The sequence below is a fragment of the Pieris brassicae genome, chromosome 13, assembly GCF_905147105.1.
Source record: "Pieris brassicae chromosome 13, ilPieBrab1.1, whole genome shotgun sequence".
NCBI classification, from domain to species: Eukaryota; Metazoa; Arthropoda; class Insecta; order Lepidoptera; family Pieridae; genus Pieris; species Pieris brassicae.
Genome location: NC_059677.1, coordinates 304,294 through 376,382, shown reverse-complemented (window position 1 = coordinate 376,382; position 72,089 = coordinate 304,294). Strand labels below are relative to the sequence as shown.

At 33.1% G+C, this 72,089-nt stretch overlaps 2 protein-coding genes across 3 annotated transcripts; one reads left to right on the top strand and one right to left on the bottom strand.

The window, feature by feature from the left end:
• Positions 1-12,976: 12,976 nt before the first annotated feature.
• Positions 12,977-49,241, top strand: LOC123717882 (leucine-rich repeat-containing protein 24-like). Of its 2 annotated transcripts, none has more exons than XM_045674130.1 (2): positions 12,977-13,073; positions 47,005-49,241. In XM_045674130.1, the coding sequence occupies exon 2, from the start codon at positions 47,040-47,042 to the stop codon at positions 48,789-48,791; it is 1,752 nt and encodes a 583-aa protein (XP_045530086.1). In that variant the 5' UTR covers positions 12,977-13,073; positions 47,005-47,039; the 3' UTR covers positions 48,792-49,241. The 2 variants fall into 2 exon arrangements, with proteins under 2 accessions (XP_045530086.1, XP_045530087.1); XM_045674131.1 differs by lacking the exon at positions 12,977-13,073 and adding an exon at positions 42,913-42,992.
• A 16,085-nt stretch (positions 49,242-65,326) lies between these two features.
• LOC123717832 lies at positions 65,327-68,557 on the bottom strand. Its single transcript, XM_045674060.1, has 4 exons — positions 68,489-68,557; positions 67,213-67,370; positions 66,456-66,581; positions 65,327-65,462 (listed from the first exon to the last, which is right to left on the bottom strand). The coding sequence occupies exons 1-4, from the start codon at positions 68,553-68,555 to the stop codon at positions 65,370-65,372; spliced, it is 444 nt and encodes a 147-aa protein (XP_045530016.1). The 5' UTR covers positions 68,556-68,557; the 3' UTR covers positions 65,327-65,369.
• Between the last annotated feature and the right edge of the window lie 3,532 nt (positions 68,558-72,089).

Below are 72,089 nucleotides of genomic sequence, written 5' to 3'. Positions count from 1 at the left end.
TAGTACTAAGTAGTAAGCAATACGACAAAATGTATAAAAATCACGCTTTTATTCACGTTTAACAATAGATACAAAAGTCCAAACGACGCTTTATTGACTTTTCCAAACGTGGTACCGTGCACAGATTATCTTAATAATAATAAAAATTAACCACATCTACTTTAATTTCATTTTGTGTCAAATAAAATATATCATAAGTTTAAAACAAATAAAGTAAATCAAATATTTATCTAGCTGATCAACGGCAGCCATTTTGCAACTGACTAAACCCTAATATATATAATACGATCGTGTATTTTATTTGTGCTTACCAAAAATCATATTGTTTCTACGATTATAATCGTCGCTTGATTGCATTTGATAACTATTTGGCAGCACAATTGTTGAACGAAATAAATAAACACATAATTAACTCGACACGGACTTCTAAAAATCAAAATAAATAATTAAGTGGCACAACAACCTTTTTAGTTCATCATTTATCTAATAGGTGATCAGTCTCCTGTGCCACACGGCGTCGACTTTTCGAGTCTTTGGTAAGCTGGTTTTCTCACTATGTTTTCCTTCACCGTTCGAGCGAATGTTAAATGAGAGTCGCACGCTGAAGCCGCTAGGCCAACACTGCTCACGCCAATATGATCGCCTCATCAAAATTTAAATTGTGGCGTTCTGTAACTTTCTTTATCGTCCTCCCATCTTAAATGCCTGGCTTAAGCTTTCAATTTGGTAACGGAGTGGCTGTTACAATTCTGTTACATTTTTGCATCTTTTTTCTCATCACACACCCCCACCCCTTCAACATTTTATGTAGTGTATGCGTCCTTAATTTTTTTTATTATTAATATTGCTTAATTTTTTTTTAATGAATACTGATTAGTGATTTTATATTTTTGGTTGTATTCTGAAGGCGTTTTTTAACGTATGGCAAATCTTTATCATTCCGCTTTAAAATTTGGTTTTAAATAGATTGTCGTGCTAAATCTTAAAGTCATGGTCACAAGTAAGTAGTTTATTTAACCGAAGGCAGAGCCGTTACGGGATACGGGCGCGAATCTTTATTCATAAACTACAAAGCCTTGTCTATGAGACGAAAGTTTTTCAATATAACAAACTTGCATTTACTTTATAGAGCCTTTTCGTATCCGATATAGGCTTTGGTGACAACATCTTGATACTTGACGTGTCGTATGAAACATAAATTTAAAAATAGATTTGCTTAAGCACAGATTACCAATTGTTGTAGAATCATATTTTGTATGGTCTGTCAATAATTAATTTTAGTGTCAGTTTAGTGCGAGCCTTCTGGCAATGTGAGTGTCCAAGTATCACCTAACATCAGCTGAGCCTCCTGCCCGATGCCCCCCTATTACATTAATAAAATCTTGTAAGGCGTGTGTCTTTTGAATTAAAATTTAGAGAAAATTACTGATTAAAATAGTATTTTATATCTACTTATTAGATGTAGTGTACTTGCTGAAGAAGTTAGTGAGCGCGTTAACGCGTGTTTTTGTTCATAAATAATGACACAATTAGCCATTCTAATGGCGTAAGTCCATTTGACCCGAAACTTTCTGTATATTTCCCAAATTAAATGGAAATTGAACACTTATTTAACTAGAAACTTTTAGTGTTATGTTATTCATTTATTTCTTTCCACAATTATTCTATTAGAGCAGTGTTGGCGTAGTGGCTTTAGCGTTCGACTCTCATCACTGATTGAGCAGCATTCTTTCTATGTGCGCATCTAAAAATTCGTTCTATAGATTCGCTGGAACGATGAAGAAACACATAGTGATGAAATGAAACGCACGTAAATGCAAATGCCGCACAGAACCAGTAAACACTATGGGAAATCAGCTACCCACTGAAGTATTTCCGGACCAATTTGACTTTTAAATAAAGAAAAGGCCGATAACGCACTTGCGAGTCTTTGAGCATTGACCGTCCATGTATCACTTAACATCAGATGAGCCTCGTTTGTCTTTAAGAAAAATCGCAACAGTGTTGTGAGTGTTTGATCACTATTGAACAATTCTACGCGGTAATTATAAAACACTTCTAAATGAAACTTTAAACCAGAATCAATTTGGTTTGAGGCGGTCGTAAAGCAGTACGGAACCCGATAAAGACAATTAATCCTTTATCCTCAAAGTTACAAATCAGAGATCCCTGGTAATGTCGTTTTGGGTCCAGAACTTTGCCTATTCTCTCAATGTTTATTGAATAGAATAAGATTTCTTAATTGAATTAAGTTATATCATCCTTTAGTTTTTGTTCTAGCGACATCTCTGGATAAAAGTGGTGTATCTCGAGTAACTTGGTAAGTCGAATAGTTCGGTAACTCTTTGTTTGAAGCTAAGTGTCAACTGTCATTGATCGTTTAATACTAGGGCTTATAACATAACTTTAGGTATAACGCTGGACTTAAAAAACCAATTCATGGGTTCTTAAATCTAATTCTATAAAGAATATAAACGTAGTAACGATCTATTGGACATTATTGAAAACGAGAAATACTACAATTTATGATTGTATGAACAATTAAAGGGCACATTTTTTACTAACAAAGCCGACGTTTTACAATTTATTCTCTTCAAGTGTATTATTATATAATATTTGAGCATCTAATAATTGACTAATATATATGCAACTTAACTAATGTTATGTTACATAACTCTTGGATCGCATTTTTTTTATTTCAAGATCGGCTAGATAATTCCAAAGCGACGGAGTGCTTAATATATGCATCTCAAAGAGATAATTCCAAATATAAGTCAAAATCATTTATTCATTTGAACGTCAAAAATGAAATACATTATAAATGCTTCAAATTTTTTCATTAACTGCCAGTTCTCAAATCAAGGGCGTAGAACAGATGAGAAGAACTGGCAAAAAACTCTCCGCCACTCTTTTTAGTTTACACAATGTTTGTAAAGAACTTTTAATGTGTGTTTGTATACCAGCCTGGTATTAAGACAGTCCGTATATACCTATCAATGTGTGGCTATTTGCAAAGTATGAGACATAAATTTAGGGAGTCAAAGTACTGGTATTCGTGGCTACTTGGAACTATGGGTGCTCGGTTTGGTATTGCAACTGAGAGTGTTAAATAGAGTGAAAGTCCTGAGATGAGAGCCAACAGTAATTGTATTTTTGTTTTTCGTGTGTTGCCTTATTAACACATAAATATTTTCTTTCTTACTCGAAAAATTATTGTAATTTCCAGGCCTAGTTTCCCTTTGATTAGGCGATTCTAAGTAGAATCATTAGCGTAACCTCGCACAGTAAGTAGAACAAACATCTCGAGGGACTCAAACATCCCTCTCATTAGTTACAAGGCTAGGCTTTTACAATCATTGCATTGATTTAAATTAACAGAAGTATAAAATAATATGTTCATTTTTAAGTTACAGATACCTGGGTTCCAGGACAAACTAAACAAACAAATAAACAAATAATTGTGAGCCGCAGATTACTATATCTGTTTCATGATAATTTCTAATAGGCAAGTAGATTGTGCAAGGCTCGTCCCGTTTCCTCACAGTTCCTTTACCGTTCGATCTGTTGAATAAGCATATATACTGTCGATTGGTTCACAGACGGAGCTGGAACTTACGACCTCAGGGATGAGAGTCGCACGCTGAAGCCTTTAAGCCTTTAAATTTTCAATTGTTTTTTTTACTGGTTAAAAATGTAACATTATTATCATTGTTCGTTTAAAAACAAATCGTATTATAATTAGAAATGCGCATTTAACTGAATTAAACTACTAAGTTTAATTCACGTACTAACGTGTGCCTATATAAATTTGGTTCAATTTGACATATGGTTTAATGTTTTTTGAAGACGCTAATCACAACAACTACGTTCAAAGCGAAAAAAATATTTTTCTGTCGGATAATCTATGATTTGAGTAAGGTATTATTAAAGTCATAGATGTATCGCATTCAACAAATTAAAACAGATGAGAAACATTTTGTATTCTAACCTTATTCGTTAACTGCTAGGTTAAGTTAAAACATGTTAAAAAATATTTATTTAACAATTTCGTTAAAGACCAATTACTTTCCGAGCTGCTTGATCCCTTGGCGTTGCGAAGAGATGTGGATCTCTCTGCATCTACCGACGCTTCTTTTCTACCACAGAGAGTGTTCGGAGGAGTTGTTCGGACTAATACCTCTACCTCTACCAGCACAGACGTCCGTCGTTCCGCTACTGAGCGTAATCAGGCAGTTTTTGCCGCCCACCCTATGTGAAACCAGCTGCCCTCTGAAGTATTTCTGAATTCGATTTAGGGTTCTTCAAGAAAAGAGCGTACCAATTGCGTCTTAAAAGGCCGGTAACGCATTCACTCTCTGACATTGAGTTTCCATGGGCGGCAGTATCACTTTACATCAGGTGAGCCTCCTGTCCCCTGTTCTATAAAAAATAAATATTATTATACCACGCGAATCCTAATATAATATATAAACTAATTATCTTCTAGAATATCAGCTGTAGAACTTATGAAATACGGAGAAACCTTATAGATTTGTTTTTGATAAAGTTTTGTTTTAAAGTGTGAATTATATATTTAGTTTAGAACGAATAATTTATAATTAATGAGATTTTGTTTTTTAGGGATTTGTAAATATATAAGAGCAGTGTTGGCCTAGTGGCTTGAACGTGCAATTCCCAACTTTAAGATCGTGTTTTAGAATCCTGGCTGAGCGATAAACTTTGCATTCTGCGCAAAAAACACTCATGTTAAGGACAATATCGTGAGGCTTGTCATAGATTTAAAGATGGCGTGAACCATGCTTACAAGTCTGATCTACTTGCCTATTAAGCTTGACGAAGAATAAAGCTACAGAAATCTGAGGCCAACAAGGAGTAACATGTATTTTAAATATTATTTTAAAAATACGTTCATTTTTTGAAGCTACAGTTCATGTTCTAAAATTATCTTTATTTGGTTTCTAATAAATCAATTTATATGCGGTTATAGAAGCATACAGTCTTGCATATGTTATAAAATCAGTATTTACCAAAAAACAAAGGTAGCTCAGCGTATTACTTAGTATTACTACGTAATATTTAATGATGATAATAAAGTCTGAAGCCTGTTCACAATATTGTGTTTAATGGGTTTACCATCGAGGACACAAAATATACAAAAACATGAGTACATACTATGACAAAATTAAAGTAATAATTAGTGGTTGTGGGTGTGTGAATATGTTTAAGAGTGTGTGAGTTAAACGTGTGTAAAATAATTTAATTTGATATTTCCTCAAATGGATAAAAAAATCTGTTGCGTAATCATCATCACAAATTTAGAAACTGTTATTAAAAGAAATAATTCTTTCAAGTAATATGTCTTGTATATAAAAATATATTATTTTAAAGTCATAATAATAATAAACAGTCAGATTGATTAATTATAAACATATAAAAATAGGCATACAAACGTCATATTAGTTATCATGTTAAAATAATAACAACAGTTAAGTTATATATCTATTGATATTAAAGATTATAATTTTAGTTTATAATTATTGTTAAAACGTATGGTCTAAATACTATTCCTTTGAAAAGTGTGTACGGCAGTGATCTATAACTTCTTACAAGGTGATTAATTACGTAACATTTTTATTAATACATCGTGCTGCAACATGCCATGTTGGACCACAGCAACGTGAGATTATCACATGTTATTAACATTACTTAGGTATTTCTTTTTGGAATAATAAAAGCTAAACCAAATGAATAAAACACAATTGATAAAATTCGTGCGGATATAAAGATTAGAGAGAAATTCAACAATCGGACAAAATATATTTCCTGCTACAATAAAATTGGCAGTTTTCCAACTATAAACATAACTCCTGACCGGACTGTACCTTCTTTTAATAGCCGTACATAAACGTCCACATCTCTTCAGTCCCATAGAATAATATCACAGAACGGATAATTATTGTCAAGAGGTTTTGTAATGATTACATTATAAACGACCGACGCAATGGATCAACATTCAGAAGCCAAATTAATTTATTCATTCATTTATTTCATCAATTACCGTCAATTTTTTTCAGATTTATATTATTATTCGTAATATAAGCGCGTTTGACCAATTCAAAAGGTCATATTTAATGCATAACAGAATTAGTCTAGTAGACTAAAATTAGGACGGCTGATGGCGAAATGTATCTCGTTCGTACCTATATATTAAGTTTCACATGTAAAAATACATTTTTTGTAATGATAAATAAAGTACTTTTAACATAAATTCATTTGAAAGTATTAATATTATAGAATCTATACTTAAAAGTGTATAATTCCTGTGGCAATGTACTGTGGCTTACTGTATTGCGAAACGTATTCGTTGAGTGAGGAACCACCTGTGGTGTCTGGTGCCAACTTCAATTTTCAATCAGCCCCTGTGCGCTTCAGTTCGTGATCAGTTCAATAATTCGTTCAGAATGTTATTGCTGCCCAGCAACAGTGTTTGGTTGTGCAGATGTGGCATACGCTACGATGCGCTAGCGAGCTGCCATACCAGCATAGTGGTGGTAATAGCGGGATTGATTGTCCTCACATAGGTCACATGTGTCTACGTATATATAGTATAAAGAACGTTGAACATAAATACAGGGGCAGCTGGTGGTCGCTTTAGAGCGATTTCTTCCGGGAAACCTCTGTGAGAAAAAAATTAAATTAAATAAGGTAAGCCCAAAGGCTTAAAGGCGCACAGCTGTATAATAAACTACCCACAAATATAAAAAAAAATACTTCTTTCAATTCATTCAAATCGAAGTTAAGTGAATATGTTAGATAAAATTACTTTTAAATTCATTTCTTATATTAAATTTTTATTCATGTCTTTGGTTAGTTTTAAGTTTATTGCATGTACAGCTATCGTTTTATTGTGATTATTATTGAACGACTACAATGTAATGTTAAGCTAAATAATTAACCTTTAAACCTAAGCGCAAGAAGTGCAAAAATACTTAAGACATATAGTTATTTACGTAAAAGTAATATAACAAGACAAAGTAATCAACATATGTAAACAGTGAACAGGACATTATTAAAATAAAGGAAAATAAACCTGAAGAAGAAAAAGTTCATATGAATCATAATTATTTCAGATTAATTAGTACGAAAGTTATATATATGATGTGGACGAGGTAATCCTTGTTCAGTAGAGATTTAAAGGAAGATAGAGAAGGAGCGAAGCGAATAGGGACGATAGGTGAATTTATGTTACGGTCATGTATGGTGGATAATATTAAACATATGGACCTTTGATTGTCTACTCTAAAAGGAACAAAATCAAATCGGAATGTAAGAAATATTATAAATAAAAATATATATAATTAAATCATACAAAATTACTTGATCCAATAAAAAAATATCACATGTAAGTCTATATGTGTGTGTATTAGTGAAACCTTAACAAAATTGGTTTGAAGATGAGACGAATGTAATTTTTTTATTATGTTTAATATCAATTATATTTGATAAAAACTACCATGATTAATATGTAAATTAGAGTTCTCTTTAAACTATTTTCGGATTTCTATTTTAATTTTTAAGTTTTATAACAATCATTAATTATAAAACCTGTTTAAAGTAAAAACTTCTTACTACACTAATTTAAAGTTTTCACTTCAAAAAATCAAGTTTCATGTAGATTAAATTTATCATTATATACGTAGAATTTGTATTGAATTACATTATTATCACACAAAAGTAGATTTAAACAATAATACATTGTTCAGATTTGAAAAGCAAGCTAGTTCTCGTATGACAATTATTTTATAACAATACATTAAATAGCTACTACTAAATAGCACTCGTTATACTGCCCTCGAAACCTGTATTTAAATATAAGTTTTATAAAGCATGTAATGTATACATTACAGCAACAGACGTGTATCACACAAATGATTACATATAATACGTTATTTTATTATAGATTTAAAATATATGTTATTAATAGGAATTACAATATTTAACACCAGATTTATGTATTTGTTCAATAGATTTTTTTACACAAGGAGCGTTCTATTCTTCAATTGAAAAATTGATTGTAATGCGAAGTAATGCTTACTAACAGATGTCGTGTGGATGTGGATGTGGAAATTGGCCGGCCATACTGCCCGGGTTTGTGATGACAAGTGAGTCAGCAAGACTCTTACTTGGAATGGCCTAGTAGGAAAAAAACAGAAAGGTCACCCACCAGAAACATGGGAAGGTGGAATAAAAGGGGTAGTGGAGATACATTGGAAAATGGTAGCTAGAATGAGAGACGGGTGGAAAAATTTGGAGGAGGCTTTCACTCCGTTGGAGGTTGTTACCTCCGTTAACAATAACATGGATTTAATGTAATCCTGATTATGTAGTATTCGAATAAAGGCTTTTATTCGGTGATCAACCGTCTGTGTCACTCATAACTTTTTAGCTAAGCTGTTTTGATGTTTACTTACTCATACACCTGCCAATTAAAAATACCGTGTCATTTAAAAGGATATGTGTGTAATGTTTTCTTTTTAGCTACTGTATTGTGAGATTCATAATTCAAATTAACCTTAACCTACTTCATTACCTCTTACTTAAATCACATTTATAAAAATATAGAAAAAAATATGAGTCGAGAAAAGAGAAAGAGAAACAAACAGACAGCTGAGAAACACGAAATCTACATTTTAATGTACCCAAAATTATTCGTCTTAGGGTCAATAAATTAGAAACAAGATGGAACTTAGACTTGGCCTACTATTTATCGGCATTTAAGGTGGTGACTGACCCAAGTGTTCTCCAACTCGGTTTCTTTGTACCTATGGGATATGTGCAATGGCGAAGGCCAACGTTATTTGAGATATCAAGGAACAGGACCAGTTGCACAGATCTTCGTTAACAAAGACGTTACTGAATGCTGTCTCGAACACTATCAACATGTTTGTTTGTTGGCAGAGCAAGTTCACAGTAGCGATATATAATATACGCAATATTGTGTAATCAATATTTTCGACATTATAGAATAATGTATGTATTTTGTGCATAAATTAATATGAAGCATAAAAATCAAAGGGAAAACTAATTCTGACCCTTTGATCATTAAATAATGTAACGGAAATAGCACGGTGCATCTATAAATTAGTTTCAGCTCGTAACTCTTTGGCACTTGAGCGAAAGGAATTATTTAAGTCGCTTCATATGAAGTGCGTTCGAAATATTTGTGATTTTGGAATGCGTCTACAAAGAACTGAGCACTCACTATAAAAGGTTATGTATTTCGTTGCAATTGTTTGAGCTTTAGAACTGTCTACTTCAACTATAGTTGAACATTTGGGAAGAAAGAAGAACTTATAGGTCAAGGGATCTTTTTACAATCATTTATTTTGTAAAGGATTACGGATGTAGGAACATCTTACATAAATTATATAAAACAAAAAAAAATGTACTAAAGATAAAGCCAAAGATAGAAAATATAATATATACAAAAAAGTTCAAACATTTACAAAGGTAAATCAAGAAAATATGTTCGATACATTTAACTAAATACGTAATTCGGATGTGCTGTGAGATGGTGTGAAAGTGAGGATGTGTACGAAAAGGTGTGTAATTGGGGTGTGCTCATGATGCAGATGCATCAGGGCTATGGATATTCTTAATCCTCTTAATAATCTCCTTTCAAGCATATTCCGCGATATCTTACAAATAATATACACTAAACAAATGTTAACGCCTTGAGTTTAAAATCTTTGACTGGTTCCTTTCTCAATAATTATGACTATCAATCCATATCAATAATGTGGTAATAAAAAACTGTAAATAAATAGCCGTAAATAATTAAAAAATTATCATACAATTTCATCAATTACATACAACAAATGATAATATTTTAATGTTATCATTTATGTGGCGTGAGAAGCATGGCTGTCCGGTATGACGTTAGGCGTGAGTCGCAAACACTAATACAATACAGGCTTCAATATGCGATTAAGAGCGCGACTATCAAAATTCATGGTTTATTTCCACCCGTTCTAGTGACTAGTGAAACAAACGAACGCCTGAAGTTCGCGGGAGATGAGACGGACGATACAGTGTTTCGCAGAACAAAAAAAAAAACTAAACGCCAAATGCTTTTTATTTAAATAACTCGTAAAATATACAAAATGTAATAAAATCCCTAGTAACAGCTCTCGGCCAAACTAATGCGATGATTGAAGAAAAACAAAAGTAGACAAAAGTTAGATGAGAATTTCTTTGTATAGAGGTCTGTACATTGTATTGTTTTTAGTTGAAGGTAATATTGAAATTATAGAGAAAATCAATACATATTATTTACTAAATTAAACAAACTATTATTACAATTAACTTAAGTGTATATAGTAAATAAGTATATTATTAAATTGAGTTTAAACGTTTGAGTTCAACATAAATGGGAAGCAACTATACCAAATTGTATTAAACGCGGCGTTATTTCTGTTGGTATGGCAAATCCGGTTATTGTATCACATTCGTTTGTTCAGTATTTTATTACAGACTTATGTGTTCCACTTTCCTTTGTATGTTTCCATTGGGGAATTGGTTACAATGTCGCGTTATAACCAATTAAATTCTTTATTTTCTTAGAAACCCTTATAATTTTTAATGGGATAGAATCTCGCTGTTGGTCTTGTCAGCTGGGCTGTTTGACTTACTTTTAATTGTCCGTAAAAAAATTATACACGACGGTGTCCATGCATCGGGTTGTCTCTCTCCCTAAAATATTGCGAGGGGGACCGATGGCTGGCCATGCGTCATACTCGTGAAGGGGTTCTTGTGGTGACTGGTCGGACTTGAATTCGTGTATGCGGTGATGTTAGTTATTTCGACTGTATTTGCGTGTTGTTCCCACGAGGATGTAAGTGCGTGCTCCTATTTCACCATGCCTCCTGCTGATAGAGGAGCTTTGACAATCTGAGCCAAATCTTTGTTTTTAATTAATTTTATTATTATTTATCACTTAAGATGTCACGTGGAACATTGTGTAATGGTTGTGGCTTACAAACGTTGTGTGAAAACTTAAAAGAGTTTATTGCCAGTTCTTCTCTTCCGTACGCCCTTAATTTGAGAACTGGCAGTAAATGTAAACTAGAAGCATTTAATGTATATCTCTAGGTTTGACGTTCATAAATGTATATTGTGTTACCTATATGAATAAATGATTTTTGAATTTTGACTAGTATTTCCTTGTAAGGTAAAAGAAAACATTTTTAGTTACGGAGGTAGATAGAGTAAGTCTCTCTGCATGTCTTCTTAATCTAAATAGGAGTTCCCTTCACTTAATGTCTGATTATATTATATTTGTTTGGTTAATCCTTTATTAAATTAAATGTCTCCTTATTGCCAATTTCCATCTGTGTTATCAGGTACTAACTACTTTCAGCTGTGATACAGACTACATCTTTTATCTACTCCTTTCATTGTACATTTATACCCTTGCTGCTATCGCTGCAGTTCACTAAACAACAACATCTTTATAGTTTGCCAATATTTATCAAAGTATATATTTTTGTTAATAAACTAAATGACGTATATTATATATGAGTCACCGTGACCACGCACACTAAAAAGTACGCGAAACGTCGGAAAAAATTTAAAATTTAGAATTATGTAAATAACTATAAGTTTTAAAAATAATACATAGATTTAATCCGTTCAAAAAGTGTTTTTCTTAAATGACGTATATTATTTTAAGATAAACATCAACTTTGGGACTCCATACTATAAGCATATTTTAGTTCAGTATTATGAGTTCAAAGTAAATAAAAGGGTAGCACCAAATAAGGACAATTATGGGTCTGAACGTGCCTATTGCGAGACAAGCTGAGGACAGAGTGGTGTGGAGGCAGCAAGTCGTTGTATTGGTTAAGGATTTTAAAGATATACCTTTAGTAATAAAAACTATAAAGAAGAAGAAGAAGAGGTCCAGACCATGTTTGCTCGTGAGTCCGTTGCCGGCCTTTTAAGTATTGTAAATCTCTTGAAGGACCCTAAGTAGAATTGGTTCGGAAATACTTCAGTGGGCAGCTGATTCCACGTATTGGTGGTGGGCGGCAAATGGTGCCTTAAAAAACGCTCAGTTGTGGAACGAGTTGACACGGGTGGAAATTCGTATTCTGCCTCGATGTCCGATGAGCAAACTCAGCTGTAAGTTTCAATCCGAACAACTCTGAACACTCTCCATGATAAATAAAGATGCAGCGTGACCTCACATCCCTACGCAACGCCAAGGGATACTATAATATTAATAACTTTAAAAAATATATATAGACTTGTTACAGCAATACTGTTTTTCCTTTGAATATTAACATAAAAGCTAAACACTTATGTTAAGTATAGCTCGTAAGAAAAATTTAATGAAAATGTAGGACATATATTACACTTCAAAGCGAACGTATAAAAATATTTTTGTTAAAGAGGTCAACTCAATATAATGTCCAATTATTATTACGCCGTATTGAGTTCCAAATAATTATAACTGAAAGAAAGTCCATTGTTGGACATATGACTTTAGGTATGAGAGTCGCACGCTGAAGCCTAGACCGTCAAAAACATGCATAATGTAAATTATAATAAATAAAACAAATTTAAATACTAATTATATAGTTTCTGAAAAAAAACATATGTTATCTAGCAATAATAATTTATATCCTGGCTACAAATGTGTCGATGTCTCAAAGCCTTCACCAAACAATCTGTTTGCAATATTATTTCTCTAAGTAAAATGTTGAATATCGAATGTTGTAAAGATATTATTTTCGGATTCGTTATAATCCGCCTAACAAGCTCCTGACACTTGCGTACGACTTAAAGTTATCCAAAACTATGTGAAAGAAAGGTGTGATCATGTACAGCAAAACATAATTTATGCATTGCGCAATAGAATATTTTCATGGGATCCCTGAAATGCGGGTTGCGGGGCGCCAGGCCACAAGCGGTTGGGCGGGCGCGCCGTATGCACGTCTGGGCGGAAAACGAGTTGTGCTGTGATGTGTGACGTTTAGTGTTGTGTGTTATGTAGTCTGTGGTTCCGTAAGGTAAGTGTTCTATATATTAAAAATATCTATATTTTTTAAGAAATATTTTTTTTAAGTAGTTTAAAATTTATTGGAATTTTTTATAATAGGTGTTATAATTATTTGATATTTAAATATGTATAATTATTAGTTTTAATTGCATCGTTAATATTTTTACTATTAAATTATTTTTTTTCGTTACGTAGTTATTATTAAACACTTAAGTAGATTAGGTTAAAACTTTCTTTAAAAAATACGTAAAAATTTAGTTTATTAATTTTATTTTGTATTTTTCAAATTAAAATGACAAAATCAAATGAAGGATTATTTTCATTATAATTAGCCACATTTACTACCATATTTTTAAAATATTTATCGTTATAAAATTAAGTATAATGACTTTTTAATTAACAAAACGTACTAATTATTTTATACAATAATTTTAATCCTTTTTATTTAACCAGTTCATTAAATTCTTAATGAAAAATATTTTTAAACTACTATCATAGCAAAGAGTTGTAAATTTTTTGCTATAATACTGTTATGATCTGTGTTATTTTCTCTTTTTCTCTATAAGCCTACGTAACATTTTATGGTAGTGTCCAATATTTAATAGGTCATTACCATATATTTTACTATCAAATACTAGACCAGTAGGTACTTGGGAATGGTGAAATTTAAAAGCATGAAATGAAAAAAAAAATACTGGATTGAAAGTCAGTACTGGAGTAAACCGGTGATTTTAATAATTGTTTATAAATATTATTTACACCAAAAAATTCCTAGATAGTCCTCCATCGGTTTAACACAACACAATTAGTTAGCAAACTCCAAATAGTAGTGGTTATATTATGCTACTACAATGTCTATAGGTTGTAGTATTCATGAGTTAGGGCGAGTGAGGCGTAATTTTAATAAGAAATTATGTTTTATAATAAAGTAATCTTCAAAGATCGCTTATACATGCAACTCTTATCAGTATCTTGTCAGTAATTAATTATAAATTTACATTTTTTGTTTAAATTAAGTTATTTAATTTTATTATTTGTTTTACCTATCTACATATTCTTTGGGTGGTCCGTTGCACTGTTCTATATCAATTTACGGTACTAGCATCGTTTTCTCAATAGGAGACGTACGTCTCCGATATAACTTATAATCAACACTTGAACGTTAGAAAATAAAAATCTTAATGATATTAGGTTAGGCGATTAGGTTTTATTTTTTTCATACAGCAATTATATGAAAGATGTATAAATTAATACCTTTATATTTTTTGTAAGCTTAAGGCTTTCGCTATTCGTAATTTAAGAAAGCTTAAAATCTTTTATACAGTTAATGTGAGGACATTTTATTCATATCTTTTATTTACAAATAAATAATTTTTAAAGAATTTGTTTACAAAGAAATGCTTTCAATAACTCTAGAAATGTCCTTATCGACAAAGGATTTGGGTCAAAATATGAAAGCCTAAAACTGGATTTAGAACATCCTTTTGTGATTTTTAGTTGAAGCGGTTATCAGAATTTTAAGAAAAAAAAACTGGGATTTTTATGTGTGTGCGAGAAGACTGAATAGGTCAAACCATTTGAATTAGTGAATTAGTGTTAGTACACTTTAGTCTTAAGTGCTGAACAGTGAGTGATAAAATAGAAAACAAGAACAGTGTCTTCCCTTTAAGTGTTATTTCACACTTTCTTATGTTAAAAATCCTTATTAGTAAATTAGGTTAGACTTAAATTACTCATCAGTCTTATGTTAGGCTAGATTACGATCTAGTCTAGATTAGATCTAGTCAGGTATCGACGTCCACATCGTCCTCGCGCACCACCGCTATGTGGAACCAGCTGCCCACTGAAAATTTCCGAACGAATTCCACTAGAATCCTTCTAGAAATGTACCAATTGTTGAAAGGCCGGCAACACTTGTGAACCTTCTGGAAATTTGATTGTCCATGAGTGCCTTCTGCCCTGCACATGTATAAAAATGTGTATATGTTATGTTTTTGTGAAAGAAACCTTTTCGGATGTTTAGCCTACATTTAGAACTCACTTATCACGTAGCATATTTTTATAAGTGTTTGATTGTCCTCATTTTAACATGTCATGTTTAGAAGCTTATATAAAATAATAATATTTGTCATTTTGTCTCCGCAATACGAGTTTAACAACTCAGAGTCCTTCATTAAGAATGATCAATGTCTTACGCCATTAAGTAAAAATTTGAAGATATTAACTATAGATCTTGTTTGTAATCTAAGCTGTTATTATATAAAACATTTAAATACTATTATTTATTTTCACCCATATAACATATATATATATTATGATTGGAATTATTCATTTTCATGTATCATGTCACTCATAAGGTTAGATGTGCTCTAAACTTTTTCTTTTCTTGTTCTCCTATCTTAGGATAGACCTTCCTTCAATGGTGTGTCATTGAACGAATCCCCATCACGGGTAACGGCTTCCAGTTTTTTTCATGGCATTCTTTCTTCATTAGCTTCCTGCTAACGCTTCTATTATGGGGCGCCCCCTTCACCTTCTTCCCCTCGGTCCTTTCAGTTTCATGTTCTATATAATTCTTATGAATTCTTAAAAGACTGGCAACGCACTCGTGACTCTTTTGAAATTGTGAGTGTCCATGGGCGGCGGTATTATTACATGAGTTGAGCCTCATGCCAGTTTGCTCACTGTTCTGTATAAAAAAATGCAATAATTTTAGAAACCGATCCAGTATTTGAGTTTATTCATAAAAACATACATATATCAAAATATAGATAAGGATTAACAATACATAACTTAATGGTTCAATGTCCAACAAATTGTTTTTGAACTATGAAAGATGAAGTCAAAAATTAAGTTATGAAGGGCAATAAAAGTCGTGCAGAGGTCGTTATGATTAATTGCTGAAGTTGTGCGTATGTCATCCCGTGAGCTAATTACATGTTTCCCGTGAGCAAGTAATCTGTCATCTGTCAATTTGACATAACATTTTTGTAATACTACGTATCAATAATTTGGCTTAAAACATTTGTAATTAAATATGAGGCTTTCTCGCAAAATAATACCAAGCACCGTATAAAAACTTTGGATTACTTAATATTTTTTTTAGTTCAAAATGCCGAGCACCAAAAAGCTCTTTATAAAAATATATCAATATAAACTTACAAAGAGACAACTAATTATAAAAAAAATTAAAAAAAAAAATGTCAACGTTTAGGTAATAATAATGGAAAGTTCTATTTACTAGCAGTTCCCATCAAGGCTCCAAGAACAGGCAAGAATAGAAGAGGTATGGACGGAAAAAAATTACACTTCAACAGATTGTTATTAACGCATCCTGAGTTATTTTGGACATGTAACACGCAGACGTCAAAAAAGTTTAGAAAAACACAGCAGAGTGGAGGGCACTGACCTCAAGGCCGATCTCCTACTCGCTAGACCGATCAAGTAAAGGCTTTACAGGTCTTACCATGACAGAAGCTTGCCGAAGAAAGGGAAGATTAGAAAAAGTTGTCCATTACCACTAAGACGACCTTCACAAATAAAGAACGTGACTGAAGACGATGAAGCACCAGCAGATATGGCGAAAAATACATTTATATTATAGTAAGAACAAACCAGACAATTTGAAATAAAAAAAGTCACAAAACGTAGTTCGGTTTTCACATGCGGAAATTGTTTTAACAGAAAGAAAAGTTAAGACATCAGGGTTGAGACTCTCATTCAGCACTTTGCGAACTGCTTTCATACACAATAAACTAAGTCTGAAATAAACACCGATCAATCACTCCCCAGGCGTTGAAGTGAATGCATAAGGAATGAAGTATAATTCCTTCACTCAATCTTCAGACGCGGTCAAATTTAGATAAGTCATCCAGTGTTATTAGTTGAACACCACACATATTAGAATAAATATAATTTATTTATTACGTAAAACACAATTACAACAATATACAGCTAAAGTACGCATACATAACATACAAGAAGATTCAAACATTTACGAAAGGAAAAAAATTATTAAATACGTAATACCTAATTCGACTGTGCTTTGTGGTGTGGGTACACAAATACACACCCTTAGTGTACGTAAGGGTGTGTATGTGGGGTGCGCTCATGATGCAGGTGATTTTTAACCATATTCCGCGGTAGCTTAAACAAGGCTTTAATAGTGGTCGTTTAATAATAAGTAAAAATTATTACATTTTGTAAAAAAAACCGTGCTGATTTAAAAGAATGACGGATATTATTACCAGTTCATCCCGTTTAATGCTCTTGATTTGAGGACTAGCCGCAAATTTAATTTAGAAGCATTATTTTTTTACTGACGTTCATATTAAGTTACCTAAAGGAATACATTCAGAGAAGTGTTGGCCTAGTGGCTTCAGCGTGCGACTCTCATCCCTGAGGTCGTAGGTTTGGATCCCCCGTTGTGGATTTGCTTTCGAGCATTTAACATTCTCTCGAACGGTGAAGGAAAACATCGTGAGGAAACCGGCTTGTCTTAGACCCAAAAAGTCGACGGCGTGCGTCAGGCACAGAAGGCTGATACTTGCCTATTCAATTAACAAATGATCATGAAACAGATACAAAAATCTGAGGCCTTGACCTAAAAAGGTTGTAGCGCCATTGTATATTTATTTTATTAGATAGAAATAAATTATATCCTGGGCTGGGTTTGAGTCCACGCCTGGTAGATGGTACCGGTGACCACAGAGCTGGTTCTTACCTCGCACAACATTTATTTGTGTGTTGGAAATAAATATAAATATTTAGATATCTATTTTACTTTACGTTTTGTATGGGAGGAACAAAAAGTAGATTTTTTTAAATAGAATATATTTAATTAATCAAGGTATGTACCATTGCTATCTATTCACTTTTGCCATCGTATATGTTTTTTTTTATAAAATAGGGGGAAAAGGGGCAGGAGGCTCACCTGATGTTAAGTGATACCGTCGCCCATGTACACTCTTCATGCCAGAGGGTTCGCGAGTGCGTTGCCGGCCTTTTAAGAATTTGTACGCTCTTTTCTTGAAGGACCCTAAGTCGAATTGGTTCGGAAATACTTCAGTGGGCAGCTGGTTCCACATAGCGGTGGTGCGCGGCAAAAATTGCCTTGAAAAACGCTCAGTAGTTCATTGATCCCTTTACTAAATAACATTCGGACGGGAATGAATAAAATCATTGAAGCCGGTTTCGACTGCCTTATCAGAGTTGAATACCTATATATCCCTTATATATTGGTAGAATAAATATTATATATAGGATATCGAATTGTATTATCTCGTTTCGCAGACTCCTAAGGGAGCTTGGAAAGTAATTTTTCAAAGACACTTTCTATAATTAACTCCATGACACAACTTGCACTATTAATCCATATTAAACTAGAAAATCCAATATCAATTGCCGCTTTACAAAAACAGTTATAGTCGGATTTAGATTGTATTAGGATAAAACTGTATCACAATTCAATTTCATGGAAATGATTTTGTTTCGCGTATTTTAATAATTGTATATGCGAGCGAATAAAGGGCAGACGAAGTGATATACCGTATACGAAGTTATTTTTTAAAGTATACTCCAACTTTAACGATCGAGCATTATCGCCCATTAACTGGAAAGATTATTGCCTTTTTATGTAATAGTACACAAACGGGCAGGAGGCTCACCTGATGTTAAGTTATACCGCCGCTCATCGACACTCACATTGCCAGAAGGCTCGCAAGTGCGTTTCCGGCCCATTAAGAAATTGTACGCTCTTTTCTTGAAGAACCCTAAGTTGAATTCGGAAATACTTCAGTGGGCAGCTGGTTCCACATGGTGGTGATTCGCGGAAAAACTTGCCCTAGTTGCTCAGGTGTGGAATGTCGAAGCATCAATGATGCAATGATGCTTCGTTGTCAGGTCTGTTTTGGGCAGCCACGTTTCCGGAAATATAGTTAGTGTTGTGATTTATTATCATTACTGTTAATTAGTTACTTCGAGATTCTTGATGTCGAAACCGTAAAAATATTTAAATTCTTCATAAGGGCGATTCATTGCGTTATTTTGGTGGCAATTGTTTTGTTAAAGGCAGATCTACTAGAGATGTCATTTGATTAGTAAACTCCTACGCTGATCAGTTTTTCGGAAAGTTGACCTAAATCACAATGATTTTAAAGATCAAAGGCATAATCATGTACTTGTGAAGATTAGACAAGCGATTTAGCATTATTTATTTATAAGAGATATTTCTTGAATTATTAATTTGGCTGTTGTTTGTCTATATTATATTCTTTAAAACAAGATGTCCATTGAGGCATCCTGCCTTAATTCCGTAATTAATTAACACGGTCATCATTAATTCTCGGTAATAATCAGACTTTCTTTAGCGAACTGGGGATCTGTCAACTACTGGATACCTGGGAGATACGACCTCCAATTGTTTAAAGAACTGTACTCCATCTAAGGCCGGCAATGCCCAATGGTTTGCCTGCCCTTTTTGGGCGTCCTGTAGGCTCGTTTCTCCCCTTTATTATTTCATTTTATTAAAGTCTTCCTACAGCTACTCATTAAACAATGACATTACACGCAAAAGCGAAAAACGGAATACACATTCAAACATAAACATAAAGCACAGTCTTAACTATTTGTACAAGAAATATAAAAAAGTACAAATTCATACTAAATTCTAGACCATAAGTTCTAAGTTCTAAGATTCATTGATAATTATAATAAATGTTTAATATAAAGGAAGGATAACAAAGCCATCATTAATAAAAGATACCAGAGTTTTTTTTAAATATTTTTTAAGCATTCTTTAGTCACATTAAATATATCTTTTTGCTGGTAATTTGTTTATTTATTTATTTATTAAGGAACACCAACAGATTACATGTATACATTTTCTAATTAACAATATTGGGTGTTATTCTAGCATGCAATCTTATAATAGGTGTACACAACATTGACTCTAATAAATGATAGCGGACAGAGTTACTTAAGTATTTGTATCTTTAAACATAAATAAATTGAAACGTGGAAAATATTACATGACTTATGGCTGAGATGACTGATTTTTTTTCTTAAAACTAGGAAGTGAGTCATAATACACGTCAAGACCAAATCTACAATTACATTGGTTAAAATTCCTAAGCATTCTACTGAGGGGCGCATGTTTACCTAGACTGGTTAAGGACTGTGGAACGACAAAAGTATCATTGTGTTATAACATATACTAAACAAAAGGGGTTTATTAAGCTATTTGTTACTGTTTTAGCTGTTTGTGGCTGGTTTTTTATTTATTTAAAAAACTTTGTATCATAGTTTTTGTTACTGTTCTAGCTGTGGATTTCTGAATTTTTAAAGTGAAACTTCATTTTTGGCGTTGGAAATAAATTTACCGTCACATTTTTCGGTTACGCGTCACAATTTTTGGTTACATGTAATCTTTTTCTTGTACCTATCACGGTTGATTTGAAAAGTACTTTCTCCAGCGGAGTAGGGATAGCATGTCGTTTAACAATGGTAGTAATAATTCTATTACAATTAATGAAATTCTGTAATAATCTTAGTAGTAATAAGGTAAAATTAAATAATTGTATTATTTGTATTCATGTCCATGATACTAAAACCATTACGTTAAACTTCATCTAATTTAACTTTATTAAACCAATTTCTGTCAGGCTGCATATAGTAGATCATTTTTCGAAAAATAGGGTCATAACGAAGTTTCACGTCTTACGTGTGTACACTAGTACACGCACACATTTTTAAATATTTTAAATAATATAAAGTTTTTTTACTCAGGGATAGTGTCTAATTCTAATCGAATTTGATTAGTATTACAAGAATAGCCCGTAAGTGTAATCTATGTGTAGAAAATAATAAAAGTCTAAGCCCAGCTCGTAGAAGGATAATGGCTCCAACAGTTGGATTAGAAGCCAAAACTTGCTACGCTTAACATTAATTGTTATTTTTCAATAATTTGTAAATAAAAAAAACAGTTGCGCTGCAACCTTTATAAGGTTTAGGCCTCCGATTTCTGTGTCAGTTTCATAAACATTTGTCATCTAATCGGTAAATATTGGCCTCCTGTGCCAGTTACACGCCGTCGACTTTTGGGCACTAAGGCAAGCCGTTGTGCGACCGAGTGGTATATAGGCTCACATGGAATTGGTTCACGGCTGGGGATCGTACCTCAGGGATGAGCGTACGCTGAAGCCACGGCCAACAGTACGCATTCTGTAAACAAATAAAGAAATATTTTAGATTTAAGATATTTTTTTTTAATATTAAACGTTGACAAAATTACATGTGTTGAAAGACGATATAGAAAACATTGTTTCCAAAAGTTAAAAAAACCTACATTTGCTTACTATACCACTAAAGTATTAGACAGCTTAACTCAACTATTGTAGCGTATAAAGATGTTACTTTGAATGCTTGTTTAAATCTATATTCTGATAAGTAGGACTGTTATCCCTAAGCCGTATCTAAAGGAAAAGCAATAAGATTCTCTTGAATAGTTTTTATTGCTGTCCTATCTTTAAGTGTCTATTATATGACCGTTTGATAACTGTAACAGGTCAACGCGTATTCATAGGTCACTCGCGTAATAACATTAAATATTTTAATTCCAATTAGCGGCAATAGATGGCGTTATTAGGCGTTTTTGAGTTTATCGCGTTCATAGAGACGCAGCCAGAGGACTTTATTATATAATATATAAGCCAAACGTAATATTTAAGTTTACATGTCATAAGTTTATTTCACTAATAAAAATGACAGCCTTATATTTCAAATACTTTTACTCTTAAAAACATTTATACTTTTATCTCAATAATTGTAGATGTGTGTCTGTTATTGGCAAATGTCCTCCAAATCCCGCCATTCATATCTGCACAGTGCCATTCTCTGCCATATAACACCTGCTGATTCCTCTATTCACTTTATGTTTAAAGAACTTTATTTCTCATTACAAAATTATATTTTGTTTACATGAGAAACTAAATATAATGAGCGTGATACACGTCCCAATTTTAGTTTACTACATTCACTTTGACATGGATCTTTAATGCCCCCTTGAATCTGTCAAACACGCCAATATTGCGAATTTTAGATGGCAACCTATTAAACAGTTGCACACCCTCATACCCAATCGACCTCTTTAAATAATTTGTGAGCGGCTTCGGCAAGATAAGCAAACTCGCTCGACGAATGTTGCGTGTAGTTATGTCCTTGATCTAGACCTTTCAAATTTGTCTTCAATTTTTGCGTTACCTGGTTACCAATATACCTGGTACGAAATCGAATTACCTACAACATTCACCAATGCTTCGGGTTTTATCTATGACAGCAACTATGAGAATATTGATATTTTCCACCTCACCATAGAAGATGTGAGGAAGTTTTTAAAGAGGCGGGAAGGCTCTGATTTTGGTTAAGCAGTAATTTGAAATATTATATACTACTTGTTGTTTCAAATGTTAAATTTCAATTTTCTTTAGTTTACATTTTTTTTATACACAATGTACACAATGTTTTCTGTTACATATATATTGTTAATCTATGTAATCTGTTTTGGATTTCTGTATTGTCTAAGTGTTTTGTTTTATAATATCTATGTTAGCTGTAAGATTATTAATAATTAAATAAATAAATAAAAATAATAACTTTGTAGCCATAATTTTTTGCGATGTGTCCCGCCCATTTACACTCGAGTTAATTTACTTTAAATGTAACATCTCCTACTTTATTTGTTCTTCTTAATGTTCTTAGACACACCTTAACTCTATTACATTTAAATAAATATTACTTGGATTAACATAATTATAAATCATCTGTATATATAGATGAATCCCTATGTCCCATCACGCGTGAACGGCTGGACCGATTTCGCTAATTCTTTTACTTTTGTGTTTATTATTGACAGGAAAAGGTTCTCATGAAAGAAACAATTAATAAAATTGCGCGGAAAATTAAAAAAAAATTATATACTTAACCACCATATTAAGTAATCATTACTTTTGTTACGATAGCAATTATTTTTTCAGTTGCATAGCGCTTTTACAATTTAAACTTTTTTCATGTAACCTTATGGTGTTTGACATAACACTGACAGAATGCGTGCTGCAAATATCGTCAAAGCGGATGTAAGAAAAATTAATATCGTTTAAAACAAATGCTTCGATCGGAGTTATTATATTGATAAAATACATATAAAATAATTACAGTCGCTAATTGTCTGTGGTATTATTTCTTTATGTAATGGTTTTCACATGGCCAGTTATATGTCGCCTGTTTAAATGTCGGAATACCAACAACAACTATTTATATACGCGACAGACATAAACAAATAATTTTGTATAACATTCACATCTCTAGTTGTCTGTAAAAATATTTATTGTATATATTCTACCACAAACTTATTTCGTTTTATGAAAAAGCGGTGTTATATTATACAGAATATACCTGACATACGCCACCCCTGATCAGCATTTAACTAAATTACATCGCGGCAGCCCACAGAGCCGCAAAACGAATTTAGTATTTTATTAAGTTACTAAATCTGCGCTCATCCAGTTTAATGATGTAGGACCAAGTTTTATTATAAAATAAATTTATGTGTTACACATATACGTGTCTTAGTAAGTCATTTTATAACTTCTTGTACCTCTCTAATTAAAGAAAGTCAAGTCAATCTCCGAAATCTAATTATAATTAATAAATAAATAAAATTTATAATATATTACCAATGCTCGGCACACTGATGAATTGGTACAAATAAATAAATAAAGTTAATGTGACTTATAAGTGATAAGCAAACATAACATACACGAAGAGATAAAACCATTTTTTTTAATTAAAATGACAATCGATTTCAAAGTGTGAGCTATGTGAATAAATAACACAGTTTGTATTGGAAAATTCGAGTGTCGATTTTAGTATGTTTCTTTACTTATAATTTATGTTTCTTACCATTTAAAGCTTCTCTGAACTCCAACAAATATTCCAAGATCATAATTAGCCAAATCCGTCCAGCCATTCTCGAGTTTTAGCGGGACACACGCAGAGAAATTCATTTTTACATACTGATGAAACCACAATGCATTATACACTTCCTTAGCACGGCACTCGCACAATTAAAAATACTACAAACTAGGTCGAAGACAAATACTTACGGCTTTGCATAAACTATTTGGCGGGAGTTATCTCCGCTCTTCAGTGAAGCATTAAGCTCACTGCGTCGTCGGACATAAGCTCGAAATATTTACGTAAAGCGTTGCTTTGATGCGCTCTAGCTTTCTATAGAGATTAGATACTTCACTGGCAAAACGCCATAATGTTTTTAAACGTTATTTCAAAGTATCGCTACGCTGGATGCATTTGTAACTGGTGGATTTTTCAAGCGGATCGTGACGATGTGAGTTTAATTTCAAAACGAATAATTTGACGACAAATTTGACGTAAACAAGAAACGTGGTGACAGTTGACACATGATTACAGTTGACAGACGGCAGTTGTTCACGATTAGGTTTATGGAAAATATTTATCCAAATAAAATCTATTCACGAATGTAAATTGTCAAAGTGACAGATGACGAATTTTGTAGATTAGTCTTTGTGGTAATTAATAAATACTTCCTTAGGGTTAAGCGTTTATACATCACAAACATAAAGAGCTGTCTTACTGGTGTATCATTCAGTCATCCCAGGTGGACATTGGCTAAAATAAATATATAAAATAATAAAAATACTATACCATTAACATACTATCACTACATTAGCTTATAAACTACAAGAACATTTTTCAAATGATATTCTAATGTATACGTACTAATATTCTGCTTTATGCCTATAATTAAAAATGTTTATCAAATAAATTTTATTGTTGACTGGGAATGAAATGGGAAGCTTAAAATGCAACAAATTTTTAAATACACAATCAAAAAGAGGTGTCAGAACGACCGATGTTAACTCATTGGATTTTGACAACTCAATCATGACAGTTGTACACGCGCTGTATCTGTGGATCGCTCCACAGATGAAAAATTCATATCAATTATTTTGTACACATGCACAATATTTACACTCGTGTTATGGCATCGTTTAATAAACCTAGTTACTTATTCAGAGCGGTTTTTAAACCGTTGCAGGCATTTTTTAAACTTAATAGTATAACACTATTACAGGGATTAGTTATATGATAACTAGAGTTATAACAAACTTTATCAAATCTATACGAATTATTAGGTATTTACGAAACAAAGTCCTTAGGGCCCTTCAAGAATAGAGCGTACCAATTCTTAAAAGTCCAGCAGTGCACTCGTAATCCCTATGACATTGAATGTTCATGGGCGACGGTATCACTTAACAGGTATTAAGCTCCTGTGCTTAAAAAAACTAAATAACGCATGTCAAAAACAAATTAGGTTTTGACATCTGATAGTCCGTGTAAGGTTTCAAGTTGAATATTACCCAAAAGTTATTTCATTGATACATATGAATGTATTGCACAGAACATGACATCAATTAAAATTAACTAGAAAACAATATAATCTTGAGCATAACTAATAATTGTTGTATTGGTCTATGGTGAGGTAAGTCTCTATTTTACAGAGAAAACCATAAACTTCCGCGTCTCCAGTCTACAATTTAGATTTTTTAAATTGCACAAAAACATCATTTAAGTCTAATCTTATTTAGTAAAAAAATTAATTTAGCATGAAGTGTCAAATGTCACTATTTACAATCTCTATTAAGGGGAGAGTCTATTTATGATATATATACAACAAAAAACATTATTTTTAATCGAAAAATTCTTGTTTTTAACCTTTTAGTCCTCTATCTGTTCCATGATTATTTGTCGATCTAATAGGTAAGTATATCAGCCAAGTGTCTGAAACACGCCGTTGAGTTTTTGGGTCTATGGCACGGTTTCTGCACGATGATTTCCTTCGTACGAGCTAGTGTTAAATGCGCACATAGACAGAAAGTTCATTGGTGCATAGACGGGGATCGAAACACAGGTATGAAAGTAGCACGCTGAAGCCACAAAATTTTTTTACTTGGGGTAATGCGATGACCATACCATACCACGATGCAACTGCTTGGTGCGGGAGGGTTATGTGGGACGTGTGTGGTTTATATGCGCTATTGTGCATAATCACTAAAGCCACCAAGTGCCAACAAAAATTGAAGCCACTAGGCCAATACTGCTCTAACGATGAAGACCAGCTATAAAAGTAAAGTATTTTTTACAAAGAAGCCAGGTGTTATAGCTTTTTACTACCTGAAAACATGACGTAATGCAAGCATTCACATTAAGTCTATATTTAGTACAGCACTTTGGAATCAGTTTTAGCTGAACTAAATCCCATTGAAACACTTTCCACGTCATCTGTTAGACCGTGACCCATTTTATTTCTGAACACTTTAGTATTGTTATACGCGTGGAAGAATATATTTGACTGTGTAAAAGAGGTCGAATTGTGTCTCACACTTTATTGTTTATGAATATATCATTGCAATAGTAAATTAGTTTATTTCCATACTACTAGATGGCGGTTGTGGCATTTAAAACGCGGGTTAAAGCAAAGTCAAAATCAAGTGAGGGTAAAAACCACCTTCAACATGACATTTACTTCGTACTTCGCTTCCTTCAGAGAACTTCCGTTCTGTCCTTCAGGCAATTGACCACCTCGTAACGGCCCAAGCCGAGGTCCGAGTTCCGCTGGAGGCGCCCTTACGAGATGAAGTCCATTCCGGCCGACCTATGCTCGCCAAGACAGCCCGAGCTGAGCCAACAGCAGATTCTATTTCTAAAAAAAAAGAATCAATTAGATGAGTTTGTCTTAACTAACGAAGTATATTAAATATTTATTCTCGCGGACTTCCAAGTGTTGACTAATGAGCTTGGACTGTCATTATTAAAAATGCCAAAATTACTAAATCTAAAAAAAATATTTCAGGTTATTTATGACTACAGACTCTTTTGCGTCTTGTCAAATATTGCTTTTAAAAATGTTTAATTAAACATTCATCATTTCAAGAATCCGCAAAAATGTTTCTCTAGACAAGATGGCGTCACACCAGTCAGTATGACGTATGTTTGCAAATACGAAACCAAATGTCAATTCTGTACAGTTTATACATAGTTCTATACAAATACATATTTCGATCAACAACAAACAACATATTTACGGATCCCTGTCAATAACACTTTATTTTTCATACTGTGGAACAACCATTTTAATAAGAGTTACCAGTCTTCATTACTTGTCATATAATGAACTGGATATCCGAAATAATCACCATCTTTAAAACTAAAGGCATTTAATTTATTTTTCTTAAAACGAAATTGGAAAATAAACTTATTTACTTCCTTTCAATTTGGATATTTATTTCTCCTTAAGATGTGTAAGTGGTAAGAGAAATAATATAGTACACATGAAGTGTCTTCCCCGTAATAGAGACTGTATGTATTAGACATAGATAATTCAAAAAACATGAAATAGATAAACACCTAGAGTTCGCTTACATTATAGGTACAACTTTGTGTAAAAAAACAAAAGAGAAAGAACATGGCAGCTTTTAACTGGAGTATTTTCTTTAAATTTATTGAAAAAGTTTTGCGCATTATAACTAAGTTGCTAAGTATAAGTTCTTTTTACGCTATTAAACTAATATTTACATATTATATTTATTTATTAATACTTCGTTGCATTACAATATAAAAGTTGAACATAATTAAATGAAAAGGAGGGCAACTGGCGGCCTTATCGCTTTCGAGCGATCTCTTTGAGGCAACCACTGTGAGAAAAAAATGCTAGTACTTAAGAATTAAATGTATTGGTAACAATAAAATCATTTTAATCCAACTATCTATATAAATCAATAAACAAACTAAAATTAGTTGAGTTACTTAGGGTAATTTTACTGACACACTTATAAAAACTAATGATACACTATCTATTTCACCAAGGAACTCATATTATTATCACTATTTATAAATAATGACAATTTTAATCTCTTAGTAAAGACCAATTATGATAATTATTCTTAATTAACTTTACACTTCGTAAACTCCAGTTAAACTAATAAATTATATACTTAATAAAATCAAGACAACTTATTGGGTACATAAGACAAAAGTATTCCTAGTAGGTGCGGTGCGACTCTCATCCCTAAGGTCGTAGGTTCTAGCCCCGGCTGTGCACTAGATTGAAAAATGATCATTAAACACATTCAGAAAACTGAGGCCCAGACCTGAATAAGGTTGTAGCGCCACTATTTTTTTTATATAAGACAAACGCTAATCAATCTGATGTTACGTGAAATGAAACCCATTGAGACCAAGCCTGATGGTTACTATTTGACCGCCCCTTGGTCTGTAGATTGGTCTTGGTCTGTAGACAATTGCACTTAGAATATGTTGTCCACCTGTAGGCTTACATTAACAACAATGTAATAATAAAAGTCGCTCAGAAATCATAGATTACGTCACTCTTCATTGTACGAAAGCAAAAATTAATTAGTTAATCGAACTCAGAATTTAACGCAGCATGTTGAAGTCACGAGGCGAACTTTTCTAAGAAACATTAGTTCAATCTAATTAAATGCTAAAAGTTAATAACAGTAAAACATTATGTGTCTATTTGTATATGTACCATTCTTGTAACTGTAGATACAACAGAAAGGTCTGTATCAAGTGTTATTTGGTATCGCTAAGTTTTTCGGCACATAAAATAAAATAATATGCATACAGTAATCAAGTCGAAGCTATTAAACTCTCTGACACCACGAAGATTGTAAGCAAAAACCCTTCCAGCTTACTGTTATTATTATTATAAAATAAGCTAGGTCACATTTCTTAATATGAGTAAAAATTTAAGTTTGTTTTTTAAGTTGTGAGAAGTACAGTACTCATAATTTTCCATTTCTAACTTTTTTCTCAATGCATTGTTCAGATCTAATAGTCTTGGTTGTGATGACAAGGATCTTACGTTGAAAGTGCATAATTTTAATTGGTAAGCGACTTTCTTCATGTTTATTACCATACAGTAAAACATACGCTTTCCCCACGGGGACCAGCCGGATTGGGTATTTTGTTAACGTGGTAATTGTAATTGTTTTATTTTCTTTGTTTTTCGGTATGCTGTGTTTTGTTTTTTTTTTATTTTATGCTTTCCAGGCTTAATATTACCGCACAACAACGCTTACTAAACTATTGTACGTGGAACAAATAGAACATACAAACACTGTTATATGATTGTAAGTGTATTTCTTATGATATATATTTATACCAATACTATATAAATTTGTACAATAACATCTTAGTCAAGAGGTAAAATATGTCTATATACAATTCGAAGAATCCTACACCCCGTTGGGTAACTTTATACAAGTTTCATGAAACTTTAATGAATAGAACGTTTCTTTTCCAGTAAGTTGTGTCATCACAGTTCAATTGTCCCTTCACAACCTGATCTATCTCATTTTCCACCCCTTCATTGAAAAAGTACTTCTATTACAGTCAATAGTCCTTAAGAAATCCTTTTATGGATACTCAAAAGCCTTACTTATTGCCACAGTTACTAAGACTTTATATGGAGATAATGTAGCTAAGAAACACTGACGCTCAAACCTATTTAACCTTAGATTTCTGTATTTGTTTCGTTATATTACAAATATAATTTAATTTTACTTTTCTATAAATGGTTGCCTTGTAGCTCAATATCGATCGTTGTGTAGGGTTGTTTAAAATAATTTCTGCAGCTGAGTTTCATTATCGGACGTCAAGGAAATACCATCCGTATCACCTCTACGTCTGTCGTTCCACAACTGAGCGTTTCTGAAGGCAGTCATTTCCGCGCACCACCGCTATGTGGAAACAGCTGCTCACTGAAGTATTTCCAAGCTAATTGGAGTTAACGTCCTTTTTAAAAGGCCTGCAACGTATATTTCGAATCCATGTACTTTGCATGCGACAAATCATACAAAATCCTATTTTCACGAATCAATTCTATCAATCGCTCGTCCTCCATTTTGATTTCAATAACACGGCGTCAGGGATCCGACAAAAAAATCGAATGTCAACAAATCCGTCCGTAATTGCCGGTGTCGGCACTGACACTGAGAGTACTGTGTCGTCACTGACACTGACAAGTGGGGATGCGTTCATAGAGAATGTTTAAAAGAATATTTCGCACTGTGCCGGTACTGCGTCGGATCTGTAGCTTCACTGATATGTGTGAATCGGGCTTTAATGTAGAAAGTTGCCAATAATTTTATTGTTTTTCTAAGTAATTTCCGTTCCTACACATCGTCGCTTTTTTAATGGAACCACTCAGAAAAGCAGTGGGCCCATTCTCTTCTATGGTATTTTCGTATGCTTTCACCGCATTTTGAGGACTCATACAGCGAATACCTCAAATTTTATCTTTAGTTTTTGGGTATAAATGAAAATAACAGGGCGCCGGGACAGGACTGTGTGGCGGATGACTTATTATCTCGACACCTGCCATAGTCAAATATTAAACAGTCTGTTTTGCGGAGTGCGTGTAAGCATTGTCGTGGTGGATCCTGGATCGAGGGCGCTGCTGTCGATTTTTTTTCCAAGACAACAGGCAAACAACGATAGACATACCAGTCTGCAGTAACTGTCCTTCCATCTTCTAGCACAACTGTCGCGAAACGCCCTATCCAACCAAAGAATAAGGCAATCATCTTTTTTCCTTGACTTCTTTCTTTCTTTACCTTAGTGGCCCCATCCTCGAAAGGAAACACCCACTGAGCTGATTCTCTTTTGGTTTCGGGTTCGTAACGATGTCAAATATAGCATTTGAGTCACTGCCGTTGAACTTATCTAACAGTTGGCAACACCAGTCTATGTCTATGTTTCTGGTCGTCGGTTAAAGTATGGGGAATCAATCTGGTACAAAGCTGACGCCTAAATATTCGTGTCCAATTCTTTGAACTTGACTCATACCTAAGATTGCTACGTCCTCGCTAAAACTCGTTAACCCAATAGTAAATAGTAGCACGAGATAGGGCTTCATTAAGAAATGCTAATCGCACCCTATCATAGCTTAGTTGTTGAGTGAGTCCATAACGAAAGTCATAATAAATGATTGACCGAAAATTTTCTCGTTCGTTAGGTTAATTTTCACATTTGCCCCCAATTCACAAAAACAAATGACGCATTAGGTTACCTAAGAGTTCTAAAAATGAAATTAAAGAAAAGTTTTCATTAGCAATGTTTCTGACTGGCCTGTTCTAAACAATTTCAGTGTTACCCACGTATTACATTAAAAAAAGATATACGGCCTCCCGTAACCCTCGTAATTATTGAATTATTATATATACTGACTGTTGGAACTAAGTTTTAAATAATAAATAAACTCCATGTCACTATTAAAAAAGTAAGTACCTTGTATTGATAATCCCTTAAAATATTATTTTCTCTAGCAATAAAACATCGTAAATTAGTGTCATTTTATCGAGTTTTCAGATGATTGAAGTAAAAATATTCATAATTATAGACTTTCAAACCAACAAGATACAACAACTGTGTTAAAAATCACACGCCACTAACTAACTAACCTAACCAGCCATAATACGAAAATCTCTACCCTACTTCACAGCTATATTTTAGATTTTTATTCTAGGACGTTTCAATTTCCGGCATTCACATAGAACAAAACGACATATTAATATGCTAGCTTCATTATGCCTCATTTTTCCTTCAATAGCGAATTGTCATACAAAGGAAAATTCTAGACGCGAGGGCAACTTTGGGGAATTTTCCTCAGAGCATTATGTTTATTGTCCGAATAAATTGTTTGTATTTTGTGATAAGACTCATTTTCTTTTGTTAGGAATATTTCAATTTGGATAATACTTGTTTTTGTATTGCTAACAGTGAAATAATTGTAAAACATATTTGCTTAAAATATATAAAAAAATATGACTTCAAAAATATTACACACATACACATCAATTATATTAGAACATAAAAATTAAACGCAAGAAAAAAAACAAAAAATGATACACAAAATTACGGTAAGTGGGCAGATTGTTTTAAAATATATCAATATTTTTATTAATATGTATACTATGTCATCGTCCTACGATCACGTGACTGAAAACAAATAAATATGGCCTTTGTCTGGTAACAAATAAGTACATAAACAGAAAAATACTAATTTAAAGTATTTATTGTTGTTATTACTTGTTATTTATCTCTTATTTATACATAATTTAGTGTATTAATTATATTGTTGCAAAGTATTACAGTGATATAGTGATTATAAAGTGTAATAAACTGTGTCAGTGACTGCTGTTGTACTAACGAACTTAATACGAATCGTTGTCATCGAAATTCGATCATTTGTATTTCTTTTTCAATTCGATTAAATTGTGTAAAATAAGTAAATTGAAACAAATTAGTATCTATTACATTACAAATAATCTCGAGAGCTTACATTCACACTGCCCCTGTGTACCTACCTATTCTATCTTTATCAATCTCTGCTTGTTAAGTCAATTTCAATAATTTTATTCATAAACAATAGCCACTCGCAGTGCCAAGAGTTGCCAGTTGGAAAACCAACACCAACTCAAGCTCCAAGAACTTAAAAGTACAAGGAGCAGTATGAACAATTAATTGTTGAAAGAAATGGCAACGAAATCGAGACTTTGAAGTTTAATAGAAATACTCTCCTCAAAAATGAGATGACACAGCTTCACACTCTTTGCTTGGAGGCACAGAAGGAAAGAGACACGGCTTAGAAGACAAACAGGGAACTATATTTCATTGAGATATAAACTTTAATAAATTGAGATGTTAACTTTATTTAATGGAGATATAAACTTTATTGAGATATAAACTTTATTAAATTGAGATATAAACTTTATTTAATTGAGATATAAACTTTATTGAGGTATAAACTTTATTTAATTGAGATATAAACTTTATTGAGGTATAAACTTTATTTAATGGAGAAATAAACTTTATTGAGATATAAACTTTATTAAATTGAGATATAAACTTTATTAAATTGAGATATAAACTTTATTAAATTGAGATTTAAATTTTATTGAGATATAAACTTTTTTTAATTGAGATATAAACTTTATTGATATATAAACTTTATTTAATTGAGATATAAACTTTATTGAGGTATAAACTTTATTTAATTGAGATATAAACTTTATTAAATTGAGATTTAAACTTTATTGAGGTATAAACTTTATTAAATTGAGATATAAACTTTATTTAATTGAGATATAAACTTTATTAAATTGAGATTTAAACTTTATTGAGGTATAAACTTTTTTTAATTGAGATATAAACTTTATTAAATTGAGATATAAACTTTATTTAATTGAGATAAAAACTTTATTTAATTGAGATATAAACTTTATTGAGGTATAAACTTTATTTAATGGAGATATAAACTTTATTAAATTGAGATATAAACTTTATTAAATTGAGATTTAAACTTTATTGAGATATAACCTTTTTTTATTTGAGATATAAACTTTATTGATATATAAACTCTATTAAATTGAGATATAAACTTTATTGAGGTATAAACTTTATTTAATTGAGATATAAACTTTATTAAATTGAGATTTAAACTTTATTGAGGTATAAACTTTTTTAATTGAGATATAAACTTTATTAAATTGAGATATAAACTTTATTTAATTGAGATATAAACTTTATTAAATTGAGATTTAAACTTTATTGAGGTATAAACTTTTTTTAATTGAGATATAAACTTTTTTTAATTGAGATATAAACTTTATTGATATATAAACTTTATTAAATTGAGATATAAACTTTATTAAATGGAAATATAAATTTATTAAATTGAGATATAAACTTTATTAAATGGAAATATAAACTTTATTAAATTGAGGTATAAACTTTATTAAATGGATATATAAACTTTATTAAATTGAGATATAAACTTTATTTCTGTGGATTATGTAGTCTTTTCTGTGGACAGTTAATAATTAAAATATCTTAAAATAACTATTTACACATTTACCCACAATAACAGAAATTAAATAAACATCTTACAACTTTAACTTGTGCGATCGATAGTCTACGATAATAAATCTCCCTTATCAATATTTCAACATTCTTTTGTAATGCAGGGGTTCAAACGGGTAAACGTTAACACAACAGAAAGGTATCACTTAAGTGATACCTTTCTCAATGCCAGAGAGCTCACCAGTGGATTTTCGGTTCTGGAAGGACGGCTGGGATTTCATATTCTGTCTCGATTGTTGAAACAAAGCTGCAGGGATTAATGCAGAGGAAGCCCACATCTCTACGCAATGTCAAGGGTTCAAGCCGCTCCAAAACGGAAACGTTTGTTGTCGACGACCAATCCCTTTCCGATCGTTCGGTTACTTTACGGTTACGGTACGTTACGGACTGAAGTTGGGACGGCTTATGGCGACGTGTTTCTCGTTCGTCCATTTTTTGTAATGAGAAATAAAGTACATTAAACAATATATAATTAATAGAAAATGTAATCTAAATAGCAAAAATAATATACACTATACATAACAAACTTAATATTTTTTATAGAAAATAATTGAATATATATATATATATATATATATATATATATATATATATATATATATATATATTCAATAAAAAAACTAATTAAATTTAAATTATTAGAAAATAAACTCACGACATTCCTTACATTCCAAACCATTATATTATTTTTTTATCTTGACTTAGAAAATTGTAGAATTTTCAACTGCTATTCTTGAAATGTAGCTTGTATGACAAGTGAAATTGCTTGTGTTAAAGACAAAAACGAATAGGGTAAGAGAGCTTTGGAAAAAGAGTGAATCGTATATAATTCCAGCAATATCTTCAATAGAGATAATCCGTAGTGGTCGAATTGGTCTGCACTTTGTACGTTCTACTACATCAATATAAGGAGCTACGGATATATCAGATAAGTTGGGCATTCTGTATACCTGATACTTAGTGATTTATAGCAAAATATAATTAGGTAAACATATGTGTTTTTTTAATGCAACAATCTCTATACTTAAAGAACACGCAAGCCGACGACGCACTTGCGAGTGTCCTTGGGCGGTATCACTTAACCTGCCCGTCTCCTGTCCGTTTGCCCCCGATTATACAAAAAAAGTGTCTTAAACTTAATAGAAATAATATATTTCAATAATAATTAATTATAAATACCATTGGACAAAAGTCAAATAACGTTGTGTAGATACTATTTTTATTAGGAAAATAATACAGAGTTTTTCAACATCTTCCCCATAATTAAAGGGAGGAATTTTCCAGATAGGAGTGAATGATTACAGTTAGTCCCCTCAAGACTGGGTACGTGACTCTATTAGTAGATTAATTGGACCTCAGAAATTCCGTTGGGGCCTACTCCATCGCCCACAAATATTACAGAAGTCTAGGGCTTTTTTTATTTTCCTAAAGAAATAATTTATTAATTGTTTTAGTTTAATTTAAATGCCTTAATAAAATTTTATACATCCAATAAAATATGACATCAGACATAGAGAAGATAAGCACAAAATACTAGCATGATTATTGTATATTTGCAGTTTTATTTATAACGAATTCATATCTGTTTTATCAAAGAAACTGTATGACTTAATTGTGTTTCTCAGTTAGTGTTTTGTTAATTATTAATATGATTTTATTAATTAAACTTTCTTCTCCATACTAGAATATCATTTACCAATGAACATTAATTAACTTAAATCGAAAAATCGCGAATACATCGGCCATTTACCCAATGGAAAAGGATCTTAAAATGATTCATTCGACACGTTTAAACATAATAAATATCCATATTACATTTACTACCAATTCTCAAATTAAGGGTATAATATAACGAGAAGAACTGGCTAGTCTCCATCATTCTCACTCACGATCAACTAAACAAGACCATGACATCTTGAAGAAATAGGTAATACGAGGAAAAGAAACGTTTAAACCAATTTTAAATACCTGTCAACGTTGTTTGCCTTAAATACAACAAACAAAGAAAAATCCTTCCAGAACTGCAATGTATACAACCAAATATTTATTTCGTAAGCCAACAGCATACATTAAATATAGCAAAAAACAATTATATTAAAGATATAGCCAAAGATCGTAAACATAGTATATACAAAAAAATCAAACATTTACAAAAACCAATACCAGTTCAAACAATTTGTATGACTCAAATCTTAGCGATTAAAAAGAGCGTAAAGTTTCGTGCAATTTCTTCTTGTACGCATTAGTAAATGTAAATTTACAATTAATTTAACTTCTTTTCTGACGTTCATAAGTACTGTACAATGTACTCGTTTACCTCTATGAATAAAGTTATTTCGAGTTTGAATAAAATATATTAAATACATTTAACTAATAGCTAATCCGGCTGTGTTGTTTAATGGTGTGAAAGTGAGCATGTACTCGTCATGCAGGTGATTCAGCGCTATGGATATTCTTAGTACTCCTTAATATTCTGCGATACCTTATAAATATTTTACACTAAATATTAACTCCTTGAGTGTAAAACATTTGAGCTGTACCTTTATTAATCATTACGATTTTTTATCCATATCAACATTGTCGTATTCGGTCGTGTTGTGTGATGCTGTGTAAGTTATATATGTGAGGGTGTTGTTGTGTGATCTTGTTGTTATTGACTTTATGCTAAGGTGGATCATAACTGAATAAAATGTTTTCTAATTAATTTTCAATATAATAAAATAAACATAGGTTATATACAATCCGCAATTGCCGGAAGCCAAAGCTGAATTGCCTACGCGTTGTATAAGATGCTAATAACTTGCCGAAAGGATACAAACAAACCCTTGTGGTTGCAAACATACACATACTGGTTTTCGATTGTTACTAGACTTTAGATGAGTTTACATTAGTTTGTTTAGACTAAAATTGGATATTTTGAACACGAGAATTCTTTTTAAAAGAAACAATTTTTATTTCACGTACCTCACATCAACACCAGCTTTGCGAACCCCTCAGTTTTGTTTCGCACAGCGCAGACATATAACCTTATTTCACCTTGACTTGTTAGACGAATTAGGAATTTTTATAGATCTTTTCCTTTGTAAACGTTTGAACGTTTTTATTCTGAACCTTTTTGAACGTTATGGCATTCCATGTTTGGCTTATTTGTTGAGCCAGGAAAGCACCAGTTCTAGGGACACTGGTACTATCTACCACGCGCCAACTTAAATCTTGAATTAGCGCCTACGCACTTGAACTCCGGCCCAAGAGTTTCTACTCCAAAAGTAACAAAATCGAAGTTGGAGAAAACTATCTATTATTTTCTAACGTTGGACACAAGCAGCATCTTATACTAAAGCCCGTCCCATTTCCCAAGAGATCAACGACAACTCGTCGGGCCGCTTGCCTCTATATATGTTCAACATATATAATACGTCCTAATACGATAAATTAAACGCCCAAAAAAGGAAAAGTCAAATATATGCCTCCAAATTATTTCCCTTGTTAAAAAATAATATGAACATAAAGAATATCGTACTTCGTAAGACATTGTATCACAGGAGCCTTCATAAATATCTTTCTATTATTTTTCTCATATCTCTGGAATGTTATTTGACTTCCTTGTGAATTACGAGTTTGCTGTGTACAATTCTATGTTATTTTTTTATGCAGCCACCCAGTAAACGTGACGTAGTTAATAGATTTAAACTATTAATTTAGGATTTTCTTATGAGTCATGAATTCTTGGACACAACAATTCCTGAATAATTAAAAGCCTGTAGAGAAAGATACTAATTATTTTTAAGATACAACATTAGAAATCTTATGTTTGTACCTTAGTCAATCGAGTAAATTTATATTTTTATCTAAACTAAGATTTGTTGTGAGACATACATATACCCAAATGACGCCCGTCAATCAAAAACGTATATATAGAGAAATATCCAAAAAATCTGAAACAGGTTGTAGCGTCTCTGGATATGTATTAATTAAGTTTATACTCGTTATACTTTGAAACATTAATAGTTTATTTTGGAGGATATATATTTATTCTGCCCTGTATTCTATGTAATAAGATTTCCATGTAGCTACAATAATACTTCCTGCATGAAATTAAGGGCTTTCATAGAAGTAACCTGTTAATAGTGTTACGTTTACGTTAAAGGTTTTTTTAAACCCTTAAAACCCGATTAAGAGCAGTGTTGGTCTAGTGGGATTAGCGACTCTTATCCCTGAGGTCGTAGGTTCGATCCCCGGCTGTGCACCAATGGATTTTCTTTCTATGTGCGCATGTAACATTAGACCGAACGGTGAAGAAAAACATCGTGACGAAAACAGCTTGCCTTGACCCAAAAAGTCGACAGCGTGCGTTAGGCACAGAAGGCTGATCACGCACTTGCCTATTCGATCATGAAACAGATACAGAAGTCTGAGGCGAAAACCTAAAAAGGTTGTAGCGTCATTGATTTTTGTTTGTTACCCGATTAAAGAACGACTAACTAAAAATTTCACTATAATAACTAACTAATTTCTAAACTCAAGACTTCTCAAGCTCTGAAGAATAAAATCGTATTGTATAAGTAATAAAACAATTTCTTACCAATAAAATTGCATAGTGGCTTTGTCAAGAAAAGTATTTTTATCTGGCCACATTCTCTTCCAGAATTCGCTTTATTTATATTTTTGAGGTTTTACATATTATGTCTATATACTATATAATTCAATTAAAAATGACTTGACTTGTACATCGCTATAAATGTTTTTTTAATATAAGTCTCATTAAATAAAATAAAAACATAGAGAGTTGAAATAATAAAGAATAACACATAGTGTTATAATTTTTCTATAGACGTAGTAGTCTGTGGATGTATTGCTATTGCTTTAATAGAATTCTTAATTAGACAGTAATTATTGTTATCGCTGGTAAGCACGGAAATAGTCGAGTGTATACACAGTAGATTGAGATAACCTTGGACTTCTATAATAAATAAAAACTTATCAACACTTATTCTAGCTACTAGCGTTTTGACAATTGTCTATTATCTCTAAACCCATAATAAACAAAGCTGTTCACTGAATATAAAAATAATATATTTAGATTTTATTTATCTGCAGTTGATTATTAATTACAACTATCTTATTATTTACAAAGACATAAAACTGAACGTCTCTGACAATAATTTGTTTACCAATATAAAGTTATGTACCAAAGAACTCTTACGACTGTGTCGTTACAATTGTGATTTTGCTGTGGGGACACAGTCAAAACATAATTCGACGTTAGAATATTCCATATCTTTAGAATAATGTAACTCATTGCATTATTTTATTCCTTAGAGTTGGCACAAATTTTTAAGATGGTGATTAAGTCAGCAGTAATTATTTACTTTTTTACGCATATTATCTACACATTGTCTATGCTCGAGGACTTTGTATCTTTTGTATATTTTGTTTATGTATATTAGTTTTGAGCGCTTTGCTTAATATTTCTGACAAGAAATGGAGATCTGTTTTTGAGCACAAAATTACTAGCTGTTTTACTCTAGAATATGGAAGTTGACTACTCTGAATGTACTAATATTAAGTGAGAATGGAAAGTCATCGGAAAATTTTGTGGTAGGGTTTTGATTTGTTTTACAGATAGAACCTGTAAAACATCAAAACACCGTTATTATTATTAACCATTCGAGTACAACAATAAAATATGCGAAATAAAGACATATTAATTACTATGAAACGAATGAATGCAACTGTTGATGGGAATGCCTTCGTCTATACTCTCGGGGCGTAACTACGATAAAATCACCACCCTTATAAAACTAAGAAAGCCTTAGTGAACAAAATTACGTATGATATGTGTCTAACTAATTATGACCTAAAATGTAATATGAAACTAGAAGGGATATACCAATGTTATTTAGAATTTTGGGCTTGTCTAGCCTTACGCCTAAGGGTTCCTAGCCGTATTGCATTACAAATTCATGAGGTATTTTAGGCCTAACATTCATGTTTACAATTTATATATACCGTTGAAGAATTGTTTTGTCTTTAATGTCATCAATGTTAATTCCATCCCTTTGCTATACGTAATATTATCGTTATTTTGTTCATTTATCGAAGTTTACCACATCATACATAATGTATATATCTACAGTATATGTTAACAGCTATATTTTCTAAATGACAATGTTTTCTTTAAAACGGATCAGCCTTCTACCGAATATATGCGAAGAATTCGAATGAATGGTGCCTCCTAGGTTAGATTTTGCTGACGGAATTTGTAAAATTCTCCTAATTTTGAACCTTGTTAGTGAAGTGAATGTTGCCCATCATTATACGCTGAAAATGTATCGATGAAAACGGGTCGTCTTTAAATTAAGATCTATCTTTTAAAATCTGTGTCGCTGATGTCGCAATCTTGATATCGCAGTATAAAACTCATCTGTTACATTCGGTGTGGTCTCTATAGGTTGTTTAGTATATAGAGTGACCATATTCCTAGACCTTCATGTCCATGTCCAATTGAACCTCAATACAGATGTCCATCCGTGTTTATTATTCATTAATTTAATTATATATTTAACTACAAGCACAGTTTTCCACACTTCCTGCATTATAAACATTAATTATGAAGGTATTAATTTTAATTTATAATATCTAATATCTCGTAACAGATATAATATTTGTAGCTTTAAAATATAGGTGATGTTGTATTGAATATTGATATTGACTTAAAGAGATCGCTGGAAAACCAGCCAGTTGCTCTTATTTTAATGTAATTATTTTTACTGTATAACTGCAGTGTTGGCCTAGTGGCTTCAGCGAGCCACTCCCAGCCTTCAGGTCGTAGTTTCCGTCCAATGGACTTTCTGTCTAGGTGTGCATTTAACATTTCTTCGAATGGCGATGGATAACGTGAAGATAGAGGCTCGCCTTAGACCCAAATTTCTGACAGCGTGTGTCAGCCTCCTCCATTAGATTGACAAATGATCATGGAACAGATACAGAAATCTGAGGCCCAATCCTAAAAAGGTTGTAGCGCCACCTGTATATTTTTATTATTACTGTAACGAAGTGTATATGTCGCAGCCAACTAGCTTAATTAGACGTTCAATTAACAGCCTAGCCTTTTAACTAAAAGTCGCCGTTTAACTAACGGCCTGAAATATATTCAACATTTAATAAACTGGCCGGCTAATCGGCTATTCGTAAGATATAGTCATTATTTGGCACAAATAAAAAAGATGAAACATATGAAATAAAATATATTTGTATAAGCTGTTTGATAGTTGATCAAACAGCGGCGTTAAAGATCAACATCTTTCAGGCCGCTAGTTAAACGGATAGGCTGTTAATTGAACGGTAGTTGGCTGCGACATACATAAATAAATAAAATACTCCCGGATAAATATTTTAGTTATGTTTAAAAATGCTGCTTTTGCTTGACGTAAGACTCTTAATACTTGTATCTCTTTGTGCGCATTTTAACAATGGCCCGTAAAGGAATTATTACGTTGTTCAACATGTCTCAGACCTAACACTCCGTGTCAGGCATAGAAGACCACACTTGCCTATTTATTTAATTACGCACTACACTTCTTATTTTTTTATTTTCTTTAAATGACCTTGCAATAAACAAAAAAGAAAGCAAAAACTATTCTAATGCAAAACAAAAGAAACATCTTTAATTAAATTTTATAAAAAAGGTTGTTCATGCATAAGGTTTAATGTGATATTAAAAAAATACATGCCCTAAAAAATTCTCGACACGCCCTCTGTTGGCAGAGACTACGTGTTTGTGGTTCTTCATGTGTGATGTGGTTGCAGCTTAAAAAAGTAGATGATAGATAGTCATGTTATGATAATAAAATTTCACGTTATTTAGAAACAAACAAACAGAACCTTAAGCTTGTTCCGGGGAACAAAGTACAGCTTGTGACTTCTTTGGGTGATGTACTATGATAGTGATAATGTGGGTGGTGATAACTGTATTTTTTAATATAATTTTTGCAAAAATATTTCTAGTAAAAAACTCGAGGATGTCTTTTTTCTACGGAAGTGATTTTGTGTACAACAACCATGAAGATAGTTTTAGTTTCGATTTTAATTCTAGCAAATAATCACAATAGTTAAAGGCGGCAGTTTAAAAATAAATAATAATATATCTCTATTTCAACAACGTCATAATATATCTGCAAAAGTTACTTCCGTTCACAGCCTTACCAAGATATTCGTCAATTAGCTTTCATTTGATATAAATATTTGTATATGTAATGTATACTAAGTATGTAATAATATTACCGTCTTTTATTTTCCCTGAAAATAAAATAGATTTTCCTTTGACGACTTTGTTCCCCGGGGCAAGCGATATATTCCATAGGGATAAAAAAATATTGATAGTTATATTGTCGTATTTAGCGCAAGTAAAATATAAAAAATCTAAATGAATAATTATAGCAAAATTAGGTTTTCACGGAGTCCATTCCTTCAAACTGTTTTTCCGACCTTGTTATAATGTAAACAACTTTTCTGATGACTGGCTTTTAATAGCTTTCGGCATTTACATTTGAAAAAAATAGACAACTCACTCATTTTTAGAAATTCCTTAAACAATATAGCGAAAAAATGTTATTGGTCAGGCTTAAAGTTTAGTGATTTTTTAGAAAATTTATCATTAACAAGTCTTTAGTAAACGCATTAACTCGGTAAAGATAGTTAATGAAACGTGTAATTAAGGTGAATTCTTATTGTTTGTAATCCAGGTCATTGTCCGGGATATTCTGGAGATGGCGCTGCTCCAATTGAACCAATTCCGCGCAGAACATTACGCAATGTAATGCCACGCGGAAATCATTTATCTGCTATAGGAATGGATTATGCGGTGTATAATTGTCCATCTTTTATGGTCTGTGTTATTACATATTATATAAATATTCCGGCTTGTATTAAGTTCTTATATATATATAAATTAACATACAGCACAGTATATGCTAATTGGCTAATTTAGTTACTAATTTTATTTGTTTTGATTTTATTTTTAATATTATTTATCATTAATTTGTAGGTTAAACATTTTAAAATTTTGTTTAATTGCCTTATTTTTTAAATAAGTATTAGATACATTCTGTAATAAACGATAATTTTATTACAGGCTATTTTCATATATGAAAGACTTTTAACCGGTCAACAATACCGCTTATATAGCCAAATATACCAAAATATACGAAGGAATAAATCAATAAAAATTTTAAGATACATTTAACTACGTACCGTTCGGCTGTAATATGTGATGGTGTGGAAGTGATAGTATGTCCGCTGTTCTCATGATGTAGGTTATTTAGCGCTGAGGATATTGTTAATATTCCTTTTAAGCATATTCCGCGATAGCTTCATTGAGCTTTAGACAAGTCAAAGCCTCTATACTTGGCCTTGTATGTCCTGGCTGCGCGATAAAAAACTGAGTTTTTTTTGCATAGTTTGTGATGATGTGGGAAGGTGAAACACGCACGAATGGGACTAGTAGGCAGGAACGTGTAAGAGATTTTTTTATAGAAATGAGCTGCAATTAATTTTATTTAAGATTGTTAAACTATTGATTACAGTTATCGTCAAAATCTTGAACGTTTATACACACAGGAGTTACAAAATTTTATAATATGCAAGAATATTGAGTAAGAAATTCGAAGCAATTTGTTTTGAATTAAAGGAAAGCCGATTAGGTAATACTAACTATTCATGTTTTATTTAATAATAGATTAACATAATATTCAAAAGGTCGAGTCCCAACCAAACATGGCTTTACATTTCAATGTTTCGGCTTGTGTTCTTATAACAAAATGTATATTTTCTTACAAGACAATTTTCATTGCATAATTGGCATCTGTAAAGAGCAATTAAAACTTCAATCGCTAGAGACATCAAAGAACTTGATCAAAGTTTAAGCTAAAACATTGGGGTCACTATTATAGATCAAGTCGTCATCTTGGACATATAATTTGGACTAGAGAAAAACAATGTGAACTGTGTGAAATGAAAACCAGAAAAGCGATGAGCTGACGACATTGTGGGGAGAAATTGGTAGAGGAAGAACAGATCCAAATGGAAAATTCAATGCGAATAGGGGTACCATACTGTAGAACAAAAAGAAACAAAAATAACAATAACTTACGTACAATAACAAAACTAACACACTTTTGATATGTAATTTTTAACAGTATGGATTTAGTGGCTATATTATTATGTTAATGTAGTCCTATTAAGTATCAGCCGCTCATATATCTCTCAGTTTAGTATTATGAACTTATGCAAAGGTCAATAAACTATACGGTTGCAGCTATTAACACACGTTGTGTAAAACAAAAACTTGGCGATTAAAAAGAGTGGACGAGGTTTATTGCCAGTACTTCTTTTCCATTCTACGCGCTTGATTTGAGAACTGGCAGTAAATGTAAAATTAGAAGCATTTGATATACATTTCTGTTTTTAAGTGTTCATTATGTTAACTATATGATTTTGAATTGGAATATTATTATTAATAATATAAATAAAAGGGTTGTCAGTGTATTTGCCGGCCCTGAAAACCTCTCTTTTACAGTGTAATAGCATTAATCAATGGAGTGTACGACCCGTGGCTCTGACATGTTTACAATTTTTCTACTTTTACTTGAATTGTCTAATCTCCCATAGGATAGATAATATATATATGCAGTTAATCCCAAAGAGGTAGTCGTATCGTAACTTCTGTTGTGACAGTTTTTCGCACCTGTTATGTCGGAGTTTCAAACTTCGGTCACTTGTTGGTGCGAGTTACTTTGTGGTTTCATTTCGAATTTCAATTGTAACTTTAACCGATCCAGAGCTGACAACTAAATAAAGATATATTTTGTTTATTACAAAACCACATATTTGTCTACAAGACAGATATGGTCAAAGCCATGACTACAAGAGGATTTTATACGTTCCCACTAAAATACATACAGGAATATTCATTTAAATAAAATGCTCACAGAATTTAAAATATTCTAATAGAAATACAAAATAGTACCGTTTTATATATAAAATATTTAATGTACAAGTTAAGTAAGCTTTGCGAACACTCGACTTGAACAATTCTTTGTCACAGGTGAGAATATTCCAGTGAAAGCGCTGTTGTATTCAAGAAAGTGCAATTTGCGAGTTTTTAACTGAATTTTTCATTGAAAAATCAAATATTCTTGCTTGTTTTTTGAGTTGAAACCTTCGTATACTACGATTCTATAACTCAATTTTCAAAGTCTCACAGTGGACCGGAGTTGGAGTATGGAATCACGTGTGAAGAAGCCATTTTACGATTTGGAAGTGTGATAATAACCGTGACAAAAGCGACGCTCAATTTAGATTTTTTTATATTATGACTTTTTGAATACCCAAGATTTTGACGAAACCTTGAATGTTTGCTGGTATATAGATGAAACTAGTGTCAAATAGATGCACTGATAATATTAAGAAGCCTGGTTAGAGTATTGTAAAAAAATATATACGCGACCTAGTTGTTATTTTTTTATATATTACGGATAAATTATAAGTAGCAAGAGAAGAATTTTACGAGCTAATTTAAATTATCGAATCTCATTGCATAATGGTGCTTTGCCCTCATGATTTTATTGACGAACAAAAATCAATGTCCGCAAAACTTTTATTGTTGTCGTTTGTTTACAATTTTCCATCTCTAAGATTTGATAACATTTCAGTCTTTCTTAAAAAGGTAAAAACATGTGTTAGGTTCTATACTAATAAGATATAAGGTTTAATACTAAATTAAATATAGTCTATACGGTTCTATAAATAAAAAAAATCATGTATATAATTTAAGATTAGTGAGAGAGAGATAATAAAACCTGTAGACTAATCTTGTTACTTAATCATCAAAGAACAAAGTTTTAGTTTCTTTAACGATATTTGAAGAATATCAAATGTCTAAAAAAACAATGCAATGCTACCCCAGAGATTATTATTAAATTCTGTATGTACCTAACAGGTATGCAACGGCTTGGTAGGCACAGAAGGCTGCTTATAAATGCAACAGATAACTAACAAATGCATTATCGCGCTTCATGTGACGCTCAACTCGAAATGTTAACCACCAAGACGTCGCTTACAAATGAATTCTTCCGATAGCTAGTATCTAGAGGCTGTAACGGACAAGACAGATGCCCCCTTGCTACCATTAATCCTTCTAATCTCGACAGAAAAGCTCCGGGGAGCTAACATTTATCAAAACAAGAGGTTCCTCAGTGCATTTCTTCGTATTATGTGGTCATAATTGAACGAATCGTATTGTACAATGTCTAAGGCAATGAATGTTACAATTTTTTTATTATATTTAAATAATATAGTGAATACAAAATGAATATTAAGTTCACTACTATCACCGTGTATATTTAAGTAGCTCAATATATTTTCCTTAATGAGCATTTAATGTGTGACAGTTAAGACACACATGAACATTTAGTATTGGATTATTTATGCCAATTTTTCAATTACTACTACGGACGCATGAATACAAATATAACAACTAAAAAACCTTGAACATAGGTCCTGCCGAGAACCAGTTATAAGTGTCCGGACAAACCCAACTTTTCTCTATACATCAATATTTAGTAGTATGGAAATAATTTAAACTCCACGTTTACACGTTATTGATATATGTAAGTCATACTTAGCTCTAAATCTCTAATCTGAATCTAACCATTTTCTCTGTTTATTATTTAATTACGCAAGAGATTTGGGTGAAATATTTTTGCTTTTATTTTATTCCAATCAAAATCAATACCGCACATTATCTACAGTTTACGCAACAAGATATAACCTCCAATTATTATTCGACCTTCTATTGTTTGGCTAATCTCCAATGATTAACGGTTCCTTTGTTGTTACAGGCATCCCGCCGATGTGAACTCAAATCCGCAATGAGATGAGTATGCGCGTGTCGTGGGCCAGGTGGTGTTGGATAGTTATCTTCACCACGTGCACCGCGAGGACTGCCAGCGACTGGCTCGACTGCGCTCACATTGCCACGTGTCGGTGCAAGTGGTCCTCGGGCAAGAAAACCGCCACGTGCGCCTCTGGTGACTTACGCCGCCCACCCACACTCTCCTCCGACATACAAGTGCTGGATCTCCACGACAACCCACTCAGAAATCTCCCCCAAGAAGTATTTTTCAATATCGGCCTACTGAACTTACAACGACTAAATTTACGCGCGACCAAACTTCGCTCCATACACGCGGACGCGTTTTTACAATTAAGAATTCTTATTGAGGTCGATCTGGCTGATAACGATCTCGCCATACTCCCCAGAGATATTTTTAGAGGCAACGAGAGATTGAGATTGGTTGTTCTCAGTAATAATCCGTTAACGATATTGTTCGCCGATCAATTCCCACCGTTACCGCATCTACGCATGCTGTTGTTGGATGGATGCCGATTGAGAACGATACATACAAATGCGCTACGGAATTTGAAATCACTAGAAACTATAGATTTGCGTAGAAATCAATTGACCTACTTGAGATTGATAACGTTTTCATTACCAGCCCTGAAGACTATGTCTCTATCGGGAAATCCATGGAGGTGTGACTGTAGATTAAGAGAATTTAAAGATTGGTTTTTAGAAAGTAAATTAGGTACGGAAGAATTAGTTTGCGCGGAGCCGTCCGCGCAGTCTGGGAACAAATGGCGTCACGTACCTAGCGAAGTAATGACGTGTCCGCCTGAAGTAAAATCAAGTACGTTAGTCATAAGGGCAGAAGTTGGCGTTGCGGCGACGTTTGGATGTTGGGTGCACGGTATACCGAAGCCAAAAGTAACATGGTTGTTTGATGGTGTAGATTTAAATAATAGCAGTGTCGATTGCGACATGGAAGAAACTGATTCTATTATAGAAGACGACAATATAGAGGAAAGAGTGCCCGGTAGTGTTAGGTGGGTGAATATCACATTATTTAATGTAACCGCAAGTGCTGCTGGGGAGTGGACTTGTGTGGCCAAGAGCGTAGCAGGGGAGTCTCGAGCCGTGATTAGTTTAGTATTGCCAAGGTCCCAAACTGCCACCGCACGAACGGCTCCAGGCATTCCTCAATTATTGGGCGTAGTCTTTGGTGCATTAGGCGCATTAGCAGCCCTGGGTTTTATAGCTGCAGTCGGATGTTGGCACTTGAGAAAAAGAAGTGTACCACCGAGTAGAAGTTTTATGGATCAAGAGAAACGGCTGATAGATGCATCCGTGGTTGTCAGTTGTGACCGTTCCATTGCTGATATGGCATCTCCTTGTGATTTTGAGTTGACAGAACGGTCTTTATCAGTGAACGAACAACCTAGAGGTTGCGCTTTTGATCCCGTTCATATAACTATAGAAGGTACTCCCGGTGCGTTTCCCCCTCCTCCAGCAGAGTTTGCAGTACCGGTGCCGTATGGGAATATTTTTATATCAGTGCAAGTTGCAGGAAGAGGTGAACCGGCAAAGTATCCAGACTTACTAAGCGGTGGTGCAACGTTGCCGAGACGAACTAGAACATGTTGTGGAGCTCCCTACGATAACATGGGCCCCAGAGTCACAGCGACCGGGAGTTCGACTTGGTCTCTGCCCGGAGCGACCGCCGAGGAACCATCCGAGACCCCAGTGCTCACCCTCCCGCCTCCACCGCCCGAGTTTGTCTCCCTTTAGCCTAGGCCCCTGGTACTGGACCCCTCCAATCTGAGGTGACCTGGTACCAATGATTTTACAAGTCAATTAGACTAATTCCCAATTTTATTGTATCGATAATTTTGACGGATAATTTAAATTGTACATAGTGTGTGCGAGATGTGAGACATCCTGTGAGATTATTATAAGGTTGTTATCAATATTGTATGATATGAGTCTGTAAGCAAACTTGTTGTTCGTACGTTGGGATGTTGACTCGAAAGCATTTAGTCTCGATATTTGTTTACTAGATTTTCCTTTCTTCGCATTGTCTTCCCAACTTTTGTAAATATTGTTTATTCGTATTATACAATTTTCCCAAATATAAGACTGACCCTTTGTCTTATTTTCATGTCTCTTTGTATAGTGTAGAGCTAATCACTTGAGCAGATAGCTGTTCCTTTAAACTGAAAGCATAAATTGTAAAATAAATCCATCACATGTAATATATTGAGTTGTTTGATTTATAACCCCGTTTCATTTAATATGAATCGTTCACAACGCGATTTAAATTTATATAGACATTTTTAAAGTTTGGAGAATCTTATTGTTTTCATTAATATTATATCATTACCCCTGGATATGATATAATATTATATTTTAACGAATGCTATTCGATTTATTTCGTAAAAAAATACCTAAAAGAGTTATAATACGAGTTAATCTTAAAGGAAAAAACAAAAGGCAATCTGAAGAGAAAATCGGAAAATTAATTTCACTGAAACAAAAGTCAAGATTTTTCTCAGTAAATTTTGTTTGGCCATAAAATTCATTATTTGCTCAATTTAACTGCCAAAACAATTTGTTGCGAGCTATAATGCCTTTGTCCCAGTTCCATATACATACAAAAGACACAGCTTTACATAGAGAGTGGTGTATAGTGGTAAATTCATTGATAAAGATTCTTTGACGTCCATTACATTTTTAATGTATTTAAATTATTTAACCACTAAAATACTTACAGATTTTTTTATAAACAACCGTAAACAGTTAATTAAATTATCTTTTATCTTAAGATTAAAAGAAAGTAATTAAATGATCTCAAATAGTCATGGTCCTCAGAACTATACACCGTTAGAGATACAAAACCAGTGGCAGCAGATAGTCAGTTAGAGCTACCGATTAAAGAGAGAGAGTTCTAAGAGTTACGAAATATAATACGTTTTAGGAATTATAGGGCAAAAAATAATAATATACGTATTGTTTATAGACAAGTCATGACGCACGCTTCCGCAAAATTAAAAAAATATATAAAAATCTGCAGAAATTTGTACAATGTGAAAAAGGACTATCTTTCTGTATCATAAAAAATTACATGCTTGTTTTAGTATTTCGTAGATATTTATGATAAAAAGTCTTACAAATATACAGTCTATCGTAAGAGAATTTGGAATGTAACTAGGTAAAATTTTGTATACTTTGAAGGTACAACTGTTCTCTGTAACTGGACGGACGGCTATTCTCGGCGGAGCAATAATTGTTTTCGTTTCCGATGTACAAGACATCATAACTTATAAAAATATAATTCTTACCGTTACCTGTAGACTTACCAAACTTATATATATGTCGGAGGAAGCCATTCAACGAGTTGCTTGTTGATTGTACAATAACACATTAAATTCTCTTTATCATTTAAACACGTTGCATTAATCTTAATTTAATTTAATACGCGATTTTACGATATTATAAAACCTAAAACATATTTCTGTTAACAAATTAGTGATATTAGTTCAAATTAGTTACGTTTTTCTAATTTATAAGATTGTAATAGTTATTAAACAAACGACCAATGAGAGCAGAGCATTTTGCTCGAATGGGGTCGAAGCGCCATCTATATATAGGCCAGTCTGTTGGTTGTTACGGGGCCCTTTTGAAGTGGAGACGGATCGAGTTGGATCCCTGAGTTTTGGTCTCTCTCTCATTGAACTCACTGCTCGGTCTTAAAACTTATAATTTATTATTAATAACTACCATAAAATATCAGTGTATTATAAGTGTAAATAAAATATTGTGAAAACTACAATCGTCGTGTTTTGTGCACGCTTTACCCTCATGACGCCCACCAAATCTGCAACCACTGTTGATGACGTCACTGGGGAAGGTGTTTCTCCGACATATTTAAATTTATTATAAATAAACATTTTTTCCTTGGTCGCAGTGCAATAATTCCTAAGCTTTGCTTTGAAATTTGTAACAAACCTTTCAAACAACGCTCATCTAGAAGCACGCTGGATTTTCATCTCAGGTCCCGCTCTGCCCGATATGGTTCGTTTCTTATAAAAACACCAAACCCCTTGACCCCTACCTTAGACGGTATTTATTTATAAGTCCTGAAACAACATGAACGCTTAAAAGTTACAAGAAAATATGAAATTATAACCTTTTTGTGTATTTATATAAATCTTTTTGATCTGTATTCCATTCCTCAAAATTTTTTGTATTTGTTAATTTTAGCTTTATCGACATAAATACGTATTTTATAAATATAAATAGTTTTTGCGAAATAAAACATCTTAACAGAACGAACTGTTTATTCTAGCTGTAAAGTTAATGTAACTGCGTCATAGTTATTTATCTTTACAAAAATAATTATTTATTTATTATAAATTTTATATACCCTTCTTGTTGTATTTACTATTTAGAAAAAGAGAAAATTGGCAACACTTGTATAATTAAAACCACAGCTGAAGCATAATTCCACACTTATCACTTAACTGTAGGACCATCAAAACACTCATTAAAAGTTCACAATGAACAGACCGACTAAAATTTGGGTCACGCCTCTTCGGACTTAACCAATGGCTCAGTGCTTACAGTTCTAGATTAGTTTTAATAGCCGTATAGAAAGTTGAGGGTTGCAGCCTGACCTCGGTCACTGCGGCCATGCCCGATCCGGTGTCCCGTGTTAGATGTTCGTATGTTTGTACCCTATTGATGAGGTTATAACGATTTTATAGCGAGTCCGGCGAAAAACTTTTAATAGACTAATTAAAAAAAATTCAAGTAAATTGTTATTGATCCAAACACATGTATACAGTATATACAATAATGTGAACTATGTAGAGTACTAATAATATTTATAAATATAAATACAAAAGTAATTTCAAAAGTTTGGTTCCTGTTGCAGCTTTAATTCTGGCATCATTCTCTCACTATACAGCGATACTTATTCAGTTGAGCCAGGAAAGCCCAGGGCTGCTTTCACTGGGTCACTGGGACTATCTACCAGGCGCCAACTTAAATCTTTAATTGGCGCCTGTGCACTTTATCCCCATGGCCCAAGAGATTCTACTATTCCAAAGGGAACAAAATCAAAGTTGGCAAAGACTTTATATTCGAGATTTTTATTATGTTTCGTTTAAACCAATATCGTGGTATTGGAAAGTCTACCTAGTCGGACAATAAATATATGTTTTGTAATCATAAAAGTTCTTAGTATTAAATAACTGCATTTCATTTATTAGATCACCAGATCTGAGATACATTAATTCATTTCATTTACAACGAATACATTATATATTTTTAAATCCGTAACATCATTTACGTAGAATGTCTAACATTAGTAAATTTAAATATACTCTACACGTTGAAAAATTATTGATGCAAGTAGATAATGGAATAAGTCTTTTAATCAGTCTAGCAATTTTTAGCTCGATTATTATAAATTGTTAAAAATAAAAACAATAACTTGGTTACATAATATTATAGAAGAGATTTTTAGAACTTTAGTGGCCTAGAACTTCCCTATGCGGCAGCAAAATAATGTTCAATATTCAATAATATGTGTTAGAGTTCCGACTCGAGATAAGTTAACATACTCTTGAATAAAAAAATATTTCTGCATATATTAATACGTTCTATAATACCGAGCAAGATGTTTTTCTATCTTCAATAGTTTCCACAGCGCACGTGATGGCTAATTTTTTATGAATAATTTCTTCACATATATTATTGCATTTTTTTAGGTATCTCTACTTTTTTAAATTCTATCATAGCCTATGTCAGTTAGTGTAGATGAAACTTTCTAATAGTGAAGGAATTTTTGATAGCCGTCCTGTAGTTTTTGTGTGAAAACATTACAAGCAGACATACAAAAACACAATTGTTTCTAATGTTAGTATAGATAATATATACAAGGGCAAGGATAACCTTAATAGACATATTTTTGACAGGGTCACCAATATGTTCCACCGAAAGTGAATTTCCATAAATCTTGGCTGAAAATATGATGATGTAAATTTTGTGAAGTATGATGCCTTTATAAGTTTCTAGAATAAAACTTAAGTGTCATTTGTGTCGCGCAACGGCCACTTTGTCGCCACAGTGGAATAGTCTAGGATCTGCTGTACATAATAACGGTGAAAACATCCTCTTCTTGATCTTAATCTTATTTAGATTGCGCATTTAACAGATGCGAGATATTCATGTCTAGCATCCGGCCTAGGCTTGTCTTTACCTTCTAGCGTCAACTTTTCAATGATGATGATGATCCTCTGTTTAAATCTCAATTACCGGTCATTGCCTTACTGCTTATCCTTTGCCAAATACTGACACCCTTTTGGACCTTGAATCACTTTGCCTTGCCTTATTACTTGTTTGTTGTAAATAGCCTTGGACACCATGGCCTCTATTGCCATAAGAGTGCAGGGCGTTCTACTCGCCTCACCCCTCTCAACGACATCATACTCTTGCCTCTGCCAATGTTGGAGCGATTTGTATAGCTTCAAACAGGCATTTCTAGAGACGATGGCAAGTAGCCGTATGGGATGTATTTGATCCCTTTTAGGGTGAGATGGGCTTTGGTATTGGATGCTACTTGGGCGGACACGCTATTTCAGTCTCACCTACCTCGGACAAGCACAAAAGATGGCGCGGCCGCAGAGCAGGCGTAAATAATAACCGGCTCAAATGTAAGTCTTTAGTAAATATAATTAATCAAAGAGATTGCTTGTTATTGAGATAATTTGGTAATAAAATGAAATTAGAAGCATTTTAAATACATTTCAATTGGCAAGCCATTTAGGATCTCTGCCATTAAGTGGAATAGGCCAGCCGACTCCATACGATTGGCTACCTCTCTATCATCTTCTTAAACTCTTCTTTACATTATCCTATCCTGATCAATGTCTAATTCTTGTGTTTCCTTTTCGTTTGTATTGCATCGCCATTTATGAATCCGTGAGAGTAACTTTTTAGTTTGTTATTAATATTTTTTTCGTATTTCTTTAGATTAAGGTTTTATAATTTTTTTTATATAACATTTGGTTTTGCCCTTCTTGCAATTTACTCATCATTTTTATTTTTTTAAGTTTTCTCTTACTAGGGTTGCCTGGAAGAGATCGCTTGTTGGCGATAATGCCGCCCGTTGCGTTCCTTATATTTTTTAATGTATGGTGTTATTTTTGTATTATTTTAACGCAACGAAGTGTAAATAAATAAATAAAATAATTAATAAATAATTTTGTACAAAAAATATTATAGTGGTATCAATTTAGTCTTCAAATATTTTAGCCACACATAAATTTTTTAATATTTAGCATCTCTTAACCTAAATGAAGTATTTCCATACAATATTCATGAGATCTTCACGATGATCTATGTAGCACTTGACACAGAAATAGCGAAAGAATATTAATATTTTATAATAATTGTATATATGTACTAAGGAACAGTGACTTTTTTCGCAATTAATATTCTGCTATAAGTCCATTTAAGGATTTAAGGAACAGCCGGAATTCGATAGGCTTTTTAACCATACTAACTTGAGTCATAATTTCAATATTAATAAAATCAATGTGTTGCCCTCGGCTCTGTTCCTCTGCCCACGTTGGCTGTGAACGGAACGGCGATATGTAATATTTTCGCGTGCGCAAAGATTTTTTAAAATCCTTATACAAATACAAAGTAGCGAACATAAACAAGTTAAAAATCGTACGTGCAAGCAGTGTTTGAGTTACGAATCAATACAACTATTGTGAACAAACTATTTTGCTATAGTGAGAAAATCTGTTACAACTTCGGTTCGGGGCCTTTAAATATTAGCTCGAATTATTGGGACTTTGTATAGAACTGCTTAAACTTATTTGTTGTGCGGGATAAAATTTATTGTTTACTACTCTGTATAAATTTCAAGTTCTCAGACTGTCTTTTTTATTTATTTCGGAACTATATAATCCTAAATAACCTGCATCATGAGCGTACACACCTTCACACAGCACAGCTAAATTAGATACTACTCAATCAATGTCAATGTAAAAAATAATTTATTCATATAGATACATTTGTGAACAAAAACAGAAATGTATATGAAATGCTTCTTATTTTATATTTACTGCCAGTTCTCAAATCAAGGGCGGAGGTCGGAAGAGAAGAACTGGCAATAAACTCTCCGCCACTCTTTTTAATCGCCAAGTTTTTTACACAACGTATGTAAGGAGCTGCAACCATTATACCATGTTCCACATGACATCTTAAGTAGTAAACAATAATAAAATAAATTAAAAACTTATCAGCATTATTGAAAAATTATCAGCAGGAGGCCTGGTGAAATAGGAGCACGTACTTACATTCTCGTGGGAATAACACGCAAAACAAAAACAATCGAAAATCAAAATACCTTTATTCAGTTTATATGCGGCTTAGCGCATGCGTGTGAATGACAAGAACGTTTACAAAATTCGCGAACGCTACCCGCCGAAGACTACGTCATCCGTTCGCAAAACTAAGGCCTCCTGGCCTTGTTCTGAGAACGGGCAATAAATCCAGAAAGTTTTACCGTCCCCTTACATTAAAATTGTTTGATGGAAAATGTCATAAACCAGAACGTCATTAAAGTTAGATAAGTAAAAAAAATACTTAGTTAAGTATTTAATGTTTTTATTGGCTAATTTTAGTATAATTTATTGTTGAATATAACTTGTATATCAGACTTGTAACAGAGTAATCCTAATGGTGATATTTTTCTTATGATTTTGAGGAGGTAGAAACGTGTACTGTTTATGCAACCTAAACGATTCTCGACCAGATTAACCACTGGGTTCAATTTTTTTTTCATTTATGCATTTGTTCTTAACTTACAAGTTCTTCAAATACGAGCCACCCACGCTCTGTTTTCTATTGTTTATAATTCCAAATACAAGCGTTTTTCTTTCCTGCCATAATAAGCATTTCAACATCAATACTGTCACTGGAGATCATTTTATAAAATCGAAACGCGTGCGCATTCTTTAACTATGTATATTTGGAGTCAACTGACAAAATGGCGGACAAGTCACGCTAAAAACACAAACAAGATTCGATATAGGTCGACGACTACGGCCGATGCGATGACAGCTGTCGACAGCTATAGTTGTCTTTGCCGTTGACATCGTGCCGCTCTTGTAAATGAGCCCTCAGACGAAATAACTTAGTACGTTTCATGGTATAAGATCATCACAGTCACTACAATATTATGACCAGTAAACGAAACAAATAATATGAATGACTAGTAATAAAAGCTATGAAAAATTTGACTTTTCAACAGTTTTTTATGATGCCTGCTGCTGTGATAAATTCTTTTCATAAACTTGAAGTAGGTAGTGTTGGAAGGTATTTCTACCAATGTTATTTGTTTATCTAAATTGAAAAAATAACGCCGAACGATTGGATATTTTGTGCTTTCACGAATGAATAAATAAAGATTCCAAATTTGATTTGGACAACAAGTGGCTACGTTATTACAAACCTTCACTCCTAAAGCTTCAAAATTCGTCCGTTCGAGTTCTACCCTGTCCCAATCATTTTATTTTACTCAGTACAATTTCAATCCGATTGCAAGTTGGAATAAGACGAGAATGTTCTATTTAGTATTTCCCGCTGCTGCTTGTCAATGTCTGAATAGTCTTCCCATGGTAGGGTTACCACTATAGAATAATAACCTTTTATTTCAATTGTTTTCACACTTAAATACTTTTTTATCTCTATCTCATTCTTTTTATGTTGTTTTTTTTAGTAAAAGCCTCCTTCAAATCCCGCCATTCCTGTCCGCACTGTGCCTGCTGTTTTGAATTTAAATTACCTTCTTTATTGTCTTCCTTGTTTGCGTTTATTGGCACCAGTTTAGAACTTTCTTGCTCCAGTTTTTTATCTTGACATATAGCATTATTTATTTTTTACTAAATATAATTAGGGAATTTGGACTTAAGTTTTATAAATTTATTTTAGTAGCTTTAGTCTAGCGTGAGGTCTGACATATTTATTTTTTGGAAATAAAACGGTCTAGATTCTTGGCTATGTTTTGTCTACTTTTTATATAAAGTTATTTATTGTGAAAGTGGTTCAAATCTAAAATACAAATCTAAAAACTTGGGCTTAAACGAACGTATTAAACCAACGACGAAATTTATTTTAAAATCGTTTTTTGATTGACTCAATGGTGTTTCTCGAGAACTTATTAATTAAAATATAGCTATGTATTAAAGTAAAAACGTTAGCTAATATTTTTTTATTATTTAAACAAACACACTATAAAGAAAATACTTAAGCATTGAGATTCTAAGGAGCTAGCAACCCTAGTGGTTTTAAAATGATCAAACGTTCAACGAATAGAAAAAGAGTGGTTCATCCTTTGAGACACTGCAATAATGGATTTACAGGAATCTGTGGCGTTGAATAAGTAACACTTTTATTTGTGGAGTGAGATTGGTCACTGAGTGCTTCATTTTATACCTTAGATCTTAAATCTTGAGGGGCTTGAGGTCTTGAGGGCCTTAGACAAACGAAAGCGTCATTAACATATAGATTACAAGCAATACCTCGCAGTTTCACTGTCGGAATATTTTTGTTAACATAAATTTTTTATTCTACTTAGTTTTTAATTATTTCCTATCAGATTATTAGATACATTCATAATCTAATCAATATACAGATTTAACTTTACAATGAATATATATTTAATTTATTTTTAAAATAATAACAAATTTTACATATAATGTGTGGCATTAATAAAAACACTCTACAGGTATGACGAAATTCTTAATTACAAGTAGGACATGATTTTTTTTATCAGTCCCGAACTGGCTTGATTATTAAGAAAACACTTTTTAAACGGATTGAAGCTATGTATTATTATTTATTTTTTCTAACGTTTCGCGTGCTTTACAGCGTGCGTGGTCACGGTGACTTAAAGCACGCGAAACGTCGGAAAATTTAAAGTTATGTAAATAATTATAAGTTTATAATAATAATTCAATTAAAATTTTTTCATAATGTGTAAAAGCTATGTTAACAAAAGACAATACTATGCTTGATTATTACTATTTTATTATTGTGTACAGCGTGCGTGGTCACGGTGACTTAAAGCACGCGAAACGTCGGAAAATTTAAAGTTATGTAAATAATTATAAGTTTATAATAATAATTCAATTAAAAAGTGTTTTCTTAATGTGTAAAAGCTATGTTAACAAAAGACAATACTATGCTTGATTATTACTATTTTATTATTGTGTACAGTTTTGGGGACGATGAGACTTTCACTTGATCGTTCTATCAAAAAATCATCAAAATCAATCAAAAAAAATCTAAAGTTTTTATTTCAAATAGGCCTTTGCAGGCTGTTATGAAACGTCTAGTTGCACGGTTCCAAAAAGTGGGTCTCATGGAGAAGAACCGGCAAGAAACTCCATGGACACTCTTTTCAACAATGGTTTAGCTTACAATACATACATACATACATATCTGGTTGGTTAACGGTGACGTGAAATTTTGCCTTCTGTGTTATCAACAACGATTACACGAACGAACGAATTTATTTCGCCAAGTTCTTATCGAAAGCAGAAATAAGATTCAATTCGCTGTCGGCATATGGTAGACAGGGTAATGGTAAATGGTATGACGGACAGGGACATGGCCTGGTCCATATATGGAGTTGAGTCGAGATCGATGTCACAGGGGAGACCGGGGAAAAACGGGCAGGAGGCTAATCTGATGTTAAGTGATACCTACATAGACATTTACATTGCCAGAGGGCAAGTGCATTGCCGGAATTTTAAGAATTGGTACGCTTTTTTCTTTACTGATACTGAGTTAATTTGGCTCGGAAATACTTCAGTGGGCAGCTGGCACCATATAGTGGTGGTTCATGGCAAACTACCTTGAGAAACGTACATTATTTGTAATATAACATAAATGGCTTCATGTTTTTTTAATGAATGATTAACTATTATGATTTACACAAAAAAACATATTTTGATACTATGTACACTATGTTTAGACATTTTTAATGATTAGCCTACTCCAAGGGCTGTAATACTTATCTTACATAAGCCAGGAGCCTGCGGTTTTGTAAAGGTTGTCCATATTATTCCCGTTAAATTGGTTAGAGCAAGATTTACTAGCTAGATTCTCAAACATCGTCGAAAACTCATTACTCCAAGACCAACGCGTGTCAGGCAGACTGATGCAAGGCATGTCTGTATTTGTTTCATGATCATTTGTCTAATAGGCACGTAGTAATCAGCCTCCTGTGCCTATTTTATTTACACAAGCAAGGCAAGCCGGTTTGGTCAAGGTGCTTTCACTAGCGAATGTTAGAAGCGCACATAGATAGTCCATCTATGTGCGCTTCCACTGGTGCACAACTGGAGATCGAACCTACAGTTCAAGTATGAGAATCGCACGCTGAAGCCACAAGGCCAACACTACACATTTGAGTTCGTTTAGTCAAGGTAAAAGTTGTGGGTCAAACAACATTTCCTTAACATTTTTTCAACCTACATTTTAAGAAGCAATCATTTTAAACCGTGGCACTACAAGACAAAGCTCGGGCTTCTCTCAAATAGTGCTTAATGAGCGCTCTCCATGCTCATATTATGTAGTCCAAGAGTGGATTACGTAGACTAAGAGACTGCCAAAAGTACACAAAAACCTTGGTAAGCGTTACAAAAGTTTTCATTATTCTTTAAGCATAATGAATTTTGGTGGTTGGATTGATGGAAAACTTAAATTTATTTGTTTTTGTTTATAAGAAATAGAAAACCCTAGTAATCAAATCAACGTGTGTTTTATACACGAATGTAAAGTGAAAATTGGCTATTGCTACGGTATTGCCTCAATAAACATTCAAAACTAAACAAAGCAAGGGATCCGAATCTCTCATAATTAATTATATCCCTTACATTTATATTTTTTATTTTTAATTAATTCGCACTCAGGTTGATAAGATTCTTGTAGACATCGTTAACCTCGATAAAGGATGCTTGTAATTAAAAAATCTGATTATTTGCGCTGACATCAAAAGAAATTTTAATTGGATAACACTGTAGATAGCTTTTAGGTCAGGAGAACACTGGAGTTATATCCTTGCTTATTGTAATTATTACAATTGGTATGTAGGTTATTTTTATTGCTTGAGGTCTCTGATTGGTAAGAATGAACTGTTCTCCCAAGTTTAAGATGAGGCTCTTCAATTACTGAAGATACATATATTCTTAGCGAACCAGAATGATTCCGGCTGGAACGTACCTTCTCTTGACCTTCTCGCAAGTGTGGGCCTGGATTGACCAAAGATCCACAGTACTCCAACATCAGGGTTGGTAGCAAAACGCGGACTGCAGAAAGTTGAAAATGGTACTGCCAGCAGCAAACCCGCTAGTGTCAAAGCGAATTCTAAGCCTCAACTGAACTAATCTCAAAATATTGATAGACACAATAACGGGCCACTGTCTTCTTAATAAACGTTCGTTGTCATTTAGTTGTTCTAGGCGACAGACAGTTCCTTGTGCATCAGTTGTTTTAGAGTGTAGTCATGAAATGTGTGGCTGTGGCTTCCCAACGAACAGAGATCCTTGGAGCAGTGAGGTCGCTTCGTGAAGCCTGTAACGTGCTCAGGACGTCTGAGCTTCTGGAACGAGCTAGGCTGGCTTAAGTAGACAGGACTTAACGCACAATGGATGAAATGGGCATCTAAGTGCTGAGGAAAGTGATTCCACACAGTATAGATACATAGCCTTAGCGATTGGAATATTTTGTTAGTGCCTTAGGTTCTTTGAACTTCTCCTCTGTGTAGTATAGAGACAATTGTAGTCATAAATTTGCCTCACAGGACCTTCACATCTCTTGTATATAAGCTACTTGTTAATACATTGATTTGATTTAATTATTAATACAAGGCTATCGATATGTATACAAAATATTATTACCACTTCTAGAAAAAATCTTCTGATTGCTTATCTTTGCTTTTATTTTTGAAAAATAAATCAACTTTTACGTAGCTAACACTGTTTGACTGTATATTATTTCTTTTTTTATAAAGATTAATGTAAAATCTATAGTTACAATATTTGTGTACTACATACTAATTTAGTTATCTACTGTATTGTTTTCTATAACACCATGTGCCGATTTTATTTTAGTATACCAGTTTTTTCGTATGCAAAATATTGTAAAAATTATTTTAAAATAGTAAGTATGCCGTTTTTTGGCCTCTATATTAAACTACCACTTAGAAGGGGCAACTGTAGTCATTTTTAAGAGTCTTTGCTCCAACTTCGATTTTGTTCCCTTAGGGGTAGAGACTCTTGGGCCGTGGAGTTCAAGTGGACAGGCTCTTATTAAAGATTTAAGTTGGCACCTGGTAGATAGTACCGGTGATTCCAGAGCTGGTGCTTTCCTGGCTCAACGAATAAGTATCGCAATACAGCGAGGAAATGTTGCCAGCGTTAAAGGTACACTGTCACAGGGACCAAACTTTTCAAATTTGTTTTAATTTTTTAATTATTGCTTTGTAGGTTAGGAAAATTTTAAACACAAATTGTACGTATGTAGCATGATTAAGTGATTGAAGATAATCTTTCAGCAACGTTTATAAAACAAATATATACGTGGGAATCAAATAATAATAACAAGACAGATTACAAACGGGTATGAGCTAGTTAAAATTATGTAAAGAAAACATGTAAGGATCGTCTGGTAAGTGTGCAAAAATATACAAATCTTTGCAAAAATCAATGATGGCAACCCAACACTTACATAACAAGAACTTACCCAACACTTGCGTGGAAGTGAGTGCTGTAAAGTTACAAGTTGGTCTTCACTTGAACAAATACCCGAGGTCTTCGCTGTATAAACACCAAAACATAGTATAGCAAACTGTTAAGGTGATTTTTGGGTTCAGAATATAGTAAGGTAGTAAGGAAGTACGTCATCCGTTTTAAAGTCGAAGACCCTAAGTCGAATTGGTTCGGAAATACTCTGAGCAACTGGTTCCACATAACGCGAGCGCGGCAAAACCTTCCTTAAAAACTAACGGATATAAGCAATTGTAACAATAGTGTAATGGAAATGATAAGATGGTAGATATTCATTTTTTAATTATGCCTTGAACCAATAACAAGATCTTAATTTTCAATTTGGATTGCGTTAGGTAGGTTCGACAGCCAGTCAACAAGTTGATTGTAATTGATCTATTCGATGATGGCAATACTGAAAATATAATTCGAAATTCAAATGATGTTAGATAAACTAATTAATTTGTGTACAGGAATGCATTTATAATTTTATATTCTGTATTTAAAGAATTTCTCGAAGTTACACTAATATTATAAAGAGGAACGATTTCACCATAATGACAATTCTACATTGTTTGTAAATAATGTAACCGTGACACTGCTTAGAGCTGGGTGTTAGCTCCTATCGAACAATGTCAGTATCCAGTCCAGACAAGACAAAATAAGCTACCGTAACAGATTACTTCAATTTACACCACATACAAAACAATACATACATGTAAAAAAAACACATTTATTAGTTATATTTAAAAAAAGACTAACTATTTTTTACAGTATAGGAACTAATATAACCCTTTTGTCAGTTTACCCAACGGACTATTAAAAACGTCTGTTAATCTATAGTGTTCGTTAATTATACTCATACATTATGACGTGTGTCAAACATTTCCTTTTCTGTTTTAGATTAGTTAGTTCCAGCTCAGCTATTGGATCAGCCAAGTCTTTATACCATTTTTGCATAGTTCTTTAAACGTCCTCAACAGCAGAGCAAATATTTTTTTAATTATGATAAGATACAGGTATCACTTACTGCACGTTAGAAGACAGAGGGTGTAGGCCGAGAGAACAAGCCTGAGCAAAAAACTCTCGGTAACTCTTTTAAAATAGCAAATCATCATACTTACAATCATAATGTCAAACAACTCTTATTTTAAAATAAATATCGCAAATTATGAGGCTGTCTAGCACTAGTCCCAGGCCCTTTTATCAACTAGATAAACTAAAAAAAATATTAAATAATATCTCTGCAGCTGTCAATGGTAAAATAGGTTAATTTTAAAAGAGTTGGTAACATGATAATTTGGTCTTTTGAAGTATAAATTGCAGCGCGGATTCTGTTCTCGGTAACCACATTCGAACGCAAACATTGAAAAGTTCATTTAAATAATATTCGCTTTGAATATGACACGTTTTTTTTTACCGGCACATAGAATCCAGACCCTTACCAAAGCGTGATTAAAGCGGTAAGCCATTATTGTAATAATTTCAGCTTTTATTACAGGCTACAAAATATGTCGTAAGGGCCACCGCAATGCGTATCGCAGTAATAATGTATGAAGAATTACATCCATATTGATAAGGTATTTTTTAATGGTCCACTTTTTCATGCCAAACCTACACTAAAAAGTTTTGGTTTATGGAAAACGTTCACATTTTGTCTACGATTCGCGTAAATTTATAACAAAATATTGAAGTTACATAAATTCCTACTTAATTTAATACAATAATTGCAAGAAATAAGAAAATGTAAACACGAAAAAAGATTACAAGCTTTATTTAAGGGCTAATTGGCTAGTAAGATATTATTAATGAAAACTTACAGAAATATAAGGCTAAGACAAGACGAATGTATTAAAAAAGATACACATATACAGTAAAAAATAATAACAAAAAATAAGCAATAAAACCTACATACCAGCTGCCCACTAAAGTATTTCCGAACAAATTCGACTTAGGGTCTTTCAAGAAGAGAGCATACCAATTCTGAAAAGGCCGGCAACGCACTCGCGAACCCTGTGGCATTGAGAGTGTCCATGGGCGGCGGTATCACTTAACATTAGGTGAGCCCCCTGCCCGTTTGCCCCCTGTTCTATATAAAAAAAGTAAAATTTATCAACCTACATATTAATAATAATGATAATAAAAAATTTAAAAAGTTGGCTTACTGTGGCACTGTTTGTGTACCTTTAATGCTGGGAGCATAATATCGCTGTATTACGATACTTATTAAGTGAGGAAAGCACCAGCTCTGGAGTCACCGGTACTGTCAGGCGCCAACTTAAATCTTTAATTAGCGCCTGTGCACTTGAACCCCACAGCCCAAGAGTCTCCACTCCAAAGGGAACAACACCAAAGTTGGAGTTAAAACATTAATAAAACTAAATTTTTGCGTCTGCTTTGTTAAATGCGCTCAACTCTTGTGATATATTTTAAAAGTATTTTTACCTTTGAAGGCCTTAGGCGACGCTTTTTAGTGCTTTTAACGCTGGCAGCATTTCATTTATTTTTAAAATGCTAATAGGGTATAGCGTTACATCAATTTTATCACAATCATGTTTCTGTAAAGTTTTATGATTAAAAATTACAAAACGATGCCAATAAAAATGGACAAATCACAAACAGCAAAAAATGTAAATATTATTCAGAGATATCATATATATGTAAATAGGCCATGTGGCAGCTGTAAGTCAGTGACGAGGGTCAGTTTGAATAAGTAATTAATGTATGTACAAATGCAAAAACCCCCGCATCCCAGTTAACGAAGCATATCTTGGAGACCAGCAAATGACTTCATTCAAATATTCTACCGCGGGATAGATAGATGACACCCATGAACTTCATTAAAATTAATTTATTGATTTTAATTAATAATAAAGCAGTAGCACTACACCTTTTTTAGGCCTGGGCCTCAGATTTCATAATTATTTGTTAATAATAATAATAATAAGCCACCTGCACCTGACACACGTGTGACTTTTTAGCTCTGAGGCAAGCCGGTTTCCTAATGACCTTCACCGTTCGAGCGAATTTAAAAGCGCACATAGATAGGCGAGTGCAGAGCCGGAGATCGAACCTACGACCTCAGGGATGAGACTCGCACGCTGAAGCCACTAATCCAACATTGCTCACATTTAGAACAATTAAGCAGTGGTTCGCTCTTTTCTTCCTGGACCCTAAGTCGCATTGGAGGGAAATACTTCAGAAAGTTCGAAATAGTGGTGGTATGCAGCAGAAACTGCCTTAAGAACGCTCGGTTGTTAAACCTCGGATGTCGAGGTGATATTTTGTAACCCAACTACTCCTCTGAACAACGTGGTAAATCCGGTGGAAGATGCAGATATACCCCACATATATCCGCGCGGAGTGACTGGTTGTCAACGATTCCACCACAGACTGATTGGAATTAATAATATCATACATACAGGTGTAGCAAGTGATGGATTAGTTAATTAAAATGCATTTGTTAAAGTGGCCTTTATTTAGTAAACATCATTTTTAACGTCGATAAATTATTTGTTCAGCTCTTGAAGTGTAATTCCGGGGCATACTTGTAAACGCACGTTGTTATTTCATTTCCCAACTGACATTTTGAAACCTCGTCATGATTTATCTGCAAATTTAAATATGAATTTCACCATTTATGAAGTATGATCCTAGCGAGAATCGTAGGTATGTACGGTTTAAACGCCAGCTGTAGAAAGAACTTATGCGTATCCTGAGGGAACCATGTCTTAGACAATATATGGGAGGAAGGGTCCTTAATTTCGTGTATAATGAAATAAATAGTCATATCTCAATAAGATGCATTGCCTCAGTTAAGAGCGCGAATTAGGCTAGCAAAATTCATAATGAAACAAACGTATGCCTGAAGGTCGCGTAACGGACGATACAGTGTTTCGCAAAACATAAATATACGTAAACGCTCTGCCAAACTAATATGCCGTAATTTAATTAAATTTTGGTTCTATAATATTCGCAATGATTTAATAAAAACGAAATTAGGCAAAAGTTATAGTGGGTTTGTATTATTTTTGTATCGAGGAATGAATTGTATATTGTATTGTGTTTTTAATTAGTCGACCATTAAAATTATATTGATAGTTTCAATACATATTTATTGTTTTTAATTCAAGCATCACATATATATAATCAAAAATCACTCGTGATTTTGGTTAGTGCAGGTTGTAGCAACAAGTGGTTCGGCATCCCATGGAATATAGTCCCAGCAAAAAACATACAAGATATCGTGTATAGTAACGACACAACACACGGAAGACGGATTTCTGGTGTTAAATAAATTTGTGCCGTGTAAATTTTTTATTTAAAAATGTATTTTTTAAATATTATCGTATGTTTGAGTATAGACGTTAAACTAAAATATTTATCCACCTATACAAATGATATTTTGTAAATCATACTTTTATATATTTTTATTTAAATCCTACGAAAAGAAGCCAGGGGTTCAAAGGTACACTGCCCCAGGGAACAAACTTTTGAAATTTGTGTTATTTTTTTTTTTTTTTCAATTATTTTGTAGATTAAGAAAATTTGTTAATACTGTATATCTGATTATATTTAGGTTTTGATACAAAAAAAATTATACCTCATTATCACAATTTTCAGCAACACTTTTCATGTGATCCAACTTCTTTGTGTTCGTTAAAAGAAGCGGGGAAATAATCATTATGAATCCTTTCTTAGAAAATTTGTTGTCTTGAACAATATTGATCTAAAAGAAATGTACATATTTTACCATCTTCATAGATTTTCTTTGATGAAAGACAAATGTTACGGTCAGTTATTGTAAGGTCATTCATAGCAGGCTAAGTTAGCAATTAATTCTTGTTAGTAAATAAATAATGTCCAACGGCCGCCGTTCCACAACTGAACGTTTCTCAAGGCAGTTTTTGCAGCGCACCACCACTGTGTGGAACCAGCTGCCTACTGAAGTATTTCCAAACCAATTCGAAAAAGTGGTCTTCAAGAAAAGAGCGTACCAATTCTTAGAAGTCCGGCAACGTCCCGTTTTCCTCCTGTTACATTAAAAAAATGTATTTCTTCATAGTTATTTACGAGAATTAAAGTATTATGTTCTTCTAAATTAAAAAAAAACAGTTGCACTACTGTTTCATGATCATTTGTCGATGTAATAGGCAAGTACCTATCCCCCTGTGCCTCTGATACGGCGTCGACTTTTTGGGTGTAAGGCAAGCCGGTTTCCTTACGATGTTTTCGTGACCGTTCGAGCGAATGTTAAATATATGTCGGGGCTAAAACCTACGACCTCATGGATGATTGTCGCACGCCAAAGCCACTAGGCAAGAAATAAATTAAATAAACTAAACTAAATAAGAAATTACCTTTTCCAATAAACATGTAATAATACAAGAAGATTTTTCTGGAAATGGCGGCTCATTTCTTAAATATTCCAAGTCAGCCTCCGTAGCGTTCACATTTCTCATACATTGTCTCGCTTTTGCCGCCAACGCTTTATGAATTACAGTTTTTAAGTGGCTCTCTGAGAAAAGTGTTATGTAGAGAAATTTACTAGGTTTTATTAACACTCGTGTGGATTTTGAATTATAACAATGTTACTAAGACATACGTACAAAGTCACATATGATTTTATTGATTAAAAAAAAGTAATTTGATTAGTACTGCGTGGCTTATTGTGTTAGACAATTTGAAACTATATTTATATCAGTTACGGATTACAAAGCTCCTGTGCAAGATTAGTATATTCATAACAGAAATGGAGAATTACGAAAAACTTTTCAAAATAATTTCGTGTAACTCAGTTCAAAAATTGAACCAATGGTTTTCTAATTTTGTGCGCAGGTACCTGTTACGATAAATGAATATATCATGCATATAATTACTGACATAGAAAGATTTATTTATTTACAAAAAACACAACTTTGTCTCAAGAAAATTTTAGTCAACAAAAAATTCAAATGTAATATAAAAATCATATTTAAACACAAGTAATTGTAACAAATAAATTGTAGTAGAATTTAAAACCTATGTGATTCGAATAATGTAATAATAGTGATAAAATTAAATAATATGTACTGTACGAGCCAAAGCTGTACATTTTGCTCACTCAGGCTATCTTAGAATTATAAGCGTGATGATCCCTATGTACGTGCCAAGGTTCGTACATTCGTGCTCATTTACAAGCTTGACAAATTCCTATGGATGTACATATCGATCACTTATAAGCGTGACGATTTCCCAAATCGTCGGAGTTACACCCCGAGAGCATAGCCAGACGTAGGCACTCTCTTTGACTGTTAAATTGTATTCATTCGGTACATAGCAATTAGCACGTCATTATTTCGCTCATATCGTATTGTAACACGCGAGTGGTAAATATAGAGTAAATCAATAAATCTCTATTATTTGAAGCATCCCGTTGACCCAGGAACCGTACATTTTGGTTCTTCGAGCCGGATCGCCATTTTTAGAAGGATAGATTAATGAAATAAAGGCATATCAAACCAATAAATGATCATTAAATTTATAAGTTATAAATGGTCATTGAGTGTTACGACATAAATTACAGTTCATGATTATGTTTTTCTACCGTTCTTTACGTTCAAGTTGAAAGTTTTAGCAAAATAATACAAAACTTACCTTGTTCAGCAAACACGAATGAAACATACAAAACGAAAATCAAGTGAATTTTATTAACATAATACATGTTGTTCGTTAGAAAATAATCGAAATAATGACACATTTCCCAACTAACGTTGATATAATCTTTGATAAAATCAAAATGATATTTTAATTTGTGATTTCAAGGTTAATTTTGTAATTGTATTGTATAGTCACGAATTCAATTCAAAAGTTATTTATTCATTTAGGAACAGTTTGTATACTTATGCATGTCAAATTTACTCCATCCGTTCATTAGTCTACCAGGAGGCCTTGTTCTGAAAACGAGCAAAGAACTCCGCAAGTTCGTTCCTCCCTTTACATTATTCATTTTTATTACGGGAAAGGCCACAATTCTCAAGTTCCATACGTCTATAAATAATAAGATATATATATATATATATCTTATTATACATATATATTATTATATCCTATTATACACGCATATATATATATATATGTGTGTGTGTGTGTGGACTGTAAGTGCGTAGATAACGACAACATCCCTACTTCATTTTAGATACAACATTATTGCCACTAAAGTTCGATCATGATTATTACAAACATAAGTCTGAATAGCAGAGCAGTGTTGGCCTAGTGGCTTCAGCGTGCGACTCTCATCCCTGAGGTCGTAGGTTCGACCCCAGCTGTGCACCAATGGATTTTCTATCTATGTGCGCATTTAACATTAGCTCGAACGGTGAAGGAAAACATCGTGAGGAAACCGGTTTGCCTTAGACCCAAAAAGTCGACGGCGTGCGTCAGGCACAGAAGGATCAACTACTTTAACAAAAAATCATGAAACAGATACAGAAATCTGAAGCCCAGACTTAAAAAGGTTGTAGCGCCATTGATTTATTTTAATTTTAAGTCTGATATACATATACATATACATAATATACAGTATGTCGTCGACATACGCGTGCAAATAAATAAAATCTACTCTGGATTAATATTTTTAATGACATCTGTTAACCGTATCGCGGGTACTATTGTCAGTATGTTTGATATGTCCTTCTTAACTTATAACTTATACTAACAGAACAAACTCTTTGTTTTAATCCTTATACTGATATAGCCTTTTTCATTAATATAAAAAGATTGGAAAGGTAACTCCATCTTATGTATTGTATGTGTTACCAGGGAACGTCCGACTTTTGGTCAAAAACAATTTGAAGTTAAAATATCCAATAAACCAGTAACTTAAACGTTATATTATTAATACTAATATACACCGATTTGCCAAGTTTAAAAAAAGTATTTCCCGCAAAATGTTCGAAAATATTAAGTTAATTTAAACGCTGTCGATTAGATTATAAATTAATATTCTGCGAAATCCCACAGGGATCGTGTTCAAGGTTCAAAGCCCAGGGCAAGTTAAATAGAAAATTTATTTTATAAAAACTTCTATGCCAATTATAAGTCATGAATTATTCTAATACTTACTAAGGTAGAAAGATAAACAAATTGATAATTACATTTATATGTATTTACCGTTAGTATTTACGTACAAAGGGACCTAAAATTGATTTCCCACACTAAATACGTATATTTTAATTCTACAAGTAATATAAAATACAGTTAAAGTTATCACTCTGTGGAACCAGTTGCAACTAAAGAATCCAGAAACAATTCGACTTAGGGTTCTTCAAGGAAAGAACGTACGAATTTTAAAAGCCTTCTGGTATCCACACCACCGCCCATGGGCACTCAATGCCAGAGGACTCCCGGGTGCGATCCCGGGTAAATGCTGCATTTTTAACTGAAAAGTCTTCTGTTTCTTACAGTTGTATTTTTTACTGTAACGTATTTTCTCATGTTGTAATGTTTATAATGAAAAATAAACATCTTAAACCATATGAATAGTTGTAGTAAGTAAGAAAAGTACATACAATACATACCTACTGTTTACATCACTAAACGTCGTCTGAATAATTTAGTAAACGTTTCAAATTTTAAAATTGTATTAGCAAAACTGTAAAATAAAAATGAAGCGACAAAAATGAGATTTTAAAAAATATTTCGCAGCGCTGAATGTTAAATTGTACTTAAATCTCTTGACTTGTAACGCCTTTTGGGCGAAAATGAGTGTTTGAAATTAAAATAAGCGTTGCCGAGCAAGTTCCAACAACGCTTTTAAAATTCAGACGAAACCTACATCATGATAATAGCGCTAAAAAATCTATTTTATTTTATGTTTAGCATTCCTTGCGGAACCAAATCAGCGCTGGTAATCTGTAAGTTTCAAACGACACTGATTTTTGTATGCAATTCAATTCGTAGAGACTGAAGTATGACATAACTTTTCGAACCAATTCGACTTAGGGTCCTTCAACAAAAGCGTAGCAACTCTTAAAATGCCAGCAATGTACTGTCGAGCCCCAGAGGGTTTGCCAGATCAATGTACGTGTCCATGGGCGGCGGAATCGCCTAACATCAGATGAGCCCGTTTCTATAAAAAATAATAAATACAGCAGTTGTTCTCGTTTTTATTAATACATGTGTCTTTACTGAGACGTCGTGAAACATTACGATCTAGCCCAGTGTTTCTTAACGTGGGGCATACGCCCCACAGATGAGAAATTCGATTCTTAATGAGGGCAATGCGATAATGCACTCGACATTTTTCTGAAAATTAACTTACTGTGTTCCGTTAACAAATTTCTATCATACCAGTTTTCTTAAGTTAAAGTGTTTTAGATAGGCTAAAGTGGGGTACAAGAGGGGCAAGGTACAAAAAAGGATGGGAAACACTGATCTAGCCTATCTCAAGTTTTTTTTATGTAACTCTAATTTAATTTAATAAAAAGGATATATAAAATAAGAAAGTATCCAATAACACTACTAACAGTCTCTATTAAAGGAAAGACACTCTGTTCTGGAGTCCCATTTCACTAACCGCTGTCAAGCACTTAATAGTAACCTGCACTAACACTAATTCACTAGTTCAAATGGTGTTGTCCCTTTAAATCTTCTCACAAAACCTTCACACAGAAGAAATAGATTCACCTTTCACGAGATGGTGTTGCCTTTGTTCGTGGGCTCCAGCAATCTTTTAGATTATAGCGACGTCCTCTATATCCCCATGGAGGTCGTTATTGTGAATAGTCGTTGGAGATGTCGCTCAGATAAGGCTTAATCATGAACCCTGCTATCGGCAAGAAGAAGGGTGGTAAGAGAAGATATGGGATAAATCAATAACAAAGATTAACTTCCTATATTGAAACGTGCCAAACAAGTTAGTCTCGACCGCTAGGGATATCTACATCTACTTGACCCTAGCCACTGAGACCTTCGGGCCAGATGCAGACTCGGCCAGAGGATCCTTTTAGGTTAGATAAACAATTCACAATCCTTCCTCTATAACTGATTAAAAGTTATGACAAAAAGATAATTTTTCGGTTTGGAATGCTCACCTAAGAATAAACCTCCAAAAGCTTGTACTCCTGTTCATGTTCGTTTTTTTTATAGGTGTTTAAACGCACCAAATTATTACTAACTAAATAATATAGAAAAGTGGTGCTCCAACCTTTTCTGTATCTGCTTCATGATCATTCGTTCATAGGCAAGTAGGTAGTAA

Excerpts from the sequence above, each read along its gene's own strand:
- LOC123717882 (XM_045674130.1), top strand. The coding sequence starts at position 47,040 with ATGAGTATGCGCGTGTCGTGGGCCAGGTGGTGTTGGATAGTTATCTTC.
- LOC123717832 (XM_045674060.1), bottom strand. The coding sequence starts at position 68,555 with ATGTATTATGTTAATAAAATTCACTTGATTTTCGTTTTGTATGTTTCA. Across the intron at positions 67,371-68,488 it reads ATTCGTGTTTGCTGAACAAG|AGAGCCACTTAAAAACTGTA; the intron begins GTAAGTTTTGTA and ends CACTTTTCTCAG. Across the intron at positions 65,463-66,455 it reads CTGAAAATTGTGATAATGAG|ATAAATCATGACGAGGTTTC; the intron begins GTATAATTTTTT and ends TTAAATTTGCAG.